This window comes from Phyllobates terribilis, unplaced genomic scaffold (assembly GCF_046119375.1).
Source record: "Phyllobates terribilis strain yellow unplaced genomic scaffold, ASM4611937v1 Scaffold_11__3_contigs__length_659146591, whole genome shotgun sequence".
In the NCBI taxonomy this organism is placed as follows: domain Eukaryota; kingdom Metazoa; phylum Chordata; class Amphibia; order Anura; family Dendrobatidae; genus Phyllobates; species Phyllobates terribilis.
In genome coordinates, this window is record NW_027362771.1 from 236,996,567 (window position 1) to 237,068,655 (window position 72,089).

Genomic DNA, 72,089 nt, shown 5'->3' on the forward strand with positions numbered 1-72,089 from the left:
CCCTCCTTGTAGTGTAACAGCCCACGTTCCCGAGCTCACCGTGTCCTCTCGCCCGTATGGCTTGCAACTTGGGTCCCTTTCTACTCCCGGCCTGGTACGGCTTTGCTGGTCCCTTCTGCTGTGGCGGAGCCTCCGGGCTTCTTAGGCCAAGGAACATACAGTCCCCTGCGGACTGGTTATCTGCTGTAGGACCTGGAATCCTCCCAGCCTCAGACACCAAAGTCTGGTCGATTAGTTTCTTTATCTGCCAGGACAGGCTCACTTCGCCTTTTGTCCCTGGCTCGTGGCTCTCCTACTGCCACACGGCCTCTTAGGCTGCAACACAACTGTCTGTCCCTTCTCTGGGACACCTCTCAATCCAGAGACAGGTTGTCCAGTTCTCCCTAACCCTGCCCCCAGCTCCAGCTTTCATAGGTGCAGCCTGCTCCCCCTACTGGTCTGGGACAGGTGGTGCTGCATGCTAATGGTCCTTGACTAGAGGACCTCCCCCTTGCTCTCAGACACAGCTTTATTATATTTGTGGCATCCAGGCCAGGGTGACACATATACCCCCCAGGGGTAAATGTTTTTCAGCCCTTGCACTTAGTGCATAGGCTTTACCAGTCTAGGAGTCCCACTTCTAAAAAGTGAAAGGGAAAAAAAAAATTCTGAGGCCCTCCTCTACATGTCTTCCAGGGTATATTGCAGTCCCTCCTTCTAATTTTTGGCAGCGCTTGCACACAGTGCATAGGCTTTAGAAGTCTAGGAGTCCCACTACATAACAATTTTAACATAATGTGTATGAAGCCCTCCTTTATGTCTAATACAGGGTGTATTGGAGTCCCTCTTCCTTCTAATTTTTGGCATTTCTTGCATTGTCTGCATAGGCTTTGTGAGTTTCAGAGTCCCTCCTTCATAAATTAAACAGGATGTGCCTGACCATATCACGCACAACTTGCCCAGATAAGGTAATAAAATGTTAAAAATACATTTACCGGTGGGTGAGTTTTATTTCCCCCGTACTATGTCATCTACCGTAGTCATAAGAAATACAGGGAGAGATGGCATGGCTATTAAAGGGTGGATGAGGCCTTTTTTTTCCCCTTTTTAATTTTGCCTTATATACAAGTCACTATACAGGAAAAAATGGTTCCTAACATTTTTTCCTGTAAAATCCAGTTTTGTGTGTTTTATTGTCTGTCCAAAAAAGTGGAGTAATACTCTGACAACATTGTTCCCATGAGTGACCTGGGAGTCAGAGATGCATCCAGGCATCTTCCCCATGCTGTTCTCGTTCCATTTGAGCGCTGTTTTCATCCATTTCAGTGATTTTCCTGCCCCCAACCCTCCTTTTAGGGTCTTCCGGAAAAATGCTTGAGTTTCCCATTGAGTTTTACAGTATTATACTTGTTACTCGAGTTGAGCTTGTCCGAGCATCTGACCTGCTCGATTCCAGTACAGAGCACTGAAGCATTTTAGTGCTTGATTTACCCTAAAGCAAAATCTTCAGCTAAAGAACACAAAGTCTCCTACCATGTATCATTGTTATGGCCTCAACTTTATAACATGTAGCTTGGTGGAAATGGGGAGGCATCATTTAAACCGGTAAATTTTCATACAGTTTTACAAAGATTAATAAGGGAAATATTTTCAAGAAATCTGATATTTCAAGAAAGAAAAATAAAAAAAATGATCTAGGCATAACATGTTGCACAGCTTATAATTATTTTGTTTTACACATTGGTGCCTTATTCTAGTGAAATCCATATAAAGTTCAATAGAACATTGGTCAATAACTTTATAACTTCCTTGGAAGAGGCTGCAATGTTTTTATATCCTAATTATAATGAAATCATCCTGCAAAGAAGCCAGAAAGAAAAAAAGTAAGAAAGTCAGCCCCATACAAGTCTTGCACAACTAAAAATCTTTCTTTGGCATGATCTTAACATGAAATACCATGATGAAGCAGACTTATTAATGTAAGGAAACAAGGGCCAGTGACAGATTTGTCAGTGGCTGTTTTCTAAACTTCTTATGAATTAACCAAAAATAAGATTGTGCAATGGGTTACAGGAAAACTATCAAAACAATGACATCATTTATGGTTTTCATTATAAAACCGATCCCATATCTTTCCCATTAGCTATAGCAGTTCCAGTATCCTAGACCCATGGGATATGATACAGGAAAATAATTTCATGCATTTTTATTGTTTTAGCTTGACAAGTGTAATAGTAAAGGCCCATTATATCTGCACTGAGTAGCACTTCCCTAGCAGTCGCTAACATAACTGTTCAGATAACAATAATCAGCATTGCCCCTGGTAATCCACTCCCGAGTGTCATCAGCGGTCACTAGTGTTGTTTACAAATGTGGTCACGATGTACTGCACTTCATGGATCACATATCTAAGAATATCAAAGCAAAGTCACCTTAAACTGATATAACACATGATACAAATAAAATCTGGGTATTTCCTCACGCTCCTGTTAAAAGGGAATTTCCTATAGCACAATTTTCCTCCCATCCCCTATTACAAATGCTCCTGTCAACCTCTACAACCTTCCTAAGTATCAACCTCACAGCTGCCAATTTTGTAATTCTCTGCCAATCCACCTTAAAGGGGCTGTGTATTGCTGGCTGCAGAATGGGTTAATGGGATTGGCCACATTATCTTTATTGTAACAGATGTGTTGGGGATTTTGTGGCACTTACTATCATATAGGCATGATAGCTTCTCCGGCACAGACTGCACAGCTCTCCAGTCCATAAAATGGCTGCTAGTGGTAGGACGTGTGACCAGACCTGTCCATCAGATTTGTCCAATTGAAAACCTCATATGAGAAACTGCTTTCCTATTGCCATTTTATGGACTGGAGAGCTGTTCAATCTGAGGAAAGCTGCACTAACAAGAGCAGGAGGAGAACCTGTCATACCTATATAATAATAAGTGGCACAATATCATGTACTCAACACATCTGATAAAATAAAGATAATGCGGCCAACCCTGTTACCTCATTCTGCAGCCATCAATAGACAGAGGTCATAGGTGCAACATTTTTAATGAAACCCAATAGCAAAAATTATTTTTAGACCCAATTTCATGCATTTAAGAAAAACAAAAATGTTCCGAAATGTGGACAACCACTTTAAGGCTCATTCAGATATCAGTTTTTAACAGATAGAACTCGTACCTATGGGGTTGTTCACACATCCGTGTTCTTTTGCAGACTGAGTGGTGCACACCAAAACATTTTAATACAAGTCATGAATCAAACTCCCTAATGCAAGTCTATGGGTCTGTGAAAAAATCGAACATCACTCGAATGCCATTGCCATCTATGTGCTATCCATTTTTAACCCCTTTACCCCTGAGGGTGGTTTGCACATTAATGACCAAGTCAATTTTTTCAATTCTGACCACTGTCACTTTATGAGGTAATACCTCTGGAACGCTTCAACAGATCCAACTGACTCTGAGAATGTTTTTCTCATGACATATTTTACTTCATGATTGTGGTAAAATTTCTTCGATATCACTTGCGTTTATTTGTGAAAAAAACAAAAATTTGGCAAAAATTTTAAAAATGTAGCAATTTTCAAAATTTGAATTTTTATGCCCTTAAATCAGAGAGATATGTCACACAAAATAGTTAATAAATGACATTTCCAACATGTCTACTTTACATCAGCATAATTTTGGAACCAAAATTTTTTTTTATTAGGGAGCTATAAGGGTTAAAAGTTAACCAGCGATTTCTCATTTTTATAACAAAATTTGCAAAAACATTTTTTTAGGGACCACACCACATTTGAAGTGACTTTGAGGGGCCTTTATGACAGAAAATACTGAAAAGTGACACTATTCTAAAAACTGCACCCCTCAAGATGCTCAAAACCACATTCTACAAGTTTATTAACCCTTTATGTGCTTCACAGGAATTTTTGGAATGGGGAAGAAAAAAATGAACATTTAACTTTTTCACAAAAATGTTACTTTAGACCCCAATTTTTTTATTTTTGCAGGGGTAACAGGAAAAAATAGACCCCAAAATTTGTTGTGTAAATTCTCCTGAGCACGCAGATACTCCATACGTCGGGAAAAAATACTGTTTGGGCGCACAGCAGGGCTCAGAAGGGAAGGAGCGCCATTTGACTTTTTGAATGTAAAATTTGCTTAAATAATTAGCGGACGCCATGTTGCGTTTCGAGAGCCCCTGATGTGCCTAAACAGTGGAAACCCCCCATAAGTGATACCATTTTGGAAACTAGACCCCTCAGGGAACTAATCTAGATGTGTGGTGAGCACCTTGAACCCCCAGGTGCTTCACAGAAGTTTATAACATGGAGCCATGAAAATAAAATTTTCACATTTTTCCCACAAAAATGTTTTTCAGCCCCCAGTTTTGTATTTTCATAAGGGTAACAGGAGAAATTGCACCATGCAACTTGTTTTACAATCTCTCCTGAGTTAGCTGATACCCCATATGTGGGGAAAACCACTGCTTGGGCGCACGGCAGGGTTCAGAAGGGAAGGAGCGCCATTTGACTTTTTGAATGTAAAATTTGCTTGAATAATTAGTGGACGTCATGTTGCCTTTGGAAAGTCCCTGATGTGCCTAAACAGTGGAAACCCCCCACAAGTGACACCATTTTGGAAACTAGACCCCTCAGGGAACTTATCTAGATGTATGGTGAGCACCTTGAACCCCCAGGTGCTTCACACAATTTTATAACATGGAGCCGTGAAAATAAAATTTTCACATTTTTCCCACAAAAATGTTTTTCAGCCCCCTGTTTTGTATTTTCATAAGGGTAACAGGAGAAATTGCACCATGCAACTTGTTTTGCAATCTCTCCTGAGTAAGCCGATACCCCATATGTGGGGGAAAACCACTGCTTGGGTGCATGGCAGGGTTCAGAAGGGAAGGAGCGCCATTTGACTTTCTGAATGTAAAATTTGCTTGAATAATTAGCGGATGTGCCCCTGATGTGCCTAAACAGTGGAAACCCCCCACAAGTGACACCATTTTGGAAACTAGACCCCTCAGGGAACTTATCTAGATGTGTGGTGAGCACCCTTAACACCCAAGTGCTTCACAGAAGTTTATAACATGAAGCCGTGAAAATAAAAAAATCTAACTTTTTCCACAAAAATAATCTTTTAGCCCCACATTTTTTAGTTTCACAAGGGTAAGGTTAAGTGCCCATGATGCAGAAATGCTGCATATTTTTTCCGCTTCTCCTTGGCAGGAAAAACGCATGCGGATTTTATATGCGGTTTTCCTGCCAGGTAGAAGCGTTTGTCAAGCGTTTTTGCATGAATTTCTGCATGTGGGTTATCAAGCGCTTTTCCAAGCGATTTTAGCATCACTAAGTGCTTGACAACTTGGTGACACTTTATAAATCCATGCAACCGGCATGGATTTATAGTGTTACCAAGTAATAGTTAAAAAAAAAGAATAAGAATGGTAAAAAATAAAAAATAAAGATTATACTTACCTTCCGATGGCTCCCGGTATTTTCTCCACTCCGTCTGGTCTGTTGTATGGGTCGTGGTGGTGTGAAAGGACCTGCCATGACGTCATTGAGTCATGTGACAGGTCACACGACCGCCGACTTCAGCGAGTCTGGAGGAGAGTCTCCTCTTTTCCAGACCCGGGTACCATCTGCACATAGAATCGCATAATATCCGTATGTGCAAATGTGCTGACACGGATAATATGCGTTTCAATGCAAGTCAATGGCGGCAATTATGCTGCGTGTCCGTAATGATAATCCGCAGTGGAAATTTCCGCAGTATGTGCACAGCACATGCGGATTATCATTAGGGACCATGGGGCACATATTACCAAGCGTTTTTTAAGCATTCTCGCTGCGGAAATTCCGCTGCAAAAACGCTTGAAAAACGCATAGTGGGCACGCAGCCTTAGAAGAGAAACTGGAACCTAAAAACTGTTGTGCAATTTCTCCTGAGTACGCCAATGTGGGGAAAATACACTGTTTAGGCGCCCATCAGGGTTCAGAAGGGAAGGAGCACTGTGTGACTTTTTGAATGCAAAATTGGCTGGAATCAAGAGCGGACACCATGTCACATTTTTGGAGCTCCTGATGTGCCTAAATAGTGGAAACACCCCACAATTGACTCCATTTTGGAAACTAGACCCCTCAAGGATTTTATCAAAGGGTATAATGTACATTTTGAACCCAGAGGTACGATAGAATTTGATCACATTAGGTCATCATATTGAATAAGTTGTCATTAGTCTTGAGCGCAAGTGCTCTCTACTTGAGTTTGCATCGAGTACTTGGGTATGCACCATGTATCACGGGTGCTCAAGTGACATGCTTGAGTCCCTGCCACGCATGTTTCACGGTTTTTAGACACCCAAAAAAAAACATGCAGGGATTGCTCGTGCATGGCATGCGATCCCAGCAACATTTTTTTTGGCCGCGAAGCATATGGGGCAGAGACTCAAGCATGTCACTCGAACACCCACGATGTTCAGTGCATACATGAGCACCCTATGCAAACTCAAGTAGCGAGCACTTGCGCTCAACACTAGTCGCCATATCGTCATCATTTTTTTTTCCCAACCCTAACCCCAACCCTATTACAACCCCAACCCTAGCCCAACCCTAACCCCAACCATAACCCTAACCCCAACCCTAACCCTAGCCCAAATCTAACCCGAGCCTAACCCTAGCCCAACCCTAACCCTAGCCCAACCCTAACCCTAACCCCAACCCCATCCCCAACCCTACCCCAACCCTAACCCCAACCCTAACCCCAACCCTAACCCTAGCCCAACCCTAACCCTAGCACAACCCTAACTCTAACACAACCTTAACCCTAGCACAACCCTAACCCCAACCCTAATACAACCCTAACTCTAATACAACCCTAACCCAAAAGTTTATTTTTTTACACCGTTCTTCGTGTGGTATAAGTGATTAGACGACTTTATTCTTCGGGTCGGTGCGATTACAGCGATGCCAGATTCATATTGGGTTTTTATGACTGACAGCTGTCATACACTACAAGACGCTTTTTTTTGCAAAAACTAGTTTTTGCATCGCCATATTTTGAGAGCTATAATTTTTCCATATTTTGGCCAATGGAGTTATGTGATGGCTTGTTTTTTGCGGGACAAGTTGACGTTTTTATTGGTATCATTTTCGGGCATGTGACATTATTTGATCTCTTTCTATTCTGATTTTTGGGAGGCAGAATAAACAAAAAACAGCAATTCCGGAATTGTTTTTATGGGGTGGTAAAATTGATAAGGCAGATTTATTCTTCGGGTCAGTATGTTTACAGTGGTACCGCATTTATATAGCTTTTTTATGTTTTGGCGCTTTTACACAATAAAAACTATTTTCTAGAAAAAATAATTTTTTTGTATCGTTTTATTCTGAGAGCTATAACTTTTTTATTTTTCGGATTATGGAGCTGTATGGCAGCTTGTTTTTTGCCAGACAAGATGACATTTTCAGCAGTACCATTTTTATTTACATTTGTCTTTTTGATCACGTGTTATTCCAGGTCAGGTCGTTCCCGACGCCGCGATACCAAATATGTGTACGTTTATTGTTTTTTTGTTTTTTTTTCAGAATAAATAAATATTATAAGTTCAATATATTTTTATTTTTTGGGGGATTATTTTTTCATTTTTTTAATATATTTTTACAATTTTTTTAAAAAAAAATTTCTTTCACTTTTCTACTTTTTTTTTTACTTTTACACATTGTCCCACTATGGGACTTTCACTTTTTACAGCCTGATCGGCTGTATAGCATAGAGAGCAGCAGCTCCCTATGTCATGCAGCCTGTCAGCACTGCACACAGGGGAAACATTACTTTGGTCATGCACTGCGCATGACCAAAGTAACGTCCTGCCTCCTGGTGACCCAAATGTTGTCATGATGACATTTGGTCGTCATGACAACATCCGGAAGCAGCTGCAGACACCGCGGGACACCGGCAGGAGAGGTGAGTATAGCGATCACCTCCCCCCTTGCCACAGCAATGCTGCGATCGACTTCGATCTCAGCATTGCAGGGGTTAATGTGCAGGAAGCGGTGCGGGTCGATCAGCTGACACCCGGCGGGGCACGATCGCCGCACGCGTAATAGTACGTAGCTGGTTTATAAGTCCCAGGGCACAGCTACGTACTATTACTGACGTCGTCGGAAAGGGGTTAATTTTTAATTTTTATTTTGCATATGAGAAAAACTGATGAAACTCTGATGGTAAAAGCTGACACACTGACCAAACTCTGATGAAAATGGGATCAAAAACACTAATGAAAATTGGCCATTTTTTTACATATGAGAAAAATCACTGACATCTGAATGAGGCCTTACTTGCTGCAGAATATGGCAAAATAAGAGTTGTCTTGAACAAATTAAATGAAAGAGGTTGGCCACTTTATCTTTATTCTAACAAATGTGTTGAGAACATTATTCTGCTGCACTTACTATTATATAACTATTACAGTTGGTCCTTTGGCACTTGTTAGTACAGCCTTCCTCATAGACTGTACAGAGATCCTGTTTTCAAAATGACTGCTAATGGAGGACCGTGTGTCCAGACCGGTCCATCAGCCTCCTCTAATCAAAAAGCAGCTTTCCAAAAAGCAAAGGCATTTGAAACTATCCCATATAGAAACCTAATGGGTAAATTAAAGGGACTCTGTCAGCACAGAATGACTGTTCAAACCAAGTACAGGTGTTCAAGGCACAATGGTGTGGCTACACATTTAAGTGCGACTTCCCACCTACTTGTTTTCTCTCTATCTCCACCCAACCTCTTATTTGATTGACAGCTCTGGCTTTATAGAGCCAGAGAAGGGCAGAGATAGATGGAAAACTAGTAGGTGGGAAGGTCCACTAAACTGTTTGACCATGCCATGGTGCACTGAGCACCTGTACTTGGTTTGACGAGTCATTCTGTGCTGAAAGTCCCTTTAAAGTCTATGGAAGTGTATAGTTTGTAATTGGATCAAAAACTGAGAGTTGTAGTGAATGACTGCTAGAATGTTCGAGTTGGAAGGGACCTCCAAGGTCATCGTGTCCAACCCCCTGCTCAATGCAGGAATCACTAAACCATCTCAGACAGATGTCTGTCCAGCCTGTTTGAAGACTTCCATTGAAGGAGAACTCACCACCTCTCATGGCAGCCTGTTCCACTCACTGATCACCTTCACTGTCAAAATGCTTTTTCTAATATCTAATCTGTATCTTCTCTTATTCAGTTTCATTCCATTGCTTCTCGTGTTTCCATATACAAATGAGAATAAGGATGATCCCTCTACACTATGACAGCCCTTCAGATATTTGTAGACAGCTATTAAGTCTCCTCTTAGCCTTCTCTTTTGTAAGCTAAACATTCCCAAATCCTCTAACCGTTCTTCATAGGACATTGTTTGCAGACCGATCACCACCCTAGTTGCTCTTCTCTGACCTTGCTCCCGTTTCTTGCTCCAGTTTCAGTTACTACTCTGAATGGACTCTGGATTAATGAAAAGTAAGGCACCTGGAAACGAAATCTGCAGGAAATATATGTTCTAGAGCATGAAAAACTAGGAGAGTCACTTGTACAGAAAGATATGGGTGAACTTGTAGAGCACAGACTAAATAACAGCATGCAATGTTAATCAGCAACTTCTAAAGCCAATAGGATATTGTCATCTATTAAAAGAGACATGGACTCATGGGACAGGGATGTAATACTACCGAATTACAAAGCGTTAATGTGACCTCATCTGGAATATGGAGTTCAGTTTTGGGCACCAATTCATAAAAAGAATGCCCTGGGATTAGAAAAGGTACAAAGAGCCTAAAAGCTGATAAAGGACATAGAAGATGTTGCTTATGAGAAAAGATCAAAAGAATTACATTTATTTAGTCTTGAGAAGAGACATCCAAGGGGGACATGATAGACTTTAATAAGTATAATGGCTTATATTAAATGTATGGTCAAATACTGTTTCATGTAAAACTCCCTAAAAAAAATGTGCCACTCTGTCTAGAGAAATAAAGTGTAACGGGTCTGGGAGGTGGAACCTCTGAGCAACTATACAAGGGGGCAGTCCTTGTAAGGAAGCGGGTGGCTCCCAGGGAAGGCGGGCAGGTAGTCACGGCTAGTGACGGGGACAGTCTCTGGGTAGAAGGGCAGGAGGACACGGCAGGTGACGGGGACAGTCTCTGGGTAGAAGGGCAGGAGGTCACGGCAAGTGACGGGGACAGTCTCTGGGTAGAAGGGCAGGAGGTCACGGCAAGTGACGGGGACAGTCTCTTGACAGGCGGGTGGTCACGGCAAGTGACGGCAGAGCCTCCAGGTAGGCTAGCAGGCAGGTAGCAGGTGGACGCTCCCAGGTGAGCGGGCAAGAGTCTCTGGACAGGCCAGTGGTCATAGCAAGTGACGGCTCCAGGTAGGCTAGCAGGCAGGTAGCAGAGGAGCGCTCCCAGGTGAGCGGGCAAGAGTCTCTGGACAGGCAGGTGGTCACGGCACGTGACGGCAGAGCCTCCTGGTAGGCTAGCAGGCAGGTAGCAGGTGAGCGCTCCCAGGTGAGCGGGCAAGAGTCTCTGAACAGGCAGGTGGTCACGGCAGGTGACGGCAGAGCCTCCAGGTAGGCTAACAGGCAGGTAGCAGGTGAGCGCTCCCAGGTGAGCGGGCAAGAGTCTCTGGACGGGCAGATGGTCACAGCACGTGACGGCGGAGCCTCCAGGTAGGCTAACAGGCAGGTAGCAGGTGAACGCTCCCAGGTGAGCTTGCAAGAGTCTCTGGACAGGCAGGTGGTCACAGCACGTGATGGTGGAGCCTCCAGGTAGGCTAGCAGACAGGTAGTAGGTGAGCGCTCCCAGGTGAGCGGGCAGACTGATCCATAGACAGACTGGTAGGCAGACTGTCGGACCGCAGATAGATAAGTAACAGGCAGGAATCTGGCAGGTGACTGGCAGGTGACTGGCAGGTAACTGGCAGGTAACTGGTAACGGGACCTGAGGGCTGAAGCAGAGTTGAAAGGCTTTGCAACAACATTGCTCGGGCACCTCCATTTTGGAGGAGGTGCCTTGGCCGGGGACTCCTTAGGACGGCGCGCGCGGCCCCTTTAAGAGAGGGGGAGCGCGCGTGCGCCCTAAGCACTGAGACCGGGAAGCAGCGCGCGCTGCCAGCAGAGCGGGAGGAAGCCGCCGGGCACGGAGCGGAGAGGTAAGGGGAACGGCGTCCCTGCCTAGCAGGAGGCAGGGACGCCGACCCTACAGTACCCGCCCCTTTAGGCCCCCCCTTTTTTAGGCCAGAGAGAAATTTAGCAAGGATGAGAGGGGCATGGATGTTCTCTCGGAGCTCCCATGTTCTCTCCTCAGGACCAAACCCCTTCCAATCTACCAAAAAAAAGGTCTTTCCTCTTACCCTCTTAGTGGCCAGAATACTCTCTACCTCAAAGACGTCTTCAGCGGAAACCGGAGCAGGAGGAGTACCTGGATTGTTGGAAAAAGAGTTAAAGACAAAGGGTTTGAGGAGAGATACGTGGAAGGAGTTGGGAATCCGTAAGGTGGCCGGGAGTTTAATTTGTAGGCCACTGGATTAATTTACCTGAGGATTTCGAAAGGACCGATGAAGCGAGGACCTAACTTGTAGGAGGGTATCTTGAGCCGTACATGTTTGGAAGAGAGCCGAACCTTGTCTCCCGAACGGAATTGAGGCGGATCCAGACGTCTCTTATCAGCATATCGCTTCATCCGCTCGGAGGACAGAAGAAGTGCAGACCTAGTACTCTCCCAAATGGTAGAAAACTCGCTGACAAGAGACTGCGCGGCAGGGTTGTCCACAGAGGCGGAGACGGGAAACGGAATCCGGGGGTGCTGGCCATAGACAATAAAGAACGGGGACTTGGAAGAGGGGGATTCGCTCTCGTGGCTATTATTGTCGGGGTAAAAGAGAATATATATATTTGTAACTTTTATACTTTTGTAACTTTTATACGCTTTTTTGCTAATGTACTAACCACCATTTTGTGTCATATAACAATAAGCTTTCCTTGCTATGTATTACTCAAATCGAAACTTAAACTAAGACAGTTCCAGTGTTGCCAAGACTTATTTCAGAGAAACGAAACAAGATTATAAGCTGACGGCTGCAATATCTGCCCAGAGACTGAGATAAGGAGATGTGGACCAATCAGGAGTGGCCAGACACTGGACTTTCATGGCTTACCCCGCTCCGGACAACCCCTATCCCCTCCCATTATGTAGTGTATTTAGGTTTGTGTATGTAGGAATAAACACAGAACATTGCTGAGAACGTTGTCTGTAGTAGTCTTTTGAGCGTGCTCTGAGTTTGAACCAGCTTGTTGTCTGACTCATTCTTTGAATGGTTGACCCATGCTCATAGCCTTAATTTGGAGTGACTGGAGGACGAGTGGAATGTCATCACGACCCCCACAAATGGCGCCCAACGTGGGGCGTGGTTAGCGGTACGCCGCCCTCCCGGACCCATATTGCTGACTTCCCTGGTGGTGACCGCGGTGGCTGAATTTGAGGCCTGATCAACCTCCATCGAACACGGTAAGTTGAGATGTATTTTATATGTCTCACTTGCCTGTGTGTCAGCCGCAGCGGTTTCTGTGGGGCTGTCAGGTTGGATCTGGGTGGGTGACCGGTCGAGTGGTGAGACCTTAGGCGTCCTGCACCACGTCCTGAACCAGCAAGTGTTAAAACGAGTGACGTCGCATGCCTGCACGTGCTCGTGTGAACACCACCTCCTCCTCCCCCGGTCACTGTACTTTTCTTAGATAGCTGCCTCCCGTAACTGATAGTCGAAGTTTCAAAGCATTCCTGAATTGTAGTGTAAGGAGGTGTTGTGCTGTCAGAATCTGTGACGAATTGAGAAGTGCTCTTTGTCTACCACAGAGACTGCTGTAAAGTCAAAGTTAGGAAAGGAGATAGATTGAGGTGTACTCTCTATCTCATCAGTGTATTGAGGTGTACTCTACACTGACGGGTGGTGCCGTAGTAGGAAAGAAGACGAATTGAGGGGTACTCTTCGTCTTATACAGAGAAACCTCATAAGGAGGGGTTCTGCTGTCAGTCAGGGTGCCGTGGTGAGTCGTACTGTAAAGTCGCCATTCAAGGTTAGGGAAGGGATAGATTGAGGTGTACTCTCTGTCTTATCAGTGTATTGAGGAGTACTCTACACTGACGAGTGGCGACCTGTAGACTGCACCAGTGATCTGAGTCGCGACAGATCATTGCATTCTATAAGAAAATGTTGCGTATATTCAAATTTGAAAGATCTCGTAAGTTGTGGAATGCTGCTGTAGGAGTTAAGCCAATTAGTGGAGTTATGGGAAGGCAAGAAGGCAAGAAGAATGTTAGGAATTTGTATAACATGATAAGCTTATCCAGTACAGGCAGGCTTTAGTTTTCAGTGTAGAAAGAATGCGTCATACAGAGAAAGGGAAAGTTGAGTGATTTAGGATTTCTGCACCAGGCTCAAGCACATCTTAGAGTAGCGAGTGATTTGAAGTCTGAAGGCTGGAAAGAAGTGGATGGTGTGGGGGGGACAGAGAATGCCGAGCCTTTGTTCGGATACATGAAAGCTGCAGACTGTGATTTGTTATGTGCCCCCAAAATGGCCGTTGCACCTTTGATGCCTGTCACTACACCGAGCCCTCAGCCACCGCCCTATAATGGTGCCAACAACAAATTACCGGAGGGGTGGACGTGTCGGGTGTGTGGAGAGCAAAACCCACTTTGGGCGGAGTTCTGCTGTGTCTGTGGGGCGGGCCGCCCATGGCACGATGCCCAGCCTGCCTCCAAGAACATTCCCACTCCCACTCCAACTCCTCCCTCCAACGGCCATCTTACTACACCTTTTCCTGCCTCCAAGAACATTCCCACTCCCACTCTAACTCCTCCCTCCAACGGCCATCTTGCTACACCTCTTACTTGTTGTGGGAGGCCCGGAAAGCCCCAATCCGGCCTATATCCACTACTAGATCCGTCCGGTGCATATTACCAGCCACCAGCACAGGTGGAAAAGCCCGCAGTCCCAGAGCACCCATCTGAAACTAATGTGACACCCTCTGCTCCAGTCCACGATGCTGAGACGCTTCCCCTGTTTCCTATGGGAGTCACTCACAACCCTGGGGATATCCTCCTCAACTCCCCAGAATTTCAGGCCAGACTGCTCTCCCTCCGCCAACATACTGTTACTCAAGACGATACGGAGCCAGATGAGGGATGGGCTCAAAATACTCCAGCCCCCCCCCCTCCTTTACCCCATACGTCTCCTATGGCATCCTCCACCCCACATCCATTACCCGTACTCCGGCCCTTGCTCCAAGCAACTGCTGAAAGAACACCACCCCCCAGCCCCTCAGAAGTCTGGGACCCCTGCCGCTCCCGGAATCTAGTAGACCCATCAGGACGCCCTGTCACTCTGTCAATAGGCTATGGTGACATCCTTACACATCGGGTGGGGGCCATAGTCAACCCTGCAAACACCTATATGAGCCATGTTGGAGGATTGGCTCGCAAAATTTCCCTTGCTGCTGGTTCTACTCTGGCTGCAGAATGCCAGGCTCACTTAGCCGAAAACGGAGAGCTTTCACAAGGCCAGACCTTAGTCACCCATGCGGGTAAACTGCCCGCTGATGTCGTCATACATGCAGTGGGTCCTATTTATGACTCCCGGAACCCTGAAGAGTCACGTTCCACTCTCGCATCTACCATCCGTTCCGTACTGCTTCATGCAGGAAAATTGAGCCATCAGGATATGCCCAGACGCACTTTAGCGATACCACTCATATCTTCTGGAATTTTCGGCTACCCACTCGGGCCGTGCATAAAGGAACACGTACTGGCCCTCAAGGAAGGCATAGAGACCCTCCCTCATGGATTGGACTCGATACGCATTGTCTGTGTCCGTAGTCCTGCAGTTCATGTTGCTATGCCTTTGGCCCTTGAGCTACTAGTGGCAACCTCCTCCCCGACACCGATTCCCAATGCGGTTCTGTTGCCTGAAGAATCCTCCCTAGCGGCCACCCCAAACACCACCAAGGAACAAGCGACGCTGCCCGGTCCTCAACAAGTTCCTGGACCTTTAGGGATGATCAAATATCAACCCTTTACCCCAGTACAAGTAGACACTCTGGTCTCAAAGCTTCCTGATCCCGATAAATCTCCCATGCAGTATGCTAGACGCTTGGACACAACCAGAGCCATTTACGGAGCAACCTGAACCGATTTAGCAAGTATCACATCTGTGAAGGCCAAGGAATATTTCTTGCCTACTATCGAAAAGACCATGGATTCCACAAAAGCAGGATCCCTTAGTACGTATGAATCCGGCCTAAAATACATGAAACAGTTAAAAGCCTGGGCTCAGGATCGCTTGTCAGATCAAGCTGGGTCTGTACAAGATGTTCAACAAGACCCTGATGAATCTGTGGAAAGATATGCTGCAAGACTCAGCATGCATTTTGAGGATCTCGGATACAGTCCTCACGTCAAGACGCAGGCCGTCCTGTTGGTTCAGGCCCTAGTAGATGGCCTACAAGACACTCTCAGAGATGAAGTCCTGAGAGTACGGCCCGAGATTCGTTCTTCTTCCTTCAACGACGCGGTGGACATCGTTAAAGCTTTCCAAAAATCAATGCTAAAAATGGAAAAGGATACTAAGCCAAGGAAGAAAGCCGCTCCTGCCATGGTATATCAAGCTCATAAAAGCTACCCACCCCCTGGCAACCAACATGGAATCAAGTGGGTAATGGTTAAAGGCACAGGTAATGATACTTCTCCCACATATAGAAGACGAGACAGAAGAGATGACAAGGGACCATCCAAAAATAGAAGACAATCTCGTGATTCTGAAGGACGAATGTTGTGTTGGGAGTGTGGTAACCCTAATCACATTCTCAGAGACTGTCCAACCCGCAGACAGTACCATGACCGCTCATTTCATGACGGTCCACACAACCATGGACCTTCCCGTGAACCATCTCATCCACGCCAATGACGGCTCGGTCAACCAGTGTCCACTTTCCCGGCTACGCATCTCACGGCCGCCTGTGGGACTGTCACTTTACAGGTGGACCATCAACCACTGGAGTTCCTGGTGGACACTGGGGCGGCCACATCTGTCATTTCCTCTGCACAGCTCCCTCCTTCTGTATCCCTATCATCGGATACCCTCACCTGTGTTGGGGTAGAAGGCCAACATATTTCTTCTCCACTCACAGTCCCTGTGTCTGCAGGACCGTTCACCGGAGTACTCACAAGATTCTTGGTCTCTGAAACTTGCCCTGTCAATCTGTTGGGAGCCGATCTCTTAGAGCGGATGAAGGCAACAATTACTTTCGGAAACCATGGTATGGAGCTTCTTTTGCGGGACCCTCATTCCGAACAAGGGACTGAAGACCGCTGTGTTCTTAAAGCCTTCCCTCTCATGATGATGACCATACAACCTCACACTTTTCTTGATACCTCACAGTTCCCTCACTCTCTGTGGTCCAGTGGGCCAGAGGACGTCGGCCTCCTGCAGGTTCCCCCGGTCCGAGTACACCTCAAGCCTGGACATAGGTACCCACGGTTGCCACAATACCCCCTCAAGGCTGCACAAGAACAAAGCTTGGGTACCCAAATCGCTTCCCCCCTGGAATCAGGAGTCCTTGTCAGATGTGTATCTCCATGCAATACACCCCTCTTTTCTGTAAAAAAAAAAAAAAGAAAACCGCTCCGGGAGAGTCTCCAAGATACCAGTTGGTTCAGGATCTCAGAGCCGTCAATGCAGCTACCATTTTAGAAACTCCAGTGGTACCTAACCCAAACACCCTCTTGTCTCAGCTGCCTCCAACGGCCACCTTGTTTACGGTGTTAGATCTGGCCAACGCCTTCTTCAGTATACCCTTACATGAAGATTCGTGGTTTCTTTCTGCCTTCACCTTTCAAGGAGCACAGCTTACATGGACCAGGACTCCGCAAAGAGCCCAGAACTCTCCTAACCAATTCACTCATTCTATGAAGTCTATTCTGGAGCCATGGGTTCAAGAGAACCCTCAGGTCACCCTTCTACAGTATGTGGATGATCTTTTACTCTGTGGCACTGAAGAAAATTTGCCAGAGATGTCAGTATCCCTTCTCTGGTTTCTTCACTCAGCTAACTGTAAAGTCTCGAAAGGCAAAGTCCAATGGTGTCTGCCCAAGGTCATTTTCCTCGGATATTGTATATCACAAGGTACTAAACATCTGACTGAAGAAAGAAAACAAGCCATCATGGATATCATTTTCCCAACCACCTACTCCGCTATGCAGACTTTCCTTGGCCTCATCACTTACTGCAGGCAATGGATCCCTGATGCCTCAAAGCTCATGCAACCTCTGTACGACTGTCTCAAGAATGAAGGCTCAGTTTGGCTTCATGCCGAAGATCCACGTGTTTCTCATCAACACAGACTATGTTTTGACCGCCTTAAACAGGCTGTTGTCTCTGCCCCGCCTTGGGCTTACCAGACTATACTCAGCCATTTCACCTTTTTGTCTCGGAATCGGAAGGTCATGCCTCTGGTGTTCTAGCACAACGTTATGATCATAAGTATCGGCCTTTGGGCTACTACTCAGCCCGCCTGGACCCTGTCGCCCGAACTGCCCCCACGTGCCTTAAGGCGGTCCACGCTGCTCACATTCTCCTTGACAAGTCAGCTGATATCGTCCTTGGACATGATCTAGTTATACAGGCTGGCCATGATCTCTCGGCTGTTCTGCAACAAACATCTCCGAAACATCTCACCAACCAAAGACACCTGCGGCTGCAGTGTTCCCTATTGTTGCCCTCCAATATAACATTTACCAGATGTCTGACTATCAACCCTGCCACTTTGCTTCCACCTTCTAGGGGGGAAGGTGAAGAGGGTGAAGGTCCATTGGTGGAAGCTCATGATTGTATAAAAATTTTGCAGGAAGAGACTTCTGCTCCAGAGAATATGGTGGCACATCCGCTCGCAGACCCTGCCTTGCACCTATGGACTGATGGATCCCGTTTTGCAGACCCTCAAGGGAAGTTCCACACGGGATATGCTGTCACAACAGACCTAACAGTCCTCAAGGCTGAAGCTCTACCACCATACATGTCTGCACAAGAAGCTGAGCTTGTAGCTCTCACAGAGGCCTGCCACCTGGCAGCAGGAACAACGGCGAATATATATACCGATTCCAGGTATGGACATGGAATTTGCAATGATTCTGGACTCTTGTGGAAGTCTAGAGGATTCATCACAGCTGCAGGTACACCAGTGAAACATGTCTCATGGATTAAGGCCCTAATGAAGGCCCTGGAACTACCCATTCAGGTTGCTGTTATCAAGGTCAAGGCTCATGGAAGACTAGAATCCAGAGAAGCCAGGGGCAACCACCTAGCTGACCAAGCAGCCAAGACTGCAGCAGTGGAGAATGTGTCATCAAAGTGGCAGGAAAAGGAAGAAGAGATGGGGGAGACCCTGCAAACCGTAGCTGTGGCGCTCACTAGAGCAAGAGCCAAAGAACAGCCGGCGGAAGACCATACAAGTCCAGCGGAGACACGAGTGGAATCCAGGGGGGTCAAGATGCCTGAAGAAAAATTGTGTGAGGAACAAAGGAAGACCCCCCACTGAAGAAGTCAAGCAATGGAAAGCGGCAGGAGCTGTGCTGGCAGGTCGCAAAGATTCAAAGGTCAACTCGACTCTTTACCAAGTGGATGGGAAGCCTTGCTTGCCTAGACGCATGTACTCAGCTGTGGCAGCATGGGCTCACGGGCCTACACACAGAGGAAAGAATCAAGCCTTGGCATGTATCAAGAAACTGTACTTTGCACCCGGAATCTCTTCCACTATGACTGCGTACTCAAAATCCTGCTCTGTCTGCGCTACCTGCAACCCAACGTGTACGGCACGGGTCCCTCTTCAACACCTGGCTAAACCAGACTACCCTTGGCAGAGAATACAAGTCGACCATATCCAAATGCCTAAAGCAGGAAAATAGGAGTACGTTTTGGTAGCCGTGGATATGTTCTCAGCCTGGCCCGAGGCCTACCCGGTTGTCAACATGACTGCTAAAGTCACAGCCAAGAAACTGATCACCGAAGTTGCCTGCAGATTTGGAGTTCCCCAAGTCATAGAATCGGACCAAGGACCAGCTTTCACAGCAAATATCTACAAAGAACTCTGGAACATGTTGGGAACAGATTTGGGCCTCCACACTCCATACCATCCTGCCAGTTTAGGCAAAGTGGAAAGGATGAACTCCACACTCAAGACCCAGCTCTTGAAAATGACCCAAGATCATCCCCTCCCCTGGCCCGACCTACTCCCCATAGTACTGTATCATATCAGACACACCCCACAAGCTAAACATGGGCTAACTCCCTACGAAATTCTGTTTGGGGCCCCGCCCAAGATAGTAGAGATTAGGCCCCAAGAATTGTCCGAAACAAATGATAGAGTGGTAAAATTTGTGATTGCTCTGTCTAGAGAATTGACTAACACCCGCTCTCCAGTATCTGCTTCTCTCCCAGAATCTACAGGTGATGCAGTACATGATTTCATCCCAGGCGATCTAGTGTATGTGAAGAAGTTTGTCCGGAAAGACTGCCTCCAGCCGCGGTTCGAGGGACCGTACACTGTGCTTCTCACCACCCCGACGGCTCTGAAGCTTGAGGGCAAGAGCACCTGTATTCACGCCTCCCACTGCAAGAGAGACAGAACGAGTCTATAAAAGATGACTACCTTCTTCTATATCCTTTCCATAAGCTTACTGTCTGTCCCAGGGTGGACAGCTACCACACAGGGGTAGATATCTCCTTCTTCTCAGGTTGGTTGGGAGGGCTCAAGGGATTCCTCCAACAAGTTTGTCTAGTAATGGGAGGTCTACTAGTATTGGGCCTGGTGGTCCTGTGCTGCATAGTCCCCTTATAACAGGAAAATATAACCAATGCTGTCCCAACCTCCGGGACCTTTCTGAATCAAGAGAAGATATGGAGAAATACACTCCTTTGAACAAGCCTGACCAGCCCCCCCCATGATAAAGTTCATTTGAGAGATTTAGTTTAGGGTCAGTTGGGAGAACTCCATGTGTCATTCAGGGTAGGGCTCAATTGTCTGGGGGCGTCCCATAAGGGGGCAGCTTCTAAGATGATTGGGTGAAGAAATCCACCTCCCCTCTCCCCACACATGGACAGTCTCAAAGGCCCAAAGCAAGGGAAAGCTTAGTGTTTAGGGGGGAATGTCGGGGTAAAAGAGAATATATATATTTGTAACTTTTATACTTTTGTAACTTTTATACGCTTTTTTGCTAATGTACTAACCACCATTTTGTGTCATATAACAATAAGCTTTCCTTGCTATGTATTACTCAAATCGAAACTTAAACTAAGACAGTTCCAGTGTTGCCAAGACTTATTTCAGAGAAACGAAACAAGATTATAAGCTGACGGCTGCAATATCTGCCCAGAGACTGAGATAAGGAGATGTGGACCAATCAGGAGTGGCCAGACACTGGACTTTCATGGCTTACCCCGCTCCGGACAACCCCTATCCCCTCCCATTATGTAGTGTATTTAGGTTTGTGTATGTAGGAATAAACACAGAACATTGCTGAGAACGTTGTCTGTAGTAGTCTTTTGAGCGTGCTCTGAGTTTGAACCAGCTTGTTGTCTGACTCATTCTTTGAATGGTTGACCCATGCTCATAGCCTTAATTTGGAGTGACTGGAGGACGAGTGGAATGTCATCACGACCCCCACATTATAAGAGAACTCGGCCCAAGGAAGGAGGTCCACCCAATCAGAATGGTGGGCATTAACAAAGTGCCGGAGATAGCTGGTAAGGATCTGATTGATCCGCTCCACTTGACCATTGGACTGAGGGTGGTAAGCGGAGGAGAAGTCCAGGGTGACGTCCAGCAGTTTACATGTGGCTCTCCAGAAGCGTGAGGTAAACTGAACCCCTCGATCCGACACGATGTGGAGGGGTAGACCATGGAGACGAAAGATATGGCGGATAAAGTCCTTAGCCAGCTCAGGTGCAGACGGAAGACCAGGCAGGGGAATGAAGTGGGCCATTTTAGAGAAGCGGTCCGCGATCACCCAAATGACAGTACACCCGGCAGAGACAGGAAGATCGGTAATGAAGTCCATAGCGATGTGTTGCCACGGGGCAACAGGTATGGGAAGCGGCAGGAGATGACCAGCTGGTAAGTGTCTGGGAACTTTGTTGCGGCCACAAGATGAACAGGCAGAGACGAAGTCTACCACATCCTTACGCAGGGTAGACCACCAGTAATGCCGGGAAATGAGTAGGAAGGTCTTTTTTTGGCCGGCATGGCCAGCTAGTTTAGAAGAATGACCCCAGCGAAGAACCCTCTCACGGTCTGGAGGCACCACGAACGTCTTGCCGGGTGGAAGACGAGTCAAATCCAAGGGGGCCACATTCATCACCTTGGAGGGGTCGATAATGTGCATAGGCTCCTCCTCTTGGTCGGAGGACAGGAAGGATCGGGACAAGGCATCAGCTTTGACATTTTTGTCCGCTGGGCGGAAATGAAGGATGAAATCGAAGCGGGCAAAAAACAAAGACCACCGGGCCTGACGTGGATTAAGTCTCTGGGCATTTTGGAGATATGCCAGGTTCTTGTGATCCGTGTAGATGATCACCGGGTATAGAGCCCCTTCAAGCAGGTAATGCCACTCCTCCAGTGCCAATTTAACGGCTAGCAGTTCTCGGTCTCCTATGGAGTAATTGCGCTCAGAGGAGGAGAAGATTTTAGAGAAAAAGCCGCAGGTTACCATTCTCCCGGAGGAAGACTTTTGGGTGAGCACTGCTCCGGCTCCAGAGGAGGAGGCATCAACCTCCAGGTAGAACTGTTTGTTGCAGTCCGGACGGTGCAGCACAGGGGCAGAGGAGAAGGCTTGTTTCAGGGAAAGGAAGGCCTCCTCATCTTCGGATGACCATACCTTGGGATTTGCTCCCTTACGGGTGAGCGCAGATATGGGCGCAGTCCGTGACGAAAAGTGAGGAATGAAGAGACGATAGTAATTAGCGAAGCCCAAGAATCGCTGTATCGCCTTGAAGCCCTCCGGACGGGGCCACTTTAGGACAGCAGAGAGCTTCTCTGGATCCATTCGCAAGCCTGTCTGGGATATAACATAGCCCAGAAAAGGAAGAGAGGTCTGCTCAAAAAGGCACTTCTCGTATTTAGCATAGAGGTGGTTCTGCCTGAGCCTAAGCAGGACCTGACGAACATCCCTCCGGTGTGTGGGAAGATCCGGAGAGAAGACCAAGATGTCGTCCAGGTATACCACCACGCAGGAGTAAAGAAGGTCACGGAAGATGTCGTTGACCAGTTCTTGGAAGACGGCGGGAGCATTGCAGAGACCGAAGGGCATCACACGGTACTCATAGTGTCCGTCCCGGGTATTAAATGCTGTTTTCCACTCGTCTCCCTGACGGATACGGACCAGGTTATATGCTCCACGTAGATCCAGCTTGGAAAAGATCCTGGCGCCTTTAAGGTGGTCAAATAACTCAGAGATGAGCGGAAGGGGGTATTTATTTTTAACCGTGATCTGATTGAGTCCTCTATAGTCAATACAGGTGCGAAGCGAGCCATCTTTTTTTTTGACAAAGAAGAATCCGGCTCCAGCCGGGGAAGTAGACTTCCGGATGAATCCCCTGGCCAGATTCTCCTCTATGTACTCAGACATGGCCCGGGTTTCTGCCGCAGACAACGGATAAATACCCCCACGGGGTGGAGTGGCGCCGGGTACCAGGTCGATCGGGCAATCATATGGCCTATGAGGTGGCAATGTCTCTGCTTCTTTCTTACCGAAGACGTCAGCATAGGGCCAGTAAGGAGCCGGAAGACCGGGTAAATTAGCTGAGATAGGTGGAGGACGAACCGGACGAACCGGAACCAGGCAGGTCTTATGGCAGGCCGGCCCCCACCGGAGTACTTCACCGGAATGCCAGTTCAACACGGGTTCATGTGTCTGGAGCCAAGGTAGACCTAGCAATAGGGAGTGGGAGAGTCCGGACAACACATGGAAGGAGATTACCTCAGAGTGCAGCATTCCCACCTGCAGGGTTATGGGTTCCGTGACGAGCAGGATGGTCACCGGAAGAAGTCTTCCATCCACGGAGGCGACTGACAAAGGTTCAGCCAGAGACTTGGTGGGAATACGGTATTTCTCAACCAGGGACTGAGAGATGAGGTTTCCAGCGGATCCAGAGTCCAGGTGGGCGAGTTCAAAGTGACGGTTCTCTCCCCAGGATATAGATACAGACAAAGTCAGGGTTGGAGAGGACTTATTTTTGTCTAGGGCGACCTCTCCGAGCGGTCCTAGACACTGGAGTTTCCCGGCCTCTCCAGGCAGGAACGAATCAGGTGCTCCTTACTGCCACAATAGAAGCAGCTCCCCTCGGCTCAGCGTGACTCTTGGCGAGATTTGACCAACTTGGTCTGGTCGATCTGCATGGACTCGGGTGAGTGCGCCCGGGGAGTGACAGAAGAGGAGACAGGTTTCTGGAAAGTAGGAGCTAGGCGGGGAAACCTTCTCTCACGGGTGGTCTCTTTGGTACGTGCTTGAAACCGGATGTCAATCCGGGTAGCCAGAGACACCAGGTCATCCAGGGTGGTAGGAATGTCCCGACCGGCGAGCTCATCTTTAATCAGACCGGAAAGGCCCTCCCAGAAGACGGACACCAGGGCCTCATTATCCCAGGCAAGCTCAGAAGCGAGGGTGCGGAATTGTATGGCATATTGACCCACGGTGAGACTCCCTTGGCGGAGACGTAGCAAAGAGGAGGCAGATGAGGTCTTTCGTCCCGGTTCATGGAAGACCCTTCGGAAAGCAGTGAGGAAAGACAACAAGTCGGACACCAGGGGATCCCCTCTCTCCCACAGAGGGTTAAGCCATGCCAGTGCCTCCCCAGTGAGATAGGACATGATGAATGCCACTCTGGCTCGGTCGGAGATAAACTGGTGGGCCAGGAGTTCAAAGTGCAGGGTGCACTGGTTTATGAAGCCCCGAGCTTGAGTGGGGTCGCCTCCGAAGCGAGGAGGTGCAGAAAGCCGGGGACCGGGGCAGGATGCCATGGTATTGGTGGGCAGCGGCGCTGCCGGGTTGCGAGTCAAGACACTAGCGGTGGTTGCTGCTGGAGCAGTCAGAGTGTCCAGGCAAGAGTTGACGTTCCGCAGGTGGCTCAGGATGGACTCCTGTTGGGACCTCTGATGGGACAGTTCATGGCATAGGTCCGAGAGCGAGGGATTTTGGGTGCCACCCGGTTCCATGGCCCGAGCAAACTGTAACGGGTCTGGGAGGTGGAACCTCTGAGCAACTATACAAGGGGGCAGTCCTTGTAAGGAAGTGGGTGGCTCCCAGGGAAGGCGGGCAGGTAGTCACGGCTAGTGACGGGGACAGTCTCTGGGTAGAAGGGCAGGAGGACACTGCAGGTGACGGGGACAGTCTCTGGGTAGAAGGGCAGGAGGTCACGGCAAGTGACGGGGACAGTCTCTGGGTAGAAGGGCAGGAGGTCACGGCAAGTGACGGGGACAGTCTCTTGACAGGCGGGTGGTCACGGCAAGTGACGGCAGAGCCTCCAGGTAGGCTAGCAGGCAGGTAGCAGGTGGACGCTCCCAGGTGAGCGGGCAAGAGTCTCTGGACAGGCCGGTGGTCACAGCAAGTGACGGCTCCAGGTAGGCTAGCAGGCAGGTAGCAGAAGAGCGCTCCCAGGTGAGCGGGCAAGAGTCTCTGGACAGGCAGGTGGTCACGGCACGTGACGGCAGAGCCTCCTGGTAGGCTAGCAGGCAGGTAGCAGGTGAGCGCTCCCAGGTGAGCGGGCAAGAGTCTCTGAACAGGCAGGTGGTCACGGCAGGTGACGGCAGAGCCTCCAGGTAGGCTAACAGGCAGGTAGCAGGTGAGCGCTCCCAGGTGAGCTGGCAAGAGTCTCTGGACAGGCAGGTGGTCACAGCACGTGACGGCGGAGCCTCCAGGTAGGCTAGCAGACAGGTAGTAGGTGAGCGCTCCCAGGTGAGCGGGCAGACTGATCCATAGACAGACTGGCAGGGCTGGTAGGCAGACTGTCGGACCGCAGATAGATAAGTAACAGGCAGGAATCTGGCAGGTGACTGGCAGGTGACTGGCAGGTAACTGGCAGGTAACTGGTAATGGGACCTGAGGGCTGAAGCAGAGTTGAAAGGCTTTGCAACAACATTGCTCGGGCACCTCCATTTTGGAGGAGGTGCCTTGGCCGGGGACTCCTTAGGATGGCGCGCGTGGCCCCTTTAAGAGAGGGGGAGCGTGCGCGCGCGCGCCCTAAGCACTAAGGCCGGGAAGCAGCGCGCGCTGCCAGCAGAGCGGGAGGAAGTCGCCGGGCACGGAGCGGAGAGGTGAGGGGAACGGCGTCCCTGCCTAGCAGGAGGCAGGGACGCCGACGCTACATAAAGGCTCAATATCCATAGAAGACAAGCTTTATTTACCATGAGAACTATTAATCAGTGGAATATATTACGTTAACCCATTTAAAGCCCATGATGTACTAATACGCGTCTGTGCCCTGGGCTTTAAGAGCCTGACCCGTATTAGTGCGTCATGGCGATCGCGTGCGCACACAGGCTGTGCGGGCGCGATCGCCGCCGGGTGTCAGCTGATTGTCACAGCTGACACCCGGTACTATGTGCAGGGAGCGGTCCCGCACCGCTCCCGGCACATCAACCCCCGCAATGCTGCGATCGAAGTCGATCGCAGCATTGCGGTGGCTAAGGTGAGGTGATCGGAATACTCACCTCCTCTTCCGGTCTCCAGTGTTGTCTGCCGCGGCTTCCCGAATGTTGCCATGATGACCCAATGTCGTCATGACAACATCCGGGTCACCAGACAGCAGGAAGATTTTTTTGGTCACGCGCAGTGCATGACCAAACTATCTTCTCACTGTGCAGCGCTGACAGCCTGCATAGCACAGTGAAAGTCCCATAGTGGGACAAAGTAAACAAATAAAAAAACTGTAAGAAAGTGAAAAAAAAAAAATAATTGTAAAAATATAAAAAATAAAAATTAAAAAAAATCCACCAAAAATAAAAATATAATGACCCATCAATAAAAATTATTATGAAAACAAAAAAAAACAAACAATAAAAGTACACATATTTGGTATAGCCGCATCCGGAACGACCTGACCTATAAAATCGTCCCACTAGTTAACCCCTTCAGTGAACATGGTAAAAAAAATAAAAAACGAAGCAAAAAACAATGCTTTATCATCATACCGCCAAGCAAAAAATGGAATAACACGCGATCAAAAAGACGAATATAAATAAAAATGGTATCGCTGAAAACGACATCTTGTCCTGCAAAAAACAAGCTGCCATACAGCTCCATCATCTGAAAAAATAAAAAGTTATAGCTCTCAGAATAAAGCGATGCAAAAAAATATTTTTTTCTATAAAATAGCTTTTATGGTGTAAAAGCGCCAAAACATAGAAAAATGATATAAATGTGGTACCGCTGTAAACGTACAGACCTGAAGAGTAAAGCTACCTTATCAATTTTACCACATGCGGAGTAGAATAAATTTTTTTTAAAAAAAACAATTTCCGAATTGTTGGTTTTTGTTTATTCTGCCTTCCAAAAGCTGGAATAGAAAGTGATCAAAAAATGTCACGTGCCCGAAAATGGCACCAATTAAAAACGTCAACTCATCCCGCAAAAATCAAGCCGTCACATGACTCTGTCGGCTAAAATATGGAAAAATTATAGCTCTCAAAATATGGCGATGCAAAAAATAGATTTTACAAAATATGTGTCTTTTAGTGTGTGACAGCTGTCAATCATAAAAACCCGATATGATTCTGGTATCTCTGTAGTCGCACAGACCTGAAGAATAAAGTCGTCTAATCACTTATACCGCACGAGGAACGGCGTAAAAAATAAACGCTAGGGCTGGGGCTTGGGTTAGGGTTGTGCTAATGTTAGGGTTGGGATTAGGGTTAGGCTAGGGTACGGTTAGGGTTGTTTTTTTTTTCAAAGGTAAAAAAAAAAAAGATGGCAATATGGCGGCTAGTGTTGAATGCAAGTGCTTGCTACTTGAGTTTGCATCAGGTGGTCGGGTAAGCATTGAGTATCGCGGGTACTCAAATCTCCGCCCCATGTGCTTCGCGGCCAAAAAAAACTCGCAGGGACTGCCTGCCGTGCACGAGCTATCCCCGCATGTTTTTTTTTGGGTGTCTAATAACCGTGAAACATGCGACTCGAGCATTTCACTTGAGCACCTGTGATACATGGTGCATACCTGAGTACCCAATGCAAACCCAAGTAGTGAGCACTTGCGCTCAAGACTAATGACAAGTTATTCAATTTGATGACCTAATGTTATCAAATTCTGTGTCGTACCTCTGGGTTTAAAATGTTAACTAAACCCCTTGATAAAATCCTTGAGGGGTGTAGTTTCCAAAATGGGGTCACTTGTGGGGGGTTTCCACTATTTAGGCACATCAGGGGCTCTCCAAACGCGACATGGCGTCCGCTCTCGATTCCAGCCGATTTTGCGTTCAAAAAGTCACACAGTGCTCCTTCCCTTCTGAACTCTGCCGTGCGCCCAAACACTGTATTTTCCCCACATATGGGGTATTGACGTACTCAGGAGAAATTGCACAAAAGTTTTTGGGGTTCATTTTCTCCTCTTACCCTTGTGAAAATAAAAAAATTGGGGCTAAAACATCATTTTTGTGGAAAAAGTTAGATTTTTTTATTTTCACGGCTCCATGTTATAAACTTCCGTAAAGGACTTGGGGGTTCAATGTGCTCACCACACATCTAGATAAGTTCCCTGAGGGGTCTAGTTTCCAAAATGGTGTCACTTGTGGGGGGTTTCCACTGTTTAGGCACATCAGGGGCTCCCCAAATGCAACATGGTGTCCGCTAATTATTCAAGCAAATTTTACATTCAAAATGTAAAATGGTGCTCCTTCCCTTCCGAACCCTGCCGTGCGCCCAAACAGTGTTTTTTCCCCACATATGGCGTATCTGCGTGCCCAGAGGAAATTGCACAACAATTTTTGGGGTCCATTTTTTCCTGTTACCCCTGCGAAAATAAAAAAAATTGGGTCTAAAGTAACATTTTTGTGAAAAAAGTTAAATGTTAATTTTTTTCTTCCACATTCCAAAAATTCCTGTGAAGCACCTGAAGGGTTAATAAAGTTCTTGAATGTGGTTTTGAGCACCTTGAGGGGTACAGTTTTTAGAATGGTGTCACTTTTGGGTATTTTCTGTCATAAAGACACCTCAAAGTGACTTTAAATATGATGTGGTCCCTAAAAAAATGGTTTTGCAAGTTTTGTTGGAAAAATGAGAAATCGCTGGTCAACTTTTAACCCTTATAGCTCCCCAGTAAAAAAAAAAATTGTTTCCAAAATTGTGCTGATGTAAAGTAGACATTTGGAAAATGTTATTTATTAACTATTTTGTGTGACATATCTCTCTGATTTAAGGGCATAAAAATTCAAATTTTGAAAATTGCAAAATTTTCAAAATTTTCGCCAAATTTTTGTTTTTTTCACAAATAAATGCAAGTGATATAGAAGAACTTTTACCACAATCATGAAGTACAATATGTCACGAAAAAACACTCTCATAATCAGGGGGATCCGTTGAAGCGTTCCAGAGGTATTACCTCATAAAGTGACAGTGGTCAGAATTGTAAAAATTGGCCTGGTCATTAACGTGCAAACCACCTTGGGTTTTAAAGGGGTTAAAGAAGCACTCCCATCAAATTTTTTATCCTCTTAATCTATTGCCATATCATGATAATCACATGATTAAAAACTGACTAGATGAATCCTTCTAAGCTTTATGTAGGAACAGGAGGTCAGTTTTCCTCGTATGAGTCATAAGTCACTGCAAAAGTCCCTGGTAGGGGGGAGGAGCAGAGCAGCTGGGTCAGAAGTTAGAGAGGGGAATGATAAATGCAGGGACAAGAGACTTCCTGATTCTACAAGGAGTAGAAAAAAGAGAAGAATTAGTTGGATAGAAAGGCAAAATGAGCAATTGTGAGTTCACAATGCTATATACGAGATGACTGCAACATATTAAGAGGATAAAAACTTTGATGTTAGTGCGTCTTTAATTATTTTACTATACACTCTTTCCACTGGAAGGAACCTCCTAAGGAATGGCACAGCTCATCTTGAATTAGACACGCTGTAGTATTGCGCCACCATCTCACCCCTGCTCTGCTTATATGGATGGAGAAACTGGTGTGAAAATGCCAATTTTTGCACAACTCTGAGTTGCGCCAAAACATTGTGACTTTCCAAAGCAATTAACACTAGAATTCTGGCAAAATTGCTTTGATGTTTAGGGGCCAAAGTGACCAACTCCTTCTATATGTACATTAAAGTCTATTCAGCTATAATTCGTGTGTTCAAAGTGAGGTCGAGTGTTGTAATTTGGGGATGAATTCATCTTTGATCCATCAAACGCAATTCTTTATTTAAAAAGGTCTTATTACAAAATGTTAATATCCACCTTAATGAAATAGTCATTATTATGGCTGCTAGGTAATCATACGGTATAATGAGATCCTGAAGCATAATCATCATTTTTTCTCTAGTCAAAGTGTAATAAAATTGAGAGAGTTTTTCTGTGCCATTTATGTCTATGTGGTGCTGCTGGGTAACCTCTCTAGTCATTATTTGGGTCAAATATTGTTATCTTTCTAGGGTCTTATAAATCTTTGCATTGTAGTCTTTTATTGCGTTTATATACTGCTCCCAGATTCCAAGAAATTGAATAATGCATGTTTCTCATACACATCCACCTATGCACATAGTGACCTCTGCTTGAACTACTTGTTACTTCATGCAATTTTAAAACTTCTTGGTGAACATCAATCTGTTTGTAACCATTTACTTTCCTGCTGCAGAAAATGTATGTTACAAATCTAGATACAAGACTTCTGGAATTCCCTCTAGCATTACTGGCAATGAGTTGTGAAACTATTTTTCCTGTAACATTACATAATAATTTCTTGAGAAAAAGCTTTTCAATGATTAGATACTTTTAATTTTTTGGAAAAAGGGGAATTGTGCAACAATGAAACAAATGTCCACTTAAGGGTCAGTGTATCTTAGGAAATCCACCAATGTTTTAAACTGTATGCAAAAAAGATAGTTCATCATTGTGAGGAAATCAGATTTAGTCATAGCAGTCATAACATGAGATAATTCTCAGGATTTTAGATTCCTGCATTCATAAATGTGTGGACCCACCCTGTGTTTATGGAACAGATCCAATAATACTGTCAGCAAGGGTGGTTCATACTCTTATATACCCTGTTTTTTTTCTTTGAATCATAGTGTCAAAAAATCAAATTCCCATGCATGAAACATGCATGCTTCTAAATATTCTGTGAACTTAAGTATTAATCCAGAAATAAATACTTAACACAGTTAAAATAAAAATTTGAAGTCTACAGCACATACAAGTGATTTAGCTTTTTACATATTGCAAATGCAATGTGATTTGGGGCAAAGAGGTTTAAAAATATATCTTCTTAAACCTTGCAACCCTGCTCTTCTCTGCCTCCTGCTTGTGAAAGGTTTCTCCTTTTGAGATTTTCCGTGCAGGAGGCAAAGGGGAAAGAAGTGTGAAGATGCAGCAGATAGATATATATACACCAAGACTCTGCAGCGCAAAAAAAAAGAGCCCGGGAGGCAGGCAACCCTTATTTGGAATATCATTTAATACATAGGCATGTGAGGCATGCAGAAGAGTCTTATAACCTACCAATGAAAATAGAGTTGTTGGCACCCACAACTATGTACAAATATACAATCTTTATTAATGTGCTACATTTCATATACTGAGGGGTGCTAGGTGTGTATACAGTATATACAAACTATTTCCTATTCAGTAAATAAGTACCTTAAAAAAGGAGTACAGTGGCGCTAGTAGATGGTCTGATAGTCCTGCTGCAAATTGGGGCACTAGCCACAAAGTGCCCAAATAGAAAATTGGAATAATAGACAATGTGATAATTTGAGCTGGACTACGAGATTGCAAGAAGTAGTGAGAAGTGGTAGGGTAAAAGGTATATTTTATTAAAATAGAATGACGTACATTAAAAATTATTAAAACCAATACAAAAGGGGGATGTGGATGATGGTCCTGATTGCAGGGAGTCCTGTTTAGGATCAAATTCGTATTGGAAGCGGTTGGTAGATAGGTCACATAAAGGTCAATTTAGTTTGAGGTGGTAATACACCTTAAAAGAAAAAAGAGGAAATTGATTTAGGTTCTGGGTTGTTTTACAGAAAGGTTGGATTGGGATTCCGTGTTTATACCTGGATGAGTCTAGGTGTTCCGTGCGATTAAACAGTCTCATAGGACGTTGTGGATCCGATGAGAAAAAACTAGAAGAAGGAACACAAGAATAGGATCAGCAATAAGTGTTGAAAAACTGATGGTTATAAGTGACCATACCTGACTAACAGTGCAATGTCCCTGGAGCTCCAGAGACTGAGTAGGAGGTTGGTGCAAAAGGAGTAAGCGAGGTGGTATTGTCCTTTTAATTACCTAGATAGAGAGGACACTTGGATTATGAATAGGTGGTCACGTCAGTGTAGATACGGTGAACATGAGACCTAGATATACCTACTGGCAGAATGTAGATGTTGGAATTACTGTGTGTATATGGAATGGAGTACAAATCTGATCCCGTAGTCAGAAGTGGTTATGTTGATAGCCCCAATATGCACTTGGTACAAAACACACCGCTAGTGCAGGCAAAGATCGCTGATAGTTATTAAGATTTTGGTGGTGGCTGGGTAAAAATGTTGGATACCCTGGTTTTGGTGTAGACAGCAGGTGGCGATAGCTTTATTGTAGTCTGCAAATCTGTAAGCGCAGTCACAGTTCCCCATCAGAAAGTCATAACTTTTTTGGCAGCAATAAATGATTACAGGGTACTGCTAGTGGAGTGCTGCTAGAACTCTGTGTGGCATTGACCCGGTCTCTAATCTGAGCTGCTGTTAACAAGCGATTTCTGAGGCTGGTGACTCGGATAAACTTATCCTCAGAAGCAGAGGTGACTCTTGGTCTTCCTTTCCTGGGGCGGTCTTCATGTGAGCCAGCTTCTTTGTAGCGCTTGATGGTTTTTGCAACTGCACTTGGGGACACTTTCAAAGTTTCGCAATTTTTCGGACTGACTGACCTTCATTACTTAAAGTAATGATGGTCAGTCTTTTTTCTTTACTTAGCTGCTTTTTACTTGCCATAATACAAATTCTAACAGTCTATTCAGTAGGACTATTAGCTGTGTATCCACCAGACTTCTGCACAACACAACTGATGGTGCCAACCACATTTACAAGGCAAGAAATTCCACTTATTAAACCTGATAGGGCACACCTGTGAAGTGAAAACCATTTCCGGTGACTACCTCTTGAAGCTCATCAAGTGAATGCCAAGAGTGTGCAAAGCAGTCATCAAAGCAAAAGTGTTAGAACCTTGCTCTTAGGTTTTTTCCTTTGCTGGTCACATGACCTTGTTGGCCTATTTAATCCTGCTCCGCCCTTCTGGCTTTGCTGGACTTCATTGTATAACTACTTTCTAGCTAGCCTGTGCTCTGTATCTAACTCTGTTAGTTTGCTTGGTCTACGGACCTCTATGTTCTATATATTTTGTTTGTTCGTCTGTCTGCTACTATTTCTGTTAGGAGGTGTCCATTTTCCTCCTAGTCCTTAGTACTTGTAGGGATTCCTCCCCCACATCTATAGGTCTCCGTACAGACTAGCTTAGGACTTTAGCAGGTCTGATCGCAGGATCAGGTCCCCTGTTACATCGTAGGGATTCAGCTGAGTTCTATCGTAGGGACAGATCTCCTCTCTTTCCTTAGCTCTGGTAGCAGAACATAACAGTAAGTCCAGCCTGCAAATTCTCTAAGGAAAGATTTTTCTGTTCCATCATGGTGTCGGTTCAGGATTTGGCTCATCGCCTGCAGGGACTCTCTCTGGAGGTGGCCGAGCTCCGTCAGCACGTGAGTAACTGTCCTGGAGCACATTTCTTGGAGCCTAAGGTATGTTTGCCGGATTTATTTTTTGGTGAACACCGAGAATTTTTTTCATTTAAAAATGCTTGCTTATTGTATTTTCGTTTGAGACCCAAGTCCTCTGGGGATGAATCCCAGCGCATAGGGTTCATAATGTCACTTTTGCGCAAAGAGCCTCAGGAGTGGGCCTTTTCTTTGCAACCTAGTGATACATGCTTCAGATCAGTGGATAGTTTTTTTTCTGCTTTGGGGCTATTATATGATGATCCTGACCGTGTCGCATCAGCTGAGACTGAGTTAAGACGTTTCAGACAAGGATCAGGTAATGTGGAAAAATATTGTACTCATTTCCGTCGATGGTCTACTCAAACAGGGTGGAACGATTCTGCTCTGAAAAGTCTATTTCTTGCTGGGCTCAATGAAAGGGTTAAAGACCTGCTAATTGCTTATCCTACACCTGAAGATTTGCAACAGGCTATGCAATTAGCTATACGGGTGGATAGAAGACTGCGTGCAAGGGTTAATGAGAGCAAATCCTCTGCTATGTCAGTTTCTGGTTATAACAATGTGTGTACTAACAGTGGTGAACCGATGGAGATTAGATCGGTGGCACCTCGCTCTCAAGAAAAAGACCGTAGACTTTTTGAAGGCTTGTGTTTCTATTGCGGAAAATCTGGTCATTTGATTAAAGGCTGTGAGCTTCGTATGAAGAAAGAAAAAAAAATGGTCAGTCATGCCCGTATTGCCTGTTTAAATTCCAAGGGTGTATTTTTAGCTGCTTCCACGATTGCTCAGGAAAAATTAATGGAATTTCGGGTGTCGATTGTGGGTCTACTCTGAATGTAATTGATGGGGGATTCTTGGAAAGACTCAATTTAAAACCCGAACCTTTATCATCCCCCATTGCTGTGGTTTCTGTGGATGGTTCCCCTTTGAAGAATATTACTCTCAAGGTCTGTGAATTTCCTCTCACTATTAATGGTGTTCACCATGAGAAATTGGATTTGGTAGTGTTGAATAACTTGCCTTCTCCAGTAATATTGGGATTGCCCTGGTTAAAATTTCACAATCCTGTACTGGATTGGTCTACCAATGAAATTAAATCTTGGAGCCATAAATGTTATGACAAGTGTTGTAACGGGCGTATTGCAGCTTTGGATAGGGGAGAATTGCCTGTTCCTATTCAGGATTTTTGGAGAGTTTTTTCTGAGAAGGAATCGCAGGTTTTGCCTCCCCATAGAGACTATGATTGTTCTATTGAATTTGTCCCTGGATCGACTCTTCCTAAAAGTCGTTTATTTAACCTTACTATTCCTGAGAGGAAGGCTTTGGAGGAGTACATACAGACAAGTTTGGCCGCCGGTCACATTAGGCCCTCTAAGTCTCCTGTGGCGGTTGGATTTTTTTTTTGTAAAAAAAAAGGACGGCGGTTTACGTCCTTGTCTGGATTTTCGTGAGATTAACAAAATTACTGTATGCAATCCTTACCCACTGCCATTGATTCCTGATTTATTTAACCAGTTAATGGGGGCCAAGTGGTTCTCTAAAATTGACCTTAAGGGGGCATACAATCTGTTGCGCATGAAGGAGGGTGACGAATGGAAGACTGCTTTTAACACTCCTGTGGGTCATTTTGAGAATCTGGTGATGCCTTTTGGTCTTACCAATGCTCCTGCATTTTTTCAGAATCTTATTAATGACATCCTTAGACCTTTGATCGGCAAAAATGTGGTTGTGTATTTGGATGACATTTTGATTTATTCGCCGGATCTGGAGTCTCATTGGCGGAGCGTACGTGAGGTATTACAGTTGTTAATGGACAATTCGCTTTTTGCTAAGCTGGAGAAATGTGAGTTCGCTGTACAGAGAATTAGTTTTTTGGGTTACATTATCTCCAGCGAAGGTTTTGAGATGGACCCGGTTAAAGTTCAAGCTGTACAGGAATGGCCTAGGCCTATTGGTTTGAAATCGATACAGAGGTTTTTAGGTTTCGCCAATTATTACAGAAAATTCATAAAAAAAATTTCTAGTATTGTCAAACCTCTGACCGATCTCACCAGGAAAGGTGCTGATGCGGTTCAGTGGTCTTCTGAGGCTATTGAAGCTTTTGTGTATCTCAAGGAGAGGTTCACCTCTGCTCCCATCCTTATGCAGCCTGATGTGACTAAGCCGTTTTTGGTTGAGGTTGATGCTTCCTCTGTGGGGGTTGGCGCAGTATTGTCTCAGGATAACGGGGATGGATTACATCCCTGTGCCTTTTTTTCAAAAAAATTTTCGGAGACTGAACTGAATTACGATATTGGTAATCGGGAATTATTGGCTATTAAACTCGCATTTGAACACTGGCGCCACTTCTTGGAAGGTGCGGAATTTCCCGTTCAGGTTCTTACGGATCATAAAAATCTGATATATCTTGATGCTGCCAAGCGCCTGAATGCCCGTCAGGCTAGGTGGGCACTGTTTTTCTCGCGGTTTAATTTCTCCGTTACTTACATCCCTGGTACTAAGAATGTTAAGGCGGATGCCTTGTCTCGCAGTTTTTCTCCCATAGTCGGTGCTGAGAAAGAGGAGAACATTTTACAAGAAGGTGTTGTGATAGCTGCTTTGGACTCCGTTTTGGAAGATGAGATTCTTAAAGCACAGGAGAATGCCCCATCTAACACTCCTCATGGGAGGTTGTTTGTGCCTGGGACCTTTAGGAGAGATTTGTTTGTTGAGTGTCACGAATCTCGGTTGGCAGGTCATCCCGGAATCTCTGAGACCAAGAGACTGGTGGGTCGCAGTTTTTGGTGGCCTGGATGGCAGAAGGAAGTCATTAAGTGGGTGCGTCAATGTACTATATGTGCTAGATCTAAGTCCTCTCATACTCCTGCTGCGGGGTTGCTTTGTCCTTTGGAGGTTCCCAGTGCTCCTTGGACACATTTGGCTATGGACTTTATAACTGACCTTCCCCCCTCTGAGGGTTTTACTGTCATCTGGGTGGTCGTGGACCGTTTTAGCAAGATGTGTCACTTGGTTCCCTTCGTCAAACTGCCCTGCGCTAAAACTCTCGCTAAGGCCTTTGTCAAGGAAATTGTCAGACGTCATGGCGTTCCTACTGACATTGTTTCTGATAGGGGTCCTCAGTTCGTGGCTCGTTTTTGGCGTGCCTTTTGTGACAGGTTGGGAGTTCATTTATCGTTCTCGTCCGGATATCATCCTGAATCTAATGGCCAGACAGAAAGGAAAAACCAGGATGTTGAGCAGTTCTTGCGTTGTTTTGTGGCAGACAATCAAGAGGGGTGGTCTGAGTTTCTGCCACTTGCTGAATTTGCTCTGAACAATCATACATCTTCTTCTGCTGGTTGTTCGCCTTTTTTTTGTTGTTCTGGGAGACATCCGTCGTTTGGGTCGTTCTCCAAGTTGGGATCTGCCGTGCCTGAGGAGGAGAATTTTTCCGGTGATTTGGAGAGAGTTTGGACGGATGTGCGTGGTAATCTTCAGGAGGCCAACAGAAAATCTAAAGACTACTTTGATAGGAAACGACAGGAGGTTTTGTTCGCTGTTGGTGACATGGTTTGGTTGTCCTCTAGGAATCTGCGGTTGAGGATTCCTTCTAAGAAATTGGGTCCCAAGTTTGTAGGGCCCTTTAAGGTGCTTCAGGTTGTCAACCAATCTGCTGTTAGGTTGGAGGTTCCTACCTCCTGGAGAATTAATCCGGTATTTCATGTCTCTCTGTTAAAAAAAGCTGTTGTGTCGGATGGTGATGCCTCTGCCTCTGTTCCTCCGGTGGTGGAGGACGGGGAATATGAAATTTCTCGCATCCTTAACTCTAGACGGTATAGAGGTAGTTTGCAGTATCTTGTGGCCTGGAAAGGTTTCGGACCCGAGGATAACTCTTGGGTGAGGTCAGATGATGTTTCCGCGTCCAGACTTATCAGAGCGTTTCACAGGAGATTTCCTGATAAGCCTGGTCCTAGGGGATCCGGAGGATCCTCTTAAAAGGGGGGGTACTGTTAGAACCTTGCTCTTAGGTTTTTTCCTTTGCTGGTCACATGACCTTGTTGGCCTATTTAATCCTGCTCCGCCCTTCTGGCTTTGCTGGACTTCATTGTATAACTACTTTCTAGCTAGCCTGTGCTCTGTATCTAACTCTGTTAGTTTGCTTGGTCTACGGACCTCTATGTTCTATATATTTTGTTTGTTCGTCTGTCTGCTACTATTTCTGTTAGGAGGTGTCCATTTTCCTCCCAGTCCTTAGTACTTGTAGGGATTCCTCCCCCACATCTATAGGTCTCCGTACAGACTAGCTTAGGACTTTAGCAGGTCTGATCGCAGGATCAGGTCCCCTGTTACATCGTAGGGATTCAGCTGAGTTCTATCGTAGGGACAGATCTCCTCTCTTTCCTTAGCTCTGGTAGCAGAACATAACAAAAAGGTGGCTACTTTGAAGAACCTAGAATATAAGACATATTTTCAGTTGTTTCACACTTTTTTGTTAAGTATATAATTCCACATGTGTTAATTCATAGTTTTGATGCCTTCCGTGTGAATGTACAATTTTCATAGTCATGAAAATACAGAAAAATCTTTAAATGAGAAGGTGTGTCAAAACTTTTGGTCTGTACTGTATATCTAGGTCTCATATTCACCGTATCTACACTGACGTGACCACCTATTCATAATCCATGTGTCCTCTCTATCTAGGTAATTAAAAGGACCATACCACTTCGCTTACTCCTTTTGCACCAACCTCCTACTCAGTCTCAGGAGGTCCAGGGACCTTGCCCTGTTAGTCAGGTATGGTCACTTATAACCATCAGTTTTTCAACACTTATTGCTGATCCTATTCTTGTGTTCCTTCTTCTAGTTTTTTCTCGTCGGATCCACAACGTCCTACGAGACTGTTTAATCGCACGGAACACCTAGACTCATCCAGGTATAAACACGGAATCCCGATCCAACCTTTCTGTAAAACAACCCAGAACCTAAATCAATTTCCTCTTTTTTCTTTTAAGGTGTATTACCATCTAAAACTAAATTGACCTTTATGTGACCTATCTACCAACCGCTTCCAATACGAATTTGATCCTAAACAGGACTCCCTGCAATCAGGACCATCGTCCACATCCCCCTTTTGTATTGGTTTTAATAATTTTTAATGTACGTCATTCTATTTTAATAAAATATACCTTTTACCCTACTATTTCCTATTCAGGATGATGTCTCATGTACAAAATAATGTTAATAGTGCAAATGAAAACTTCATAACATGATATACAAGAAATTGATGTACTATATATACATAATACTCCAAAGACATACTCATAGGGAATCTAGATTGTGAGACCCAATGGGGACAGTGCCGATAAAGTCTGTAAAGCTCTGTGGAATTAATGGCGCTATATAAGTGAATAAAATAAATAAATAAACACAAGTATCCAATAGTTTATATTAAATCCAGACATAGTAAACTGCAAATGTTGGCATTTCCCAGTCCCAAATATAGAGGTCAAAAGTGTGTGCAAACAATATAATGCATGGGGATACCAGTCAGGTGGCAGCAAGGATACGGGTAGACATGCCTATCGCGTTCTCTAGTTCTGTAATATCATCAGCCCCAACATGCGTTTCACCATAGCCTTTACCTGGGGTTTTACGTGTATGTTTTAGCACCTCTTTACTTAAGATAATTCACCATGATTAAACATATCTACTCAATTGACAAAATATACCAGTATTTATTACTCCTGAGCCTGTACACTATTGTTTAACCTCTTTCTGCCATATGCCATATATTTACGGCACAGTGGGATGAATCTCCATACATTTACTATGCTCGCCTGGTGAGTCTGCACCACCTGCAGCTGCAGATGGCAGCAACAGCTAGATAAGAGCTATGTCTGATCCCTGCTATTTAAATGAAAAGAAAGAAAGAAAGATAGAAAGAAAGAAAGAGCGCACAAAATTACCTCATCAACCCACCTGCAACACAATCAAGCTGTGTCAATGGGTTACTCTGTAGGTAACTCTATTAGACCAAGAATTGCTGTTAAAAGAAATTTGTCATTAACACTACCATTGTGCAAGCAGAGGTACTGAGGGATATTATGAAATATGCCTATTACAGAGCCTTCCTCTTTGCCGTTGTGTTGAAATTCAGCTTTCATTGATATGGAAATTAGGTTTGCAAGTGCACTGGTGGACATACAATGCACTTGCAGTCTAGGACTCCTCTTTGATTCTCCCCACTCTTGCCATTTTCCTGCTTCTTGACTGATTGTGTAGGGTAGCAAATTATGCAGCAAAGCCTCTGTCTCCACTGTCAATGAAGAAGCAGTGTGTGGCGCTGGCGGGGAGAAGCACAGAGGAGCCATAGACTGCAAGTGCACTGGAGGAGCAAATTTGTTTTTGAATACAAACTGCATTTCGGCACAACAGCGGAGCAGCTGACGCTGTGATAGGCATCTTTCATAATGTTTTTTACAGCTCTAGCCCACATTCTCAGGGGTAGTGTGTTAGTGACTGGTTATATATGCTACTAGATGGTGGCCCGATTCTAACGCATCGGGTATTCTAGAATAGGTATGCGGCAGACCGGGCGCAATCAGCAGAACGGTGTTTAAATTTGGCGCCAAAATCGCTGATTGGTCGCGGCTGGCGGCCGCAACCAATCAGCACAGCGATGTTTACATTTGGCGCCAATCTCGCTGATTGGTCGCGGTCGGCCGGCGGCTGCGACCAATCAGCAGAGCGGTGTTTAAATTTAGCGCCAATCTCGCTGATTGGTCGCGGTTGGCCGGCTGCGACCAATCAGCAGAGTGGCGTTTAAATTTGCCGCCCGTCTCGCTGATTGGTCGCGGTAGCAGGCCGCGACCAATCAGCAGAGCGGCGTTTAAATTTGCCGCCCATCTCGCTGATTGGTCGCGGTCGGCCGGCCACCGCGAGCAATCAGCAGAGCGGCGTTTAAATTTGCCGCCCATCTCGCTCATTGGTCGCGGTGGCCGGCCGCTACCAATCAGCAGAGCGGCGTTTAAATTTACCGGCCATCTAGCTGATTGGTCGCGGTCGGCCGGCCACCGCGACCAATCAGCAGAGCGACGTTTAAATTTGCCACCCATCTCGCTGATTGGTCGCGGCCGGCCACCGTGACCAATCAGCGTCGTATTAGTGTGGGCCCGGTAGCGGCGCTGCTTGTGCGGCTCCGTATTAGCGAGGACCGGGGAGCGGCGCTGCTTGTGCGGCTCCGTATTAGCGAGGACCGGGGAGCGGCGCTGCCTGTGCGGCTCCTTCTGCTGCGAGAAGCCGGGAGATGAGCGGCTGCTCGCAGCAGAAGCATCCCGACCGGCGGCGCCGCTCCCCGGTCCTCCATTCACACTTGCTGTCGGGAGATCAGCGGGCCAAGCCGCTGATCTTCCGACGTTAGCCGCATGGAGGTCAGCGGCACCGGTCGGGGTAGTTGTGCTGCTAGCGCCGCTCATCTCCCCGCTGCATCGCCGCTCACCTCCGTCCGCCAGATGAGCCGCTAACGGCCGCCATCTTTTTTCAGAAATCCCGCGGCGTTGATTGGCCGCTGCCGGACCAATGAGCGACGCGGGATTTCCAGGACAGACAGACAGACAGGCAGACAGACAGATAGACAGACAGACAGACAGACAGACAGACGGGATAAGACAATTATATAGTAGATATGCTAAATGGTGTAAAAATAATAATAAAACAATTAAAGAATTGATATGTTTGTTCATCTTGCTTCCTAAATAATAGATTAGAAAGTGATCAGGATGTCGTATAAAATCCAAAAGTGCACTGTAACTACTGATAAAGGGTAATGGGGTAGTGAAAAGTCAATACAATTATCTCAGGAAAAATCATGGACATTGCAGGTAAAAAGAATGATTGTTAATGTAGCCATGATCAGGTAAATTAACACAACATACAATTTGTGGTTTTACAGTTTGTGGTTTTTCAGGGATCCACACTAGGATAAGTCTTATTTTCCCACAGGTTGTACACAATAATAATATACATTGACGGTCAGAGAACATTTTAATTCCCCTGGGATCAGCGCTTCCATCTTTTGGTGATTATGTCTAAAGAAACAAAACTCAATCAAGGAATGCAGTAGCACATAAAAGGGTCAAGAGATACACAGGCAAATTGCCCATAAATATTGATCTGACCGTGTTTCTAACAGGGAATTTATTCTATGTGTCAAATTAAGTATAATAAGAGGCATCAGCCTTTGGTCATGATAGTTAAAGACTGTGGAGGTATTCACTGCTACCATTAATTATCCTAAACACTGCAGCTGAAGTATTATCATCTGAGCAATAGGAACATCATAATACCACACCTTGTCCCTTTTAAAGGGAATCTGTCAGCATGTTTTTGCTATGTAATCTGAAGACAGCAGGGGATAGAGGCTAAAACACAGAATTTAGGGATGTGTCTCTTGTCAAAGCTCTTGCTGTTGTTAATTACTGTGAAAGATTTATCACTAAGAGATTAACATTGCTGGACTAGTCTGGCATGGCCCCCTTCTGAGATAAGCACCTCACTGTCTATAGACATTGTATATAAAGAGCTTGGTGTGGGCGGGGGCAGCTTTCTCAGCTCTGCTTCATTCTAAATCTAAAAGCTCTGATTGTGTCAGAACGGCTGCACCCAGTAATCTAAGTGATACATTGTTGGATTCAGCTTCTCTTTACCTACATTACGCTGCTCTCAGATGAGGTAGCAAAAACCTGCTGATTAGTGTTGAGCCACCACCGTAGTGTTCGGGTTCGGTTCGGTTCGTCGAACACCGGGATGTTCGAGGAACTGTTCGTCGAACTGTTCGTCGAACACCTTAGAACACCGTCGAACACCGTTAAAACCAATGGCAGGCAAACAAAAACACATAGAAACACATAGAAAACACCTGCAAAGGTGTCCAAAAGCTGACAAACTGCTCAGAAGACACTCTCTTTAAAAAAGCCGGCCGGCAAATTCAGCAGCGGCATACACCGGTACCCGACAATTTAGACAAGAAGGAATAGAGCATCACACATAGATTAGATAGATAGAAACATGTCAGTCACACATATAAGAAGCACAGTGACAGTGTTGGTTACTGCACTTGTCATTTAGTGTAAAGGATTTATTAAAAAAAATATTAGTGTTTTCATGCACCGTCTCTTTAAAAAAGCCGGCGGGCAATTCAGCATCTGTACCCGACAATTTATAACAGACAGAATAGAGCTTCACACATAGATTAGATAGATAGAAACATGTCAGTCACATATATATGAAGTACAGTGATAGTGTTGCTTACTGTACTTGTCATTTAGTGTAAAGGATTTATTTAAAAAAATAATAGTGTTTTCATGCACTGTCTCTTTAAAAAAGCCGGCCGGCAATTCAGCAGCGGTACCCGACAATTTAGAACAGAAAGATAGAGCATCACACATAGATTAGATAGATAGAAACATGTCAGTCACATATATATGAAGTACAGTGATAGTGTTGGTTACTGTACTTGTCATTTAGTATTAAAATAAAGGATTTATTATTAAAAAAATTGGCGTGGGGTTCCCCTTAATTTTAGGATCTAGCGGAGGTTAAGCAGACGGCTGGGGCAGATGTTTGAAGCCTGGGAAGGGGGTAATACCCACGGAGCTTCCCAGGCTACTAATATCAGCCCCCAGCTGAATACATAGCCTTTACTAGCTATTAAAATGGGGGACCCCCCAAAAAAAATGACGTGGGGTCCCCCCTAATTTAATAGCTAGCAAAGGCTAGGCAGACAGCTGGGGGCTGATATTAATAGCCCAGGAAGGGAGCCATGAATATTGGCCCCCTCCCAGGCTAGAAACACCAGCCGTCAGCCGCCCCAGAAATGGCGCATTCATAGGATGCGCCAATTCTGGCACTTAGCCTCGCTCTTCCACGCTGCCCTGGTGCGGTGGCAGGGGGTAATAGGGTTGGGGTTGATGTCAGCTTATAATGCCAGCTGACATCAAGCCCAGGTTAGTAATGGAGAGGCGTCTATAAGACACCCCCATTACTAACCCCATAGTCAAAGTTAAAAAAAACACAAACACCCAGAATAAAGTCCTTTAATTGAAATAAAGACACAATCCTTTATTGTTCTAAATTAAACCATACTTACCATCACGCCCATTCCAGCTGAAGCCAACGATCTCCTGCAATAAAAGAAAAATAATAAAGCAACCTCATCCTTACCTTTCCATGGTTCCCACGACAGCTTCAGCTCTGCTACATCGAGATGACAGGCTGGACCGCAGCAGAACGCTGCCATCCAGCCTGTCATCCCGCAGACACTGAGAAGCGCAGGCTTGCTTGCGCTGCTCAGCGTCTCTCTGTGACGACATCCAGATGAGCCGAGTTCATGTCCAATGAACTCGGCTCACCTCATGCACGTCAATGACAGCGTGGGAAAATTCTCACGCTGAAGCGCTGATTGCAGGAGAATTTTCCCACGCTGTCAGTGACGTGCAGGAGGTGAGCTGAGTTCATTGGACATGAGCTCACCTCATGCACATCACTGACAGCGTGGGAGAATTCTCCTGCACTCAGCACTTCAGCGTGAGAATTTTCCCACGCTGTCAGTGACGTGCATGAGGTGAGCCGAGTTCATTGGACATGACCTCGACTCATCTGGATGCCGTCACAGCGAGACAGTGAGGAGCGCAAGCATGCCTGCGCTTCTCAGTGTCTGCGGGATGACAGACTGGATGGCAGCGTTCTGCTGCGGTCCAGCCAGTCATCTCGATGTAGCAGAGCTGAAGCTGTCGTGGGAACCATGGAAAGGTAAGGATGAGGTTGGTTTATTATTTTTCTTTTATTGCAGGAGATCGTTGGCTTCAGCTGGAATTGGTGTGATGGTAAGTATGGTTTAATTTAGAACAATAAAGAATTGTGTCTTTATTTCAATTAAAGGACTTTATTCTGGGTGTTGTGTTTTTTTTAAATACTTTACTAGAAATTCATGGCGGTCATGTCTAATACTGGCGTGACCCCATGAATTTTGGGCTTGGGGCCAGCTGATAATACCAAGCTGGCCCTAACCCCTTTATTACCCAGTGAGCCACCGCACCAGGGCCCTGGATGAGTTGGGTACAGCGCCAGAAGATGGCGCTTCTATGAACGCGCCATTTTCCGGGGTGGCTGCGGACTGCAATTTGTAGCGGGGGGGGGGCCCAGAAAGCTTGGGCCTCCCTGCGCTGCAGATTCCAGCCCCCAGCTGCCTAGTTGTACCTGGCTGGACACAAAAATAGGGCGAAGCCCCACGTACTTTTTTTTTAATTATTTCATGAAATTCATGAAATAATTAAGAAAAAAAGGGCTTCCCTATATTGTTGTGTCCGGCCAGGTATAAATAGGCAGCTGGTGGATGGGGGCAGCCCGTTCCTGCCTGCTGTACCTGGCTGGACACAAATATAGTGCGAAGCCCCACTTCAATTTTTTTTAATTATTTCATGAAATTCATGAAATAATTAAGAAAAAAAGGGCTTCCCTATATTGTTGTGTCCGGCCAGGTACAAATAGGCAGCTGGTGGATGGGGGCAGCCCGTTCCTGCCTGCTGTACCTGGCTGGACACAAATATAGTGCGAAGCCCCACTTCAATTTTTTTTAATTATTTCATGAAATTCATGAAATAATTAAGAAAAAAAGGGCTTCCCTATATTGTTGTGTCCGGCCAGGTACAAATAGGCAGCTGGTGGTTGGGGGCAGCCCGTTCCTGCCTGCTGTACCTGGCTGGACACAAATATAGTGCGAAGCCCCACTTCAATTTTTTTAAATTATTTCAGGAAATTCATGAAATAATTTAAAAAAAATTGACGTGGGGCTTCGCACTATATTTGTGTCCAGCCAGGTACAGCAGGCAGGAACGGGCTGCCCCCAACCACCAGCTGCCTATTTGTACCTGGCCGGACACAACAATATAGGGAAGCCCTTTTTTTCTTAATTATTTCATGAAATAATTTAAAGAAAATTGACGTGGGGCTTCGCCCTGTTTTTGTGTCCAGCCAGGTACAACTAGGCAGCTGGGGGCTGGAATCCGCAGCGCAGGGAGGCCCAAGCTTTCTGGGCCACCCCCGCTGCAAATTGCAGTCCGCAGCCACCCCGGAAAATGGCGCGTTCATAGAAGCGCCATCTTCTGGCGCTGTACCCAACTCATCCAGGGCCCTGATGCGGTGGCTCACTGGGTAATAAAGGGGTTAGGGCCAGCTTGGCATTATCAGCTGGCCCTAAGCCCGAAATTCATGGGGTCACGCCAATATTAGACATGACCACCATGAATTTCTAGTAAAGTATTTAAAAAAAACACAACACCCAGAAAAAAGTCCTTTAATTGAAATAAACACACAATTCTTTATTGTTCTAAATTAAACCATACTTACCATCACGCCCATTCCAGCTGAAGCCAACGATCTCCTGAAATAAAAGAAAAATAATAAAGCAACATCATCCTTACCTTTCCATGGTTCCCATGACAGCTTCAGCTCTGCTACATCGAGATGACAGGCTGGACCGCTGCAGAACGCTGCCATCCAGCCTGTCATCCCGCAGACACTGAGAAGCGCAGGCTTGCTTGCGCTCCACAGTGTCTCTCTGTGAGGGCATCCAGATGAGCCGAGTTAATGTCCAATGAACTCGGCTCACCTCATGCACGTCACTGACAGCGTGGGAAAATTCTCCTGCACTCAGCGCTTCAGCGTGGGAGAATTCTCACACTGAAGCGCTGAGTGCAGGAGAATTCTCCCACGCTGTCAGTGACGTGCAGGAGGTGAGCTGAGTTCATTGGACATGAGCTCACCTTATGCACGTCACTGACAGCGTGGGAAAATTCTCCTGCACTCAGCGCTTCAGCGGGAGAATTCTCACGCTGAAGCGCTGAGTGCAGGAGAATTCTCCCACGCTGTCAGTGACGTGCAGGAGGTGAGCTGAGTTCATTGGACATGAGCTCACCTTATGCACGTCACTGACAGCGTGGGAGAATTCTCCTGCACTCACCGCTTCAGCTTGAGAATTTTCCCACGCTGTCAGTGACGTGCATGAGGTGAGCCGAGTTCATTGGACATGAACTCGGCTCATCTGGATGTCGTCACAGAGAGACGCTGAGCAGCGCAAGCAAGCCTGCGCTTCTCAGTGTCTGCGGGATGAGAGGCTGGATGGCAGCGTTCTGCTGCGGTCCAGCCTGTCATCTCGATGTAGCAGAGCTGAAGCTGTCGTGGGAACCATGGAAAGGTAAGGATGAGGTTGCTTTATTATTTTTCTTTTATTGCAGGAGATCGTTGGCTTCAGCTGGAATGGGCGTGACGGTAAGTATGGTTTAATTTAGAACAATAAAGGATTGTGTCTTTATTTCAATTAAAGGACTTTATTCTGGGTGTTTGTGCTTTTTTTAACTTTGACTATGGGGTTAGTAATGGGGGTGTCTTATAGACGCCTCTCCATTACTAACCTGGGCTTGATGTCAGCTGGCATTATAAGCTGACATCAACCCCAACCCTATTACCCCCTGCCACCGCACCAGGGCAGCGTGGAAGAGCGAGGCTAAGTGCCAGAATTGGCGCATCCTATGAATGCGCCATTTCTGGGGCGGCTGACGGCTGGTGTTTCTAGCCTGGGAGGGGGCCAATATTCATGGCTCCCTTCCTGGGCTATTAATATCAGCCCCCAGCTGTCTGCCTAGCCTTTGCTAGCTATTAAATTAGGGGGGACCCCACGTCATTTTTTTTGGGGGGTCCCCCATTTTAATAGCTAGTAAAGGCTATGTATTCAGCTGGGGACTGATATTAGTAGCCTGGGAAGCTCCGTGGGTATTACCCCCTTCCCAGGCTTCAAACATCTGCCCCAGCCGTCTGCTTAACCTCCGCTAGAGCCTAAAATTAAGGGGAACCCCACGCCAATTTTTTTAATAATAAATCCTTTATTTTAATACTAAATGACAAGTACAGTAACCAACACTATCACTGTACTTCATATATATGTGACTGACATGTTTCTATCTATCTAATCTATGTGTGAAGCTCTATTCTGTCTGTTATAAATTGTCGGGTACCGCTGCTGAATTGCCGGCCGGCTTTTTTAAAGAGACGGTGCATGAAAACACTATTATTTTTTTTGATAAATCCTTTACACTAAATGACAATTACAGTAAGCAACACTGTCACTGTACTTCATATATATGTGACTGACATGTTTATATCTATCTAATCTATGTGTGAAGCTCTATTCTTTCTGTTCTAAATTGTCGGGTACAGGTGTATGCCGCTGCTGAATTGCCGGCTTTTCATGTTTCACTGTTGGCACTGTTCCCATCGATTTGGGCAATCATTGTAATGCCACAACCACCATGGCTGTGGCATTACAGTGAGTGGCAGACAATCCCTGCATGATTGGTGCTCTAAATAGCGCCAGACATGCAGGACACGCTTTTGGTGCACGAACAGTTATCGAACATAACCTCGAACAGCCGAATTTTTTGCAAATCGTTCGGGTTCGTCGAACAACTCGAACACCGCCCAAAACAGCTCGAATTTGAGATTGGCGAACAGTTCTAGTCGAACACCGCTCATCTCTACTGCTGATAGATTCCCTTTAAAGGTTCTCAGCCAGCCTGTAATTCCTGAAAGGGGAGTGGATTTGCTATGACCAGTAGTGGAAAGAGGGTTAATACTATGATTCCTGAAACAAATGAGGGAACACTGCTGTACAATTTGCAGAGAAAGCTTTCTTTGAAAGCTTGTTACCCGATAAAAAGCCCATATAAATGGTAATTAAGGGAACCTGTCATCTGGATTTTATACCCCAAACTAATACCATGTAGAGAAATCCAGAGTTGAAATTGAATGCTAGTGAGTTCTAGGTGCAGTACGTGGGCCTTGCACTTACAGCTGTGCTGGCTCTCTCCCTATTCCCCGCCTGCAGCCTGACTCCGACTGACACACTGAAGCATGAGTGACCTGTCAGTCAGAGACAGGGGACAGACAGAAGGCATGAAGATGGAGAAGCAGGAGAGCTATAAGAGCAGGGCCCACCTTACTACACTTGTAACTCATTATCATACAATTTCAATTATGAATTTCTCTAAGACAACAAAATGGATTTCTACAAGAAAGGAAAGGATTTACAGAGCACTGAAGCCCCTTACATATATGTCTTTAGTTTAGGGTATAAAATCCTGATGACAGGTTAAGGCGTCATTCAGACATTTATTAGTCATATACTTGTTCTATTTGTGTTGTTCATGGCCAAAACATATACTAATTATTGTCTATGGACTTGTTCACATGTCCATTATTTTTTGTAGACTGTTTGTCTTGTCACAAATCAAAATTACCCATAAAGGTCTATTGATCTATAGGCGAAACTGTCATGTCCCACAACTTGGGAATCATACAGTATTGTATCGTATTGTTGCTGTTGTGTTGCTATGCAATAAGGTTTGCCTCTTAGCAGTTTGCTCTCCCTCTCTCCCTGTCTGCCTCCCTAGTTCACTTCTTTCTTCTTTCTCATTCTCTGAATGTCTGTCCTCGTAAGAACCTCTTGTCTTGCAGCTTTAGTTCTGAATAGTCTTTTTACCTACTGTAGCTGTTACTGCTACTGTAATTCTGCATAACTACAAGAATTCAGCTTGAAAATAAACCTTCTTCTGGAATCTTCATATGTACCTCCTGCAGTCAAGTCAAGCTATCTGATGAAATATCGTAGTGTGAGTAATGGTACATGAAGACAGACATAGAAACGGTGTCTCAAGTGCCCTATACTTGTAGCTTAGTTCTGGAGTTACAATAGTAAAAAATACTTTTGCCAGATAGATCTGTTTTAGCTAGATTACAGTTTCTATATAGATACAGCACAGACATCAGAACATCTGATTATAGCTTATAAGAAATCATCAATGAATGTGTAAAGCAATCACAGCACAGTCTCCCTCAGCATTCACCCTGTTACAATCCAGCAGCCCACATCACTATACAGATACATTCTGCCTGTGAAGTACAATAGCTGAAAGATTACACGGTCTTCGCAAGATCAGATGAAGAATATGTAGAGTTTAATCTACAGTCCAGTGAAAAAGCTAAACGCTCTACCAAGCTTACATGAAAGGTTAAAGAACACCTTGAAACCATTCAACATGAACTTTCTTGTAATGTATCAGACCTATGGAAAAAATTGCTGAGTCCCATCACCAACATCTCCCAGTCTGCTTCTCATGAACTACCTACCACTAGAGGGAGTTCTTTGACAACTGTGTGCAGTTTATGACCTTTATACAAGGAAGAGTAGGGAATATAGCAGATGAAATAAGTATTGAACACATCACCAATTTTCATAGTAAATATATTTCTAAAGGTGCTACTGCCATGAAATTCTCACCAGAAGTCAATAACACCCTATACAATCCAAAGAAGCAAAAAAATCAAACCATAGATGTCCATAGCATCCAGGAGGCTACCAACCAAATGAAAAGAACTACTCACTACCCGTGCATCCCCCTACTCTGGAACTCTCTACCCCAACATATCAGACTCTCGCTTACTGTGGAAACCTTCAAAAGGAACCTGAAGACCCACCTCTTCCAACAAGCCTACAACCTGCAGTAACCACCGCTCCACCATACCGCTGCACGGCCAGCTCTACCCTCACCTACTGTATCCTCGTCCATCCATTGTAGATTGTGAGCCCACGCAGGCAGGGTCCTCTCTCCTCCTGTACCAGTCAGTGACTCGTTTTGTTCAAGATTATTGTAAGTGTCTCTGCTATGTATACCCTTTTTTCACATGGAATAAATGGCGCTATAATATTAAATAATAATAATACTCAGCCAGCAACTGTCTTTCCAAAATCAGAGAAATCTGGCATGGCTGACTTTGCAAGGTATATGTGTGGCACCCCCGAGGGTTCGGTCGCCACAGAAGTATTGCATCTCATCCAGAGGTGTGGTACCTCACTCTCAGGTAAGGAAGGAGTATGGCTCAGGACCCTAACACCTGCATTCACTACACCACAGTTCCGAGAGCAGGGCGAGAATGCTCCTACTGGAGAGCACAGTCCCTGGTCCCTGGCTGGAGTGGGGAGGAACCACAAGTGAGGGGGAACCATGTAGTGGATGGGATGGAGGAAGTAGAAAAGGGGAGCACTTGCCAGGAGCAGCATAAAAGGTGATGGAACCATCTAGAAGTAGACAGTTAGAGGAGAAGTGACAGAGCAGGGGCTCTGCAGGAGCTCTGCTCTGGAGGCGGGCCTAGCCTGTGAGGCCCAGGACTGAAAGAGAAGGAGAGAGGAGCAAGGAAGGCTCCAGAAGGAGAGAAGGGATGCTAGGGGTACGGGAAGTGCTGGAGGCCACCCATACGCCTGAATCTGCAGGAATGTGGAAGGATCAAGCCGCAGAGGGGACCGGCCCCTTAACTAGTAGGGGAAGAATTCAAGCCTCAGCTAGCAACTGGAGGCGTCTGTACGTTCAGGGTGCGGTTGCCCACTACCACAGTTAACAATCGCCGAAAAGGTGGCCACATAGGGCCCAGGGGACTGCAGGTCGCCCGCCAAGACCCGAGGCCACCGGCTTGGGACACTGACTGTGAGGCGCAGGGCAGGAGGGTGAGAGCCAGCGCAGGAAGACGACTGAGGAAGGTACACAGAACAGGGTCCTGGTAAATACTCTGGAAATACCTGAGGGTGTACTGAGCCCCTCACTGAGTAAGCGCAGCACGCCGAGGGAAGTTGCACTGGTACCTGTAACTTGAACTGCAATAACTGTGAGTAAAGACCCTGGGACTGCACTATACTGACTCTGTGGTTACTACTGCACTACAACACCCTGCACAACCACCATCATCCACACTCTGCCCTGAAGCTAACTCTTCCTGTGGGGAGTCAAATCATCCTTGCTGTAATACCACCAGCTTCAGAGTACTGTTCCGCAGCGGCGGCCCCCTTTAGCCGCATTCCACAGGTGGTGTAGTCGGACTCTTTATAAATCCCAATAAACAATTCCCCTTGGATTGACCGCACTGGGTCACGGACCTGGTCACCGCCACTGTGACTAAAACCCCAGCATCTACTGGCCCGGCACCGGGTACCCCACGGCCCAGGGGGCGCGTCATATGATTCGCCATGAACTCACTAAGACCGGCCTCACAAGGTTCGATGATCAACCTGAGAACTATAAAGGTTGGAAATGTGCCTTTAAAACTGTAATTAGTGACCTCGCCATCACTGCTGCTGAAGAGCTAGATCTGCTGATGACGCGCCCAGGGGATGGGGACGACTCAGCGCCCGGGCCTTGTTGTTGCCTGATCTCGGGGGATGTCGCGGTAGCCGGCTCCCGGGCCCGTACCCTGGGGTCACTCTTAAAAGAAAGGGGGGAATTTGTATGGGATAGGGAATGTTCGTGACGCCACCTGTGGTGTCTGGTGAGGATCACCAGCGCTGCGACAGTCCTCTGAGGCCGATGTTCAGGCAGCTTAGTTGGTGCGGCTCCCCACAGGTGGAGCAGGGCCTCAGGGCAGCGAAAGTGTAGGGATGCAGGACAGAGGGGACCCAGCCGGGTCAGAGGAAGAATAGGCACACTCACAACAGTTCACTTCAGTACCTTTACTGGTGGTGTTTCTAGTACGGTCCAGGGTACTTCAGGGTGAAGGATGCATATCAGGATTCTCCCCAGTGAGCGGGTGTGGGGCCTCCTGTTCCTTGCCTTTCTTTGATAAGTTTCTGACCTGCCTGGAGCTAGGTCTAACTTGGTCTCTGTCTTGCACCTGCTGATCTGGTGGTAGAGCCTTCTGTTGGAGATCACACTCCCTGGTCTCTTGGGCCTCCGTGACTCCTGGCCCTGGTATAACAGTCAGCTTATAGTGTTCCTGGGACATATAGTTCGCTAGGGGTTCCGGTTGTTTCTGCTGGATGTAAGGAATCCCTGCAGACGCGGACCCGGTGTCTGGTAAATGGTTTTTGGGAAGAGCTGGTTAAGCTCCTCTGCCCCCCTATGTTGCTTGCTTACTCCACTCGCCTTCGGCCACGCTCGGGGCCCTCTCTAGGCTTTACACGGGCAGTAGGCCTTGCTGCTCTTCACCGCTCTTTTGGCGTCGGCCCGCCCTAGGCTCACTAACTCGAGCTCTCTGAGTCTGGACTGAACTAACTGAGCTCCACTACAGGCTAGCTTCTGCAGGAGCTCCTCTCAACAGACTGACTGCCTACCTCCACCCTCCAGTATATATATCCCTATCCGGGCTCCCTCTGGTGGTCTGAGGTGGTAGGGTGGAGGTGTGTGAATGCTATGAGGGCCTCTTGTGGAGAAGTCCGTCCATGCACCCCTCTGGGATCTGTGGCACCAATGCGCAGCAGGGCGTCACATTCCCACCTAGCAAAGCTCAGTACTCCCGGACTGAAGTAATTTTATAACAGGTGACAACAATAACTCTTCCCTTTATGGGAGGCACTTTGCTTGAACGTTGCATAATAAAACATTATAAATAATAAATCTATACATACATACAATAAGCAACCTCAGAATTTAAGTCTGTTTCGGTGAGGTCCCCTGACAGGGTGTCCATCTCACGGGTAAAGTACAAGGTAGCTTGAGGGACCTGTCCAAAGCAAACCCTCAACGTAGGCCCTGGGGTGGCTGCAGGGCATGGCGATCCTGAGTTGGACCTCCACTTCTGCCACCCAGACAGGTTTTTGTTCTGAGGTCACCTAAAGGGGCACTCCAGGGAGTGCAATTATTTACAGCAAACAGTTTTTGGGCTGCACACAGTCCTCAGCCACAAAGTTCTTTATGTACCCTTACGGGTAACTAGAGATAACAAGGGAAGTGTCCATATCACTTAAATTGTCCATTAGTAAGGCAAAGCACATATCAAGATACACATACATGAAAATACACAAGACAACACCCCAGGGGCAACTATCTACACCTATTAAATTTTTATCTTAATCAGAATATAAAACCAAGAGAGGGAATTTTGTAGGGGGAATATCCATAAGGTTCATAGTAAACACCAAATTCCGAAAAAATAGCCAGAGAAAAGAGCTATTAGTCAATTTATACGTTTTTATTATTCCATAAATAGAAAAAAGATATAAAAACAGTATAAAAATTACAGTGAGTGCGTAGTGGCTAATGTGAGAAGCACGGCTAGATTAGGCAGATGAAAAAAGCCAAATGAAGGAGACCATATCCCCTTTGGACAGACCCTAGCAACAACTGCAAAGAGATATACAACATACGTGTACAAAAAGGAACATTGTACTAAGACCAAAAGATGATCAATTAGTAGAGTATAGTCTCGTTGAGATCAATTTAGTCATGCATTAAAAAATAAACGGACCAAATTGTCTCCTAGCAGGGAAAAGTTTAAGCAATAGTCAGGTAGTAGGTCTGGCCACTGATTTCTCTCCTCTAGTGGTAAGGTCTTCAGCAGGTCGATGACGATGTTATTCATCTTTTCACAGAGACCGTTGGTTTGGGGGTGGTACGGTGTAGTCCGGATCTTTTTACACCCGTACAGATGGCAGAACTCCTTGAACAATTCGGCTTCAAACCTGGGCCTTGATCCATCAGCACTTGCTCCGAGTATCCATGGGGCCTGCAGAAGTACGCCTGAAACGTCTTCGCCGCAGTTTCTGCCGTCAGATCCTTGATGGGGGCGACCACCAGAAACCGGGAGTAGTGATCCACAATGGTCAGGACATAGGAATACCCTGACCTGCTGGGTGACAGCTTGACATGATCCAGGGCCACGATCTCCAAAGGTCGAGTTGTCTTGATGGGTTGCAGGGGTGCCTTCTGGCTGCTGTAGTCTTTTCTTCTGAGGCTACAGGGTCCACAATTCCGGCACCACCTCTCAATGGAACTGCGCATTCCTACCCAATAAAACCGACACTTCAGCAGGGTTTCGAGCTTTTTCCAGCCAAAGTGCCCCGCCTGATCGTGGTAGGCTTCCAACACCATCTGGATGTCTGTCTTGGGCATCACTATCTGCCATACCATCTCATGGGTTTTGGGGTTGACGTACCTCCGGCACAGCTTCTCTCTATAGATGAACAGCTGGCTCTTCTCATTCCACAGCTGCTTGGCTTGTAGAGATGCGTCCTTCTCCAGGGAGGAACCTTCCTGGGTTATCAGCTCTTTGATACGGCTGACAACGGGGTCGCTGTCCTGGGTCTCCTTCCAGCTGTGGTGAGGGAGGGGGTTTAACGTCTTACCGCGATGTCTCCTGGAGACTCGTTGCTCGTGGACCACTCCATTCCGATGAAAGGCAGGTAGTTCAATCTCCTCCAGGTCATCCACTTCTTCTTCAGTGTCCAACTGGTGAGGCATCCTGGACAGGGCATTGGCGTTGGCGTTCTTGCGGCCCGCCCGGTACTTAATAGTGAATTGGTAGTTTGACAGCCTAGCCATCCATCGTTGTTCCATGGCTCCTAGCTTGGCTGTTTCCAGATGAGTCAAGGGGTTATTATCAGTGAAGGCAGTGAACTTACTGGAGGCTAGGTAGTGCTTGAACCGCTCGGTGATGGCCCAGACCAGGGCCAGGAACTCCAACTTGAAGCTGCTATAGTTCTCTGGGTTCCTCTCGGTCGGGCGGAGCTTCCTGCTTGCATAGGCGATCACCTTCTCTCGGCCATTCTGCTTCTGACTTAACACAGCTCCTAATCCCTCGTTGCTGGCATCAGTGTACAGCAGGAACAGTTGGCTGTAGTCAGGGTAGGCTAGGATCTCTTCGCCGGTTAGGATCTCCTTCATCACCTCAAAGGATTCAGCTTGCTCCTTACCCCACTGGGGATCTTGCAAAGGTGCCGCTTTCTTGGTATAGTCCTTCACAAACCTCCGGTAATACCCGACTAGTCCCAGGAACTGACGTACCTCCTTGAGGCTCTTCGGCTCCGGCCATTTCTGGATGGCAGTGACCTTCTCTGGGTCTGGTGCTACTCCCTCTGGACTAACGATGTGCCCCAGGTACTGTACCTTTCGCTTGAGCAGGTGGCACTTTGAGGGCTTCAGCTTCATCCCATACCGGGACAGCGACTCAAATACCTCCACCAGATGCTTCAAGTGGTCCTCATACGTTTTGGAGTACACTATCACGTCGTCCAGGCATAGTAGTACAGTCTTGAAGTTGCGTTGTCCCAGGCAGCACTCCATCAATCTCTGGAACATTTCGGGGGCGTTGCAGAGTCCAAACGGCATAATATTGAACTCGCAGAGTCCCATCGGGGTGGTGAAAGCCGTCTTCTCCCGATCCTCCTCAGCAACAGCTACCTGCCAGTACCCACTAGTGAGGTCAAGGGTGGAGAAGTGATTTGCAGACTTTAAGGCAGCCAGGGATTCCTCTATACGTGGTAAAGGGTATGCATCTTTATGTGTAATGCGATTTACTTGTCTGTAATCTACACACATTCTCATGCTTCTGCCCAGGGACTACAGCTATCCCTTACTACCCCTGCCTTCTTCATGTCGTGCAACATCTCCTTCGCCTTCTGGTAGTGTGCTGGCGGTATGGGCCTGTAACGTTCTTTGATGGGTGGATGGTCACCTGTGGGTATATGGTGTTGTACCCCTTTAATCCTCCCAAAGTCAAGTGGGTGTTTACTGAATACCTGCTCGTATTCCTGAACCACCCGGTGTACACCCTGCTTCTGATGGGCAGGAGTGGTGTCTGTCCCAACATGGAGCTGTTAACACCAATTCTCCACCTGGGTTCCTGGGTCATTATCCTCCACTTCGTCTGGTGAGGTTAAGGACTCCGCCGTGTGTATGGAGTTGTTATTTACTGTGTACAGTTTGGCAACAGTGGAGTAGCGTGGTAATCTAACCTCGTCCTCCCCATAGTTTAGGAGGCGTACGGGCACCCTCCCATTGCGTACATCCACTACCCCTCTGGCAGTCACTAGTGTAGGTCTATGCTCCGAGCTAAGGGGCTCTACTACCGCCTGGTAGCTCCGTCCTTTGAGACCTATTGCTGCTCTACACCAAATCAGCATTTCACTCATCGGGGGAATCACAATGGGTACCGGGTCTGTCACCCGTACATTACCAATTTCACCGCCTGTTAGCTTTACCTGTTGCTGGTACATAAGGGCTTGGATCTCTTTCTGAAGCGCCCTCCTCTGCCCTGGTCTGGCAGTGTCAGCTATCTGTTGGAGCAAGAACAACACTTCTCCCAAACAGTTACTAACAATATTTGTGCCAAGCACCATATACAAGTCTGTATCATCAGGATTAGTCTCTACTACAATTAGTCCCTGGCCCTTCAGTTCCACTCTTCCCACCTTTACTGCCACATCCTTAACCCCGACTAGGTTAAGGGGGAGGCCGTTTGAGGGATACACGGAAAGATCTGGATCTGGTGGGTGAAGTTCGTCTATGGACCAGAATCTTTTGTAGAGGACATCAGGTATAATGGTTACCTGAGATCATGTGTCCAGCAGAGCAGGTGTCTCGATTGCCGTCCAGCACGATGGACAGGAAAGGTCTTCCTCCCACGAACCTGCGGTACCAGTTTGATGGGCCTGAGAGGTCTACTCCTGGGTGTCGGCCCTCGGCCCCAGGGTTTGCTCATTTAAAGGACAGCTCTGGATGGCGTGACCTGTCTTGTGGCAGCGGTGGCAGACAGGGTCCTTCGGTGGGCGGCGTTGGTCACTAGTCCTCCCAGGAGGTGGTGTTGTCCTCCTCCTCCTTCTCATCCAGAGGACATCCTCAGGGCTGTCGGCTAGCAGGATCCTTCCTTCTGCCTCGGGCTCCGTCCGCAGCTGCTGGGCACTCAGTACAGTGGTCAGGGTTTTGCTCAACTGACGCACTTCAGAGCGCAGGCTGTCCCGCTCACTAGGGGACGTTGCTGGAACCTTGGCTTCAGCAGCCACCGGGGAAAAGGTGGACGCTGCAGGCACTGGGGTGGCCCCACCCTGGTAACATTGGATAGCAGTTGTTTCCAGGGGCTGCTGTCCTTTTATAGCCATGTCCTTAAGGGTGTCAAAGGTGGCATCGGGATGATCCAGGGACCACCAACGCACAGTCCTGCTCTCCTCTTGAGACCTCAGTACCCGGATAAACTGTTCCTTCAGCATTTTATTTTCATTATTGATGCTGGTTGGACTAACCTGTTTCAGATCTCGCAGGGCCCCTTGTAAATGCCAGGCATAGTCCCGAACACTGTCCTCCGGTTGCTGAGAGCAGTTGTAGAACCTCATCCGGAGGTCTGTCTCAGTATGATTCTCAAAGATAGTCTGTAAATTTTTAAAGATTGCGGACACTGACTCCTGGTCTGCGGCCGACCAGGTTTCTACTTCTCGCTCCGCAGCACCAGTCAGTTGTCCCAATACCAGTGGCTCTTTGCTTGCCTGTCATAGAGTACATGTCCAGTATACCGCATATTTTCCTTTTGAATCCAGACAGGGTATCTGGTTTGCCGCTGTACTGGGGGAGCCACTTCGCTCCAGGGATGTACGGTAGGGCCATGGGTATGACAGGGGTTACAAGCCCTGCTGGTGGAGCGGCTGGTCCGGCCTGCTCGGTGCCGGGCGCGGGTTGATCATCAGGGCCGTTAACTGGTACTCCGGCATTGTGCAGTTCTTCGGACAATCTGGCGCCCCCCTAGCGAACCATGGCCTACCTTCTTTTCTTTTCTTCCGGTAGGCCACAGCTCCGCAGGTGACGGTCTTCCTTCAGGAACTTGCATCGCTTGCGTCCTACGTTAGAGCGTTCACCGGGGCTCCTTCCAGGACCTGGCGCTTCCTGGTTTGACGTCTAGGCATGGGGAGTGTCCGGGGCTTTGCGCGCTTCAGCAGGTACACCTCTCAGTTTCCCGCGGTTACGCCCTTCTTCCCGCTCGGCAGCACATCAATGGTGGCGATCGCCACAGTTAAATACACAGTTCTGATTAAAGGCGCACAGTACCCGGTGGCAACGGGCACAACACTCCGTCGTTGCAGCGGGCACGGAATCCTGTTCGTGATGCCAGGAAGAGATGATGCGCCCAGGGGATGGGAACGACTCGGCGCCCGGGCCTTGTTGTTGCCTGATCTCGGGGGATGTCACGGTAGCCGGCTCCCGGGCCCGTACCCTGGGGTCACTCTTAAAAGAAAGGGGGGAAGTTGTATGGGATAGGGAATGTTCGTGACGCCACCTGTGGTGTCTGGTGAGGATCACCAGCGCTGCGACAGTCCTCTGAGGCCGGTGTTCAGGCAGCTTAGTTGGTGCGACTCCCCACAGGTGGAGCAGGGCCTCAGGGCAGCGAAAGTGTAGGGATGCAGGACAGAGGGGACCCAGCCGGGTCAGAGGAAGAATAGGCACACTCACAACAGTTCACTTCAGTACCTTTACTGGTGGTGTTTCTGGCACGGTCCAGGGTACTTCAGGGTGAAGGATGCATATCAGGACTCTCCCCAGTGAGCGGGTGTGGAGCCTCCTGTTCCTTGCCTTTCCTTGATAAGTTTCTGACCTGCCTGGAGCTAGGCCTAACTTGGTCTCTGTCTTGCACCTACTGACCTGGTGGTAGGGCCTTCTATTGAAGATCACACTCCTTGGTCTCTTGGGCCTCTGTGACTCCTGGCCCTGGTATAACAGTCAGCTTATAGTATTCCTGGGACATATAGTTCGCTAGGGGTTCCGGTTGTTTCTGCTGGATGTAAGGAATCCCTGCAGACGCGGACCCGGTGTCCGGTAAATGGTTTTTGGGGTGAGCTGGTTAAGCTCCTCTGCCCTCCTATGTTGCTTGCTTACTCCACTTGCCTTCGGCCACGCTCGGGGCCCTCTCTAGGGCAGTAGGCCTCGCTGCTCTTCACCGCTCTTTTGGAGTCGGCACGCCCTAGGCTCACTAACTCGAGCTCTTTGAGTCTGGACTGAACTAACTGACCTCCACTGCAGGCTAGCTTCTGCAGGAGCTCCTCTCAACAGACTGACTACCTAATTCCACCCTCCAGTATATATATCCCTATCCGGGCTCCCTCTGGTGGTCTGAGGTGGTAGGGTGGAGGTGTGTGAATGTTATGAGGGTGTTATGATCTGCAACATAAACTAAGGAAAGAAAGGGAAAGCTGTCCCTACAGTAAGACTAAGCTGAATCCCTACGATATAGCTGGCTGCCTGTTCCTTGTGAACAGACCCGCCTTCGTCCTCGGCTAGTCTGAACGGAGACCTAAAGAATAAAGGGAGGGGTCCCTTAAAGAACTAAGGACTGGGACAAAAATGGGACACCTCCTACACAAAAGTTGTTGCAGAGCAAAAAGAACAAACTGACAAAAAGTACTAAAGGTCCAGAGGACCAAGAACTGACAGAGATAGGCACCGAAGCACCTGGCTAGAGAGACAGTCAAAACAACACTGAAGTCCAACAAAGCCTGAAGGGCGGAGCTGGAATATATAGGCAGCTGGTCACATGACCGCAAAACACAAGATAGCAAAAACTAACAGGAGGGTTCTAACAGAGGGCCTCTTGTGGAGAAGTCCGTCCATGCACCCCTCTGGGATCTGAGGCACCAATGCACAGCAGGGCACCACACTGATCTGGTTGCTCGGGCCACAATCCACAGAGCGGGTCACGAGACACAGATCTGTCCACATCAGTAATCCAGTGGCTGGTCTCATGGCTGCTTGGGAGAGACTAGAATGAAGCTTTGACAGTCCGGTAGCCATAGAGAATACACTTTTTAAGTGACTACAGGATTTTCCAAAAATATCCAGAAAGGACAGTTCAAAATTCCAAGAGCTCAGTGATTTGCTGTTAGAGCTCCAGCTGGCCTAGGGAGACACTCACCTATCTGGCCTCAGCTACCTGGACACTGCTCATGGGGTAAACCCAATAGTCTCTAAACAGTCGTACAATATTCAAGAAAAGTGGGCCACATTAGGGTCAAGATATAAAAGAGAAAATCATGTCTGTTTTTGTTCCAATCTTTTTTATTAATTTTAACACTTTTAACAAACAAAAACACACACCTTTAAATCAGGAAAGCAAGGAAAGGAAATATGGAAATATAAAATATCATGTTTCTTTTATCCGTTTTCCTACTTCTGTGAGTTTATTAAGGATACTGAAGAATATAAGACAGATCCAAGCTTTTCCTACTATAGAGCCGATGCAAATTGAGCGGCCTAAACTTTCTGTACAAGAATGACAGCGAAGGTATAGAGAAAAAGAGTGCATGTCCTGTGGGGGCAAAGGGCGTTATGTTCGTCAGTGCCAAGGGAGGCTGGGAAACTCCAGCACCTATGGCAGGTAGGAGATGACCCTAGGTGTGAAAAATTGCTCTCCAAAACTATTGACTGAGATCACCCTGATCTGGGGAGAGAGGTCTCTCTCCACGGCAGTCCTTCTAGACTCTGGACCTGCAGCTTACTTCATCCATCAGGATCTAGTTCTTCAATGTCAGTTGCTTACACAAAAACTAGATCACTCCCTGGCTATTGCCTCCATTGACAGACAACTCCTGGTGAAGCCTATCCAATATATCACACTGCCAGTCACATTGCAGATAGGAGCCCTGCATTCCGAAAGAGTTTCTTTCTATGTGCTACCTAAATCGGTAAAGTCTGTTCTTCTGGGCCTACCATGATTGTGCTTACACACGCTGGTTGTTGACTGGTCCACTGGCCAGGTGCTTCAGTGGGGACCATTTTATGCTACTAACTGCCTTGTCTCAGTCTTGCCCAAGTCTCTGCCTTCCATGCCTTCGAGCTTTTCTTCTCTACCCACCTATTATCATGCCTTTGCCTTTATCATACCTTCCCTCTGCTCTCAAGCTTACCTCACAGTTCTTTCAGCATGTTTCGTTTCCATGGTCTTCCCCTCCACATTGTAGGGTCCATTTCACATCTAAATTTTGGAGGGCTCTTTGCAAACTGATGAATGTTCAGCTAGATTTATCTTCTGCGTACCATCCTCAGAGCACTAGGCAAGTGGAACGGGTCAACAAGGTTCTTGAGAACTACCTACGCCACTTTATCTCTGTCCATCAGGATAATTGGATGCAGTTACTTCCCTGAGTGGAGTTTTCCTACAACAGCCACGTTGGGGTTTCTTCCAGAGCATCTCTGTTTTTCATTGCATACTCCCAGCATCCTAAAGTGTCCTCTCCTATGTCTAGGTCCTTCTGGGTTACTAGCAGCTAATTCCTCATTTGACAAGTTCTTCCAGATCTGGAAGCAAACACATGTTTTTCTACTTAAGGCCATGTCTCAGATGATGTCTCATGCAGACAGGAAGAGAGGTACTCCACCTCATTGCCAACTTGGCGATTAAGTCTGGTTATCTTCAGAAATATTTGCCTGAAGATGACTTCCTATAAGTTTGCCCCTCAGTACCTAGATCCATTAAAAATCTTCAGACAAGTTAACCTGGTGATTTAAAGTCTTCAGCTTCTGGTAAATCTATGAGTTCCAAACTCTTTCCATGTCTAACTCTTGAAAACGGTGGACCTGAATCGCTTCTCTAAGTCTCTTACTCCTGCCTCTACTTCTGTTCTGGAGGTCCCTCAGATGTGTTTGAGGTAAAAGACATTCTGAATTCTAAGAAGATTTGGGGGAAGTCCTTCTTTTTGGTCGACTGGAAGGGCTTTGGTCCAGAGGAGAGATCTTGGGAACCTGCTGAAAATATCTGCGCTCCTACCATTTTTGAGGGGTTTCTCTCTTGGTCTTGCCAAAAAAGGGAGCGTAAGGGGTGGTACTGTCACGCCGGTTACTCGCATGCCATCTTAGCACTGTCCTACTCACTGTGTTCACTGCTCTTCTCCTTCCTATGTCAAGCCATTCGAAGAGCTGCCTCTTGCAGTACTCCCAGTACTGCTGCTTCCTCCTCCTGTCTCCACCTGGCTTTAGGGAGGCACGGCCAGGTTCTGCAGGAATTTAACCCTGCTGTGTCCTGCAGAGTTTTGCTTCCCTGGCCTATCCTCTGCCAGCAGGGGATATATTAGGCAGCTCCTCCCTCCACACCTTGCTTGAACTTAGGTTTTAGTTTGCAGTCTGTTTCTAGTTCCTTCTCAAGGTGCTTTATTGTTTAGTTTCTCCTGTTACCTACCTGGTATGCTTACTCGTTTTGTCTGACTTCTCCGCTCCTGATCTCGGCTTTGTACATTAGTCCTGTGCTGCCTGCTGTGACCCCGGACTTTCTGACCATACCTCTAGCTGTGCCCTCTGTTCTTCGTATTGTGTCTCTGACCTGTATATTAGCTGCCGCAGGTGTGGGCACTGCCCTGGAGTGGCACCTGGTGGCTACCCTAATGGCCCAAGCCACCATCAGAGGCTCTAGTGAAGACCAGGTAGCCACTTAGATACACCCCTCCAGGGTAAGCCTGGACAGTGTCGTAGTTGTTCCACACCCACCGCCATCACATACGCCATCCTAGATGATCAGAGCAATAGATCGCTTGCAAGGTCAGAACTCTTCGATCTGTTCAATTTAAAGGGAAATATTTATCGTTACACCTTAGGCATCTGTAATGGTGTTACAGAGGTGTCTGGGAGAAGAGCAAGTGGTCTTATAGTAGCTTCTCTTGAGAACAATGTGGAGTTACCCTTAACCACGCTCGTTGAGTTCAACCAGATACCATCCAATAGAAAGGAGATCCCAATGACAGAGGCTGCTCTTCATCACCATCATCTAAAGACTATTGCCAACAAGATGCCAGTCTTTCACAACAGCACAGATATCCTGATCCTGATTCTACATGTCAGAGACATTCTCCTGTTGCACAAGGTACGTCAGCAAATCAACTTACCACATCATGATCCATGTGCCCAACATTTTGATCTACAGTGGGGGAAATAAGTATTTGATCCCTTGCTGTTTTTGTAAGTTTGCCCAACTGACAAAGACATGAACAGTCTATAATTTTAAGAGTAGGTTAATTTTAACATTGAGAGATAGAATATCCCAAAAAAATCAAGAAAATCACATTGTATAAATTAGATATATTTTTGTACATTGCAGTGAGAAATAAGTATTTGATCCCCTACAAACCATTATGAGTTCTGGCTCCTACAGACCAGTTAAATGTTCCTAATCAACTCGTTACCTGCATTAAAGACAGCTGTCTTACACAGTCACCTGTATAAAAGACTCCTGTCCACAGACTCAATCAGTCAGACTCTAACCTCTACAACATGGGCAATACCAAGAGCTTTCTAAGAATATCAGGGACAAGATCATAGACCTGCACAAAGCTGGAATGGGCTACAAAACCATAAGTAAGATGCTGGGTGAGAAAGAGACAACTGTTGGTGCAATAGTAAGAAAATGGAAGAAATATAAAATGACTATCAATTGACATCGATCTGGGGCACCATGCGAAATCTCACCTCGTGGGATATCCTTGATCATAAGGAAGGTGAGAGATCCGTGTAAAACTACATGGGTGGAACTTGTTAATGATCTCCAGGCAGCTGGGACTACAGTCACCAAGAAAATCATTGGTAACACATTACGCCTTAAAGGTTTAAAACCCTGCAGTGTCCGCAAGGTTCCCCTGCTCAAGAAGGCACATGTGCAGGCCCGTCTGAAGTTTGCCAATGAACACCTGGATGATTCTGCCAGTTATTGGGAGAAGGTGCTGTGTTAAGATGAGACAAAAATTGAGCTCTTTGGCATTAACTCAACTCACCGTGTTTGGAGGAAGAACAAGGATGAGTACAACCCTAAGACCATCTTCCCAACCATGAAGCATGGTGGGGGAAACATTATACTTTGGGGGTGCTTTTCTGCAAAGGGGACATGACGACTGCACCGTACTGAAAGGAAGAAGCATGGGGTCATGTATTGCGAGATTTTGGCCAACAACCTCCTTCCCTCAGTAAGAGTATTGAAGATGGGTCGTGGCTGGGTCTTCCAGCAAGACAATGACCCAAAACATACAGCCAAGGCAACAAAGGAGTGGCTCAAAAAAGAAGCACAGTAAGGTCATGGAGTGGCCTAGCCAGTCTCCAGACCTTAATCTCATAGAAAACTTCTGGAGGGAGTTGAAGCTCCGAGTTGCCAAGTGACAGCCTCAAAATCTTAATGATTTAGAGATGATCTGCAAAGAGGACGTGCGAAAACCTCATCATCAACTACAAAAAACGTCTGACTGCTGTGCTTGCCAACAAGGGTTTTACCACCAAGTATTAAAGGGGTTGTCCACTACTTTAGATTACCCCCCACCAATGTATCCCCCTAGGGCCCCTAAGACTTTTTGCAAATACTTTCCATTGCAGATAATACCTGTGAGCGGCGCTATCACTGATCGCTCACAGGCATCACGTGACACCCGGTTGCTGCCGGCTCTGACATCCGCTGATGTCACGACAAGTGCTGGTAGCAGCCGAGGGTCTTTTTCTTCCTGGTTTCACGGTGGATGCCAGGCTGTGGGCGGGATTACCCCCCACGTCACAACCGGCATCCACCGCACGCTCTGCCTCTCCCCATTCATTGTTAAAGCGCGCGGTGGATGCTGGGCGTGACGCGGGAGGGTAACCCCGCCCACAACCCAGCAGCCACCGTGGGGACCCCAGCGCTGAGTCACGCCTCACTTGTTGTGACGTCAGCGCGAGATCACGTGATGCCTGTGAGCGGCCACCAATAGCTCATGGGCATTATCTGCAACGGAAAGTATTTACAAAAAGTCTTAGGGGCCCCGGGGGGATACATTGGGGGGGTAGTCTAAAATAGTGCATGACTTATTTAAGTGTTGATTGCCACAGTGATCAAATACTTATTTCTCGCTGCAAAATGCTAAAAAAAAAATTATCTAATTTATACAATGTAATTTTCTTGATTTTTTTGGCATATTCTATCTCTCAATGTTAAAATTAACCTACCTTTAAAATTATAGACTGTTCATGTCTTTGTCAGTGGGCAAACTTATAAAAACAGCAAGGGATCAAATACTTATTTCCCCCACTCTAGGCTGGGTTATCATAGGCAATAGATAAGATTAAGTGGTCTAACAGTATTTTCCATGTAAGACTCATATCTTGCCATGGTCGCAGGACTTACTTACAGCAACGCCCACATCATTACTCGGTGAAGGAAAAGTTGAGTAACAGTAAGGTGGCAGCAAGAACCCCCTGACAGCATGAACACATTCCTGTCCTGTGATGACAGTCTCAGGTCAACAGTGTTCAATTCTATAAGTGAAGACAACAAGTTGGCACCTGCAAGAGATGACAAAGAATTCATTAAGCCTATGGAAAAGGAATTCGCCCTCGATGATTACAACAGCTGGGTAGCACCTTTACCCTTTCATTTTCCAAGAGCAAGATTGCCAAACAATCTGCAGCAATCAACTGCAAGGTTTTCATATTTAAAATGCACCCTTCATGCAGAACACTTTTGACAGTGATCATGCAGAGCCTGCACCACCACTAACAGAAAGAGAAGAATGCTGGCACCTCCAATCATTTCATGTATATCACCCTCAAAAATATAACCAAATCAGAGTGGCGTTGGACTCTAGTGCTCAGTATGAAGGCATCTCTCTCAATAACTTGCTCCTCACTGGGCCTAACCTAAACTACAGCCATATAGGAGTATTGATTCAGGAAGACAGTAGAAACTACTTTAGGTTCCTATGGCAAAAGGACAATGACATCCACAACGAGGTCATAGATAACTGGATGAAGGTACATGTCTTCAGCAACATCCCCTCACCTGCCATGGCAATCTATGGACTGAGACGGACATTCCAAAGGTGGGAAAGAGTACGGATCTGATTCTTGTCTTTTTATGGAGAAGAACTTCTTCGTAGATGATGGACTTAAGTCTTTGCCCACAAGCAAAGAGGCAATTGATCTGCTCTCTAGAAAACAGGAAATGCTATCTGCAGCAAACCTCAGACTTCACAAGATCATCTCCAACAGTCAGGAGGTAATGAAAGCATTTCCATCTGAAGTGTATGCAAGGAGCTTAAAGGACCTCAATGTGGGTTCTGATGTTCCTCCTATACAACACAGCCTTGGTCTGATGTTGGACATTAAACAGGACTCTTTTACATTCCAAGTGTCCACCTGTGATCAACCCTTGATCAAATGAGGAGAATTATCTGTCATGAACAGCATTTATGATCCTCTTTATAGCACCCATCACCATTCAAGGCAAGATACTGCTGAGACAGTTTATCCCCGAGAACACAGATTGGGACACTCTGTCCCAGAAACAACAAAGATGGGAGACATGGAAAAAGTCTCTGAAAGTTTTAAAACATCTTCAATTTCCACATTTTTATTGCTTAGAGTCCCTTTCAGCTGCTGACAGAAAAGAAGTCCACATTTCTCTGATGCATCTACAGAGGACATAGCTGCAGTAGCCTATCTTAAGACTTCAACAAGGTACATTGTGAATTCATCCTGGGTAAGGCCAAACTAACCTCGAAACCCGCACAATATGTACCAAATCTTGAACTCTGTGTTGCTGTACTGGCAATGGAAACTGCTGAAGTCACTCCTGAGCAGTGGCACCTCATCTTCACTTGCATGGGCCCAGCTGATTGTGGAACAGGATTCTTGGCTGCATCTAGCCTCTGCAACAACACATGGCTGTCAGGCTTCCTACACAAGGATCCTTGTTCTCTTGATGCCAGCAGAGTGCATGAGCTTGAGGAACCGGACGCCGATGGAAAGATCAAACCAGCCATCTCTATTAGTGATGATCGAGCATGCTCGTTGCTCAAGATTTACGAGCATGCTTGGGCAAGCACCTATTATCTTCAGCGTGCTCGGGGGTTAAGTTTTCGGCGTTCTGTGAACATGATTTGCGACTGTTTGACAGCTTTAATACATGTGAGGAATGCTGGAAAAACAGGCATTCCTCACATGTATTAAAGCTGTCAAACAGTCGCAAATCATGTTCACGGAGCGATGAAAACTTAAAGCCCGAGCACACTGAAGATAATAAGTGCTCGTCTGAGCATGCTCGTAAATCTCGAGCAACCAGCATGCTCGATCATCACTAATCTCTATACATTGCACTTCTGTGGCACAAAGGTTGAAGTGTTGAGGCTTCATCGCTTTTGACACTTATTGAACTGGTCATCTGTCATGCAAGCTGCTACTCATCAGACGTGACATGAAGTAGGACACTACTACTGGACACAGTTCATGGCGGGGAGCATATATCCACAAACATCTAGCTGTGTTAGCACTTCAAACATTCTCCACTTGAATTATTGGGTTGGTGGAAGTGTTCGCATATTGCAGCTTCCCCAATCCAAAAATGGGTTTCCAATGGAACTTGGATTATCTTATTGTTGTGGACTACAGGCCACCAACTATATATTTGGACTTTACAGTTCTTAATAGTTTTATTGTTGCATGTTTGCGTGTTTCTTTTTTGTCTTTCAGGTTCCAGGAATGGCGGCAGACATCGTTGAAGGACACTGGGTCAAGATTATCATGAAATTTAAAGATTTAAGATTGGGTGTGTTATATCCTACGACTTGGGAATCATACAGTATTGCATTGTTGCTGTTGTATTGCTATGCAATAAGGTTTGCCTTTTAGAAGTTTTTCCTTCCTCTCTCCCTGTCTGCTTCCCTAGCTCGGATGTCAGTCACCCCTCCCTTCTTCTTAATTCTATGTATGTATTCTCTGCCATCTTAAGAACCTCATGTCTTACAGTTCTGGTTCAGAATTTATTTATTTTATTTATTTTACTCACTTATATAGCACCATTAATTCCACAGTTCTTTACAGACTTTATCGTCACTGTCCCCATTGGGGCTCACAATCTGAATTCCCTATCAGTATGTCTTTGAAACGTGGGAGAAAACTGGAGTACTCAGAGGAAACCCACGCAAACTTGGGGAGAACATACAAACTCTGTTATGTTCTGCAAGTTAGAACTAAGGAATAGGAGAGAAAAGCTGTCCCTGAACTAAGACTCAGCCTTACCCTATGCTGGGGTGGGAGCCCTATTTCTTGTGAATAGCCCCACCGAAACTCCTGCACTGAACTCAAACAAAGACCTGTAGGAAAGGGAAAGGGGTCCCTAAAAGATCTAAGTACTGGGAGCAAAAGAAGGAGACCTCCTAACAGAAAAGTTAGTTTCAGAAACAAAAATTAAAGGAAACAAAACTGGTGGAACAAGAAGTCTCAGAATAACAATAGTCCAAAGCAAGAAGAACTAAACCAGGCTACTTAGCCAGAGCACGAGTGTTACAACACTGATGTCCAGCAGGGAATGGGGGCCAGGTGCTGGGTAATAAAGAGTGCAGAGATCACGTGACCAAGAAACCCAGCACCAGAGGAAAAGACTAGAAGCCAGCAATCCACATCAAGATGACCGATAGTAAAACAACATAGATTCTAACAGTACCTCCCCTTTTACGAGGATCCTCCGGATCATCTAGGCCAAGCCGTACCAGGAAATCTCCTGTGGAAAGCCTTAATTAGCCTTGAGGCCGAGACGTCCTCGGCCTTCACCCAGGAATTATCCTCGGGGCCGAAACCTCTCCAGGACACAAGATACTGTAATCTTCCTCTATGCCACCTGGAATCCAAAGTGCGAGAAATCTCAAATTCACCGTCCTCTTCAACAGGAGGAACAGTAGGCTTCGCCTGCTTATCAGGCGTATGCGCCTTATTAAGTAATGACACATGAAACACAGAATTAATCCTCCAGGACGAGGGAGTGCCCAACCTCACAGCTGCCGAGTTGACAATCTGAACCACTTTGAAAGGACCCACAAATTTAGGCCCCAGTTTTTTAGAAGGAATTTTCAAACGAAGATTCCTAGAGGACAACCAAACCATATCCCCAACAGCAAATAAGGACTCCTTTCTTTTTTTGCCAAAATACCTTTTTGATCTCCTGTTAACCTCTTTAAGGTTCAGGCGTACACTGGTCCAAACCCTCTCCAAATCACCAGAAAAATTGTCCTCCTCCGGTAGGGAAGCCCCAAATTTGGAAAATGGACCAAAAGATCGATACCTGTCAGTACAACAAAAAAAAGGAGAATACCCGGACGAGGAAGAAGTATGATTATTAAGGGCAAACTCAGCAAGTGGTAGAAATTCTGACCACATTTCCTGATTGTCTGCCACAAAACATCTCAAAAACTGCTCGACATCCTGGTTCTTCTTTTCAGTCTGTCCATTGGACTCTGGATGATACCCCGACGAGAATGACAAATGAATTTTCAATCTGTCACAAAAAGCACGCCAAAAGCGAGCTACAAACTGTGGTCCTCTATCAGAAACAATGTCCGTGGGAACACCATGGAGCCTGACAATCTACTTCACAAAAGCCTTAGCAAGAGTCTTGGCGCAAGGTAACTTGTTGAACGGAACCAGATGACACATTTTACTAAATCGGTCCACAACAACCCAGATGACAGAAAAACCCTCCAATAAAGGCAGATCCATGATAAAATCCATGGCAAGGTGCGTCCATGGCGAACTAGGAACTTCCAAGGGGCATAGCAACCCCGCAGCCGGAGCGTGAGAGGCCTTCGACCTAGCGCACACAGAACACTGACGCACCCACTTGATGACTTCCCTTTGCCACCCTGGCCACCAGAAACTCCGACCAATAGACTTCCTAGTTTCCAAAATCCCTGGGTGACCCGCCAACCGAAACTCATGACATTCAACAAACAACGCTCTCCTCAAGTCTCTAGGCACAAACAATTTACCACACAGAGTGTTAGTTGGTGCCGCACTCTGAGCTCCTAGGATGCTATTCTCCAACTCAGAATCCAATGCAGCCACCACCACCCTTCTCTGCAAAATACACTCTTCCCTCTCAGCATTCACTGCTGGAGAGAAACTACGAGACAAAGCGTCAGCCTTAACATTCTTTGTCCCCGGGACAAAGGTTACGGAAAAATTGAACCGGGCAAAAAACAGTGCCCACCTATCCTGACGGGCATTCAAACGTTTAGCTGCGTCTAGATAAATCAAATTCTTATGATCAGTGAAAACCTGTATAGGGTGTCGAGCCACCTCCAAAAAATGTCGCCAATGCTCGAATGCGAGTTTAATAGCCAACTAGTCACGATTCCCAACATCATAGTTGAGCTCTGTCTCAGAATTTTTTTTTGAAAAGAAAGCACAGGGATGCACCCCACCCTCACCCTCCTGGGACAGAACTACCCCTACGCCTATAGATGAGGCATCCACCTCAACCAAAAATGGCTTGGTCTCATCCGTCTGGATAAGAACAGGAGCAGAGCTGAACCTCTCCTTGAGATACTCAAAAGCTTCAATAGCCTCAGTGGACCATTGGACTGTATTAGAACCCTTCTTGGTGAGATCAGTAATGGGTTTAGCGATGATAGAGAAATTCTTTATGAATTTCCTGTAATATTTGGCAAACCAAAAAAACCTCTGTACGGACTTCAAACCCTCAGGCCTCGGCCACTCCAGCACTGCCTGAACTTTCACCGGGTCCATCTCAAAACCATCATAAGAGACAAAGTAACCCAAAAAACTAATTTTTTGGACAGCAAACTGACACTTCTCCAATTTAGCAAAGAGTGTGTTATCTCTCAGTATCTGAAGAACTTCGCGGACTCTCTGCCCATGAGACTCAAGATCCGAGGAATACATCAAAATGTCATCCAGATAAACAATACTCCTACCGATTAAGGGTCTCAGAATGTCATTGATGAAATTTTGAAAAAATGCAGGGGCGTTAGTAAGCCCAAAATGCATCACCAAACACTCAAAATGTCCTTCCGGGGTGTTAAAAGCTGTCTTCCATTCATCTCCGTCCTTCACCTGCAGCAAATTATATGCTCCACGAAGGTCAATCTTAGAAAACCATTTAGCTCCGGTCAATTGGTTAAACAAATCCGGAATAAGTGGTAATGGGTAAGGATTGCGCACAGTGATCTTATTAATCTCCCGAAAATCCAGACATGGCCTAAGACCCCCATCATTCTTTTTGACAAAAAGAACCCAACCGCCACAGGAGACTTAGAGGGTCTTATGTGACCTGCAGATAAACTAGTCTGAAGGTACTCTTTCAAAGCCTCCCTCTCAGGAATTGTCAGATTAAACAACTGGCTCTTAGGGAGCTTAGTATCAGTTACGAAGTCAATAGCGCAATCGTAATCTCTATGAGGTGGTAAAGCTTTCGACTCCACCTCCGAAAAAACCCTCAAAAATCCTGAATTGGTTCAGGTAACTCCCCCTTCACAACAGCTGCAATGTGAACATTACAACACTTACTATAACACCCCTGACCTCAGAATCTTATGGAACCAGATGACCAGTCCAGCAAAGGATTATGCACTTTTAACCAGGGAAACCCCAGGACGACCGGGGAAGGCAACTTAGCAAGTACAAATAAGTCAATCTGCTCCAGATGTTCCATATTTATAGTAAGCGGAAACCCTGTGACCTTTCGAAGAATGCTCCCATGCTCCAGGGGAGTATTATCAATCGCCACCACAGGAAAAGGAGATGACAAAGGTTCAGAATCAAACTTATACTTTTCAAGAAATTGTTGATCAATCAAATTAAGTGAAGAACCACAATCCACCATAACCTGAAACTCAATCGAACGACCCTGACAGGTGGTATTACCAAGAAAAAACACCCTAGCAGAACGTAAAAACGCAATGCGAACGGGAGTGTTATTTCTACTGACCATTTTTTTTTCTTTCCTTAAGCGAACCTCACACTGCTTTAGAAAATGATCAGCCTTGCCGCAATACAAGCAAAGTCCCTCAGAGAACCTCCTGTCCCTCTCCCTGGAATGTGATGACATTGCCCCAACCTGCATAGGTTCCCCAGTGTCGGCAGGAATATCGTGAGAAACAGAATCCAACAATACAGGAAACTTCTCCTCATTCTGTCTAGCCCTCAACCTTCTATCCACACGGATAGCGAACTGCATGGCAACTTGCAGAGTATCAGGTGCAGGGAATGCAATGAGCAAATCTTTAACCCTTTCACTCAAGCCTGCCAGAAACTGAAACTTGAGTGCAGGGTCATTCCACCTGACCTCTGCAGACCATCATCTGAACAGGGTGCAATAACTCTCAGCATCATGAGAACCCTATTTGAGACGTTTGAGCTCTGCCTCAGCTGATGCAACCCGATCAGGATCATCACATAGCAAACCCATG